The 65,421-nt window shown below is 39.7% G+C and overlaps 2 protein-coding genes across 4 annotated transcripts in view; both read right to left on the bottom strand.

Moving 5' to 3' along the window:
• Nucleotides 1-5,044: 5,044 nt before the first annotated feature.
• LOC135467776 (uncharacterized) lies at nucleotides 5,045-29,805 on the bottom strand. 2 transcript variants are annotated; one of them, XM_064745615.1, is made up of 22 exons: nucleotides 29,664-29,805; nucleotides 25,061-25,152; nucleotides 24,242-24,325; nucleotides 23,299-23,347; nucleotides 22,915-23,043; nucleotides 22,532-22,557; nucleotides 21,844-21,927; nucleotides 21,668-21,715; nucleotides 21,177-21,250; nucleotides 20,834-20,861; nucleotides 20,559-20,699; nucleotides 20,298-20,343; nucleotides 18,885-18,975; nucleotides 18,574-18,624; nucleotides 15,511-15,601; nucleotides 14,895-14,999; nucleotides 14,584-14,671; nucleotides 14,181-14,316; nucleotides 13,733-13,822; nucleotides 13,219-13,321; nucleotides 10,952-11,097; nucleotides 5,045-8,912 (listed from the first exon to the last, which is right to left on the bottom strand). In XM_064745615.1, the coding sequence occupies exons 1-22, from the start codon at nucleotides 29,710-29,712 to the stop codon at nucleotides 8,759-8,761; spliced, it is 1,905 nt and encodes a 634-aa protein (XP_064601685.1). In that variant the 5' UTR covers nucleotides 29,713-29,805; the 3' UTR covers nucleotides 5,045-8,758. The 2 variants fall into 2 exon arrangements, with proteins under 2 accessions (XP_064601685.1, XP_064601686.1); XM_064745616.1 differs by having other exon boundaries at nucleotides 8,774-8,912; nucleotides 11,044-11,097.
• A 15,633-nt stretch (nucleotides 29,806-45,438) lies between these two features.
• LOC135469365 (pleckstrin homology domain-containing family A member 2-like) overlaps nucleotides 45,439-65,421 on the bottom strand; it is a 40,654-nt gene continuing 20,671 nt past the window's right edge. For both annotated transcript variants that reach the window (XM_064747996.1, XM_064747997.1), the window contains exons 4-13: nucleotides 63,959-64,004; nucleotides 62,187-62,284; nucleotides 60,967-61,077; nucleotides 60,027-60,137; nucleotides 59,492-59,560; nucleotides 59,070-59,131; nucleotides 56,351-56,414; nucleotides 55,358-55,438; nucleotides 54,853-54,930; nucleotides 45,439-48,717 (exon numbers count right to left, since the gene is read on the bottom strand). In XM_064747996.1, the coding sequence (XP_064604066.1) occupies nucleotides 48,643-48,717; nucleotides 54,853-54,930; nucleotides 55,358-55,438; nucleotides 56,351-56,414; nucleotides 59,070-59,131; nucleotides 59,492-59,560; nucleotides 60,027-60,137; nucleotides 60,967-61,077; nucleotides 62,187-62,284; nucleotides 63,959-64,004 (795 nt within the window). In that variant the 3' untranslated portion in view covers nucleotides 45,439-48,642. The remainder of the gene's footprint in view (nucleotides 48,718-54,852; nucleotides 54,931-55,357; nucleotides 55,439-56,350; nucleotides 56,415-59,069; nucleotides 59,132-59,491; nucleotides 59,561-60,026; nucleotides 60,138-60,966; nucleotides 61,078-62,186; nucleotides 62,285-63,958; nucleotides 64,005-65,421) is intronic.

The raw sequence follows: 65,421 nt of genomic DNA, 5'->3' as shown, positions 1-65,421 counted from the left end.
TCAACATATTTCAAATATCTCGAACAGCTCATTGCTCTTAAGGAAATGTCCTTGTAAAATCGATTCGGAATGACTTCTTTAATCTAATATACAGGGTAACTTCAGTAAAGTGCGGGTAGTAGTACTCTTATATTCACAATGGCAATAACCCGGCTTGCTGCTTGGACAAACACTGAACCTCACACACGTACTATAAAAGCGCCTCTTGACGGTCATTGTAGCGCATTTCCCCTGTAGACTATCGCTATAGTATACCCTGATTAAAAACTGTTAACATGCCGAGGTAAAATACTGTAACATTTCTTAACCGTGTCTAGATAGTACTACCATGCTGAGAAAGATATATCCCCAAGGCTGTTGGTTTTACACTTCATTTAGCTATCACAGAGAGGGCCTTGTAGAGCGGGCCTCCTATCAAAGATATACCGCCTATCTATTGCTTGTATGGCTTGCGGCCATACATCGGAAAGTGGTTAGGGATATAGTATACCTGCTGCGAAGATGAAAAAACAAAAACACTTTCACCTGTGCACTGTGAGCTCTGCCCACAGGTGCGACTGGTTCTAATGATCACACACAAAGACTATACCGTATATAGAAGCCAGTATCGACAGGTGCTAACAGATTTTTATATAACGGATCAAGAGGTGCCGCCGTCTTTACTTCACATTTTAAACTGTCAAATATTGTACTGTAGCTCACACAGTGTGAATAGGAACATAAAGAATGTCTCTGCACCCTCTGAAATACCTGTATTGATATCAGACAAATGTAATAATATACTTGCTGTCAATCGGTTAAATTTATAAAGGGATGACCTGAGACAATGCTGAAAAGGACGTTAAACCCCAATGAAAACCCCAATGAAAACCTCAATCAAAACAAAACCAAATCTATTACAGGTAACCATTATGTATATTCATTATAACAATCAGCTTTTCCCCTGGTTTGCCGAAGAAGCACATACGGGCTGTTCTCTCCAGTACAAGTGCCACGTTTATCATGAAACACAAAGTAATCAGGTAACCGGGCGTTTTGAATTAATCAAGTCATATCAAGAAAATGAGCACTGAAGTCGTGGTTTGCTGTCTCCCAATATTGTGTTCATTGTCGCGATGACGGTAATTACAGTGGTCCAGAAACAAATCTTACTCAGCTCGCACCACATCTTAAAATGGCATTTAAATGGATAGTACGCCAATATCCGTTAACCCCACTAGTACTCCGACACCCACAAACCTCACTAGTACGCCAACACCCACAAACCTCACTAGTGCTCCAACGCTCACAAACCTCACTAGTACGCCCACGCCCACAAACCTCACTAGTACTCCAATACCCGCAAACCTCACCAGCACGCCAATACCCGCAAACCTCAGAAGTACGCCAATATCCACAAACATCACTATTAAGCCAATATCCACCTACCTCACTAGTACGCCAACATCCACAAACCTCATTAGTACGCCATACCCGCAAACCTCACAAGTACGCCAATATCCACAAACCTCACTAGTAAGCTAATATCCACAAACCTCACTAGTAAGCCAATATTCACAAACCTCACTGGTACGCCAATACCCGCAAACCTCACTAGTAAGCCAATATCCACAAACCTCACTAGTACGCCAATACCCGCAAACCTCACAAGTACGACAATATCCACAAACATCACTAGTAAGCCAATATCCACAAACCTCACTAGTACGCCAACACCCACAAACCTCATTAGTACGCCATACCCGCAAACGTCACAAGTACGCCAATACAAACCGACCTGACTAGTACGCCAATGCACACAAACCTAACAAGTACGCTAATATCCACAAACATCACTACAACGTCAATATCCACAAACCTCACTAGTGCGTCAATACCCGTAAACTTCACTGGTAAAGGAATACCCGCAAACCTCACTAGTACGCTAGTACCCACAAACTTCACTTGTACGCCAACACTAGTAAAGGAATACCCCTCACTAGTGCGCCAATACCTACAGACTTCGCTAGTACTCCAATACCCGCAAATCTCACTAGTACGCCAATACCCACAAACTTCACTAGTACCTCAATACTCACAAACCTCACTAGTAAGGGAATACCCACAAACCTCACCAGTTAGGAAACACCCACAAACCTCACTAGTAAGGGAACACCCACAAACCTCACATAACCCACCAAGTCCGCCATAACCCACAAGTACGCCAACACTCTTTAGTACGCCAATGTCCCCAAAAGCCTCATTAGTACGCCAATATCCCCAAAACTTCACAAGTACGCTAATACTCACAAACTTCACCAGTGCGCCACTACCCCACAACTCTGACAAGTACACCCGGTTTCCTCCCACCATAATGCTGGCCGCCGTCGTATAAGTGAAATACTCTCGAGTACGGCGTAAAACACAAATCAAATAGATAAAAAAATAAGTACGCCAATCTCCACAAACCTCACAATTACTACAACACCCACAATCTCCACTAGTACGTCACTACCTTCCAAAAAAACTCACAAGTACGCCAATACCCACACACTTCACAAGTACGCCCAATATCCACACTCGTCGCAATTAGCCCAATGCCCACAAACCTTACTATTACGCCACTACCCACCAAAAAAAATCACAATTACTACAACACCCACAATTTCCACTAGTACGTCACTACCTTCCAAAAAAAAACTCACAAGTACGCCAATACCCACACACTTCACAAGTACGCCCAATATCCACAATCGCCACTACTCCCCCCCCATAAAAAACTCTGTTACGGCAATACTCACAAACCTCACTAGTACATCAATACTCACACACCTGACAAGTACGCCACCGACCCCCCCCCCCCAACCAAAAATGTCACAATTACGCCAATTTTATTTATTTATTTGTTTGATTGGTGTTTTACGCCATCCTCAGGAATATTTCACTTATACGACAGCAGCCACCATTATGGTGGGTGGAGACTGGGCAATGCCCAGAGGAAGCCCACGACCATCTGCTGGTTTCTGAAAGACCTCCCCGCCCAGAGAGGCAGCCAGCATGAGTTGGACTTAAACTGATTAGTACGCCAATATCCCCAAAACTTCACAAGTACGCTAATACTCACAAACTTCACTAGTGCGCCACTAACCCACAATTCTGACAAGTACCCACACACACACACAAACTCAAAACTACGCCAATTTTATTTATCTGACTAGTGTTTTACGCCGTACCCACGACCACCTGCAGGTACGCTAATACCCACAATCTTCACTAGTACGCCAATACCCACAACCTCATAAGTACGCCAATATCCACAAACCTCATAAGTACGCCAAGGGGCCTCCGTGGCTCAGTTGGTTAGCACGCCAGGGCAGCGTAATGACCCAGCCTAACCTGTGAGTTCAAGTCCAATGCGCACAAACCTCACTAGTGCACAAAACCCACAATCTTCACAAGTGCATCAATGCCCACAAACCTCACTACTATGCCAATACCCGCAATCTTCGCAAGGACGCCAATACCCATAAACCTCACTAGTACACAATACCCACAATCTTCACGAGTACGCCAATACTCCCAAAAACTCCAAAGTACGCTAATACCTCTCAAAAAACTCAAAAGTATACCAATAATAAAAAAAAACTCACAATTACGCCAGTACTCCCCAAAAAGCCTCAAGTACACCAATACCCACAATCCCCACTAGCCAATACCCAAAAATTAAAAAACCCACAATTTCGCCAATATCCACAACTCTCAAAAGTCCGCCATTTACTACCAATCTCGCTTCTACGCCAGTATCCACAAGCCTCACTAGTACGCCAATATCCACAAGCCTCACTAGTACGCCAATATTCACAAGCCCCACTAGTACGCAAAAATCTGACCTCCCAAATATGTCCAGATAGAATTATCTCCTGTACCCCAGTCATCAACAAGCCAAAACGGAACATGCGCAAATACTCAAATTACCAGATCTACGCTGAATCTATTCTTCAGAACACATACCAGCCGTCAACCAAATCGGCGCCTAATTTGGAACAGGAGAAACATCTTAATTTTTTCTTCAAGGAAGGGCAGGCGGAGTAGAGGGTTAATTATTATATCTGAAGTTAATATTTTGCTGAATAATGCCACGTATATAAATTTAATGGCGTTTAAGGTTACTATAGGGTACCACAAGACTAGTTATACCGTTTTACGCGGTGAAATTGACTGAATGTTCCGAGGAAACCATGGTTAGCGTGTTGTTGTGATAAAAGCCTCATAGGAGCTACGTATTTTCAGTCGGACACCTGTAAACGCGAAGTACCAGGTTAAATTCTACACCGTTCAGGAGGTAACTGAAACGAAACACCTGGCGTTAAATTGAAGGTAATTAACTTAGGTCTAACTTCCAGATATACGACACTGGGCACTTTGATTGAACTGAAGCTTGTCCCCTTTGGTGTCTACCGTAGATGACACGACCCCTGTGCCTCTTCAGATGGATATGATCAGACTTCTTGAGGGGAGCAAACCTTCACGAGCAAGTGCAATCGCCGTGTATAATTAATTATAATTTGGAAGTGTGCGGGACACGCGTGCAAAGTACTTCGGCTGGCGAGCCGAGGAAATAACTGACAAGCCTTTGTTTGGTGGGGAATTCTACAAATACCCGTGAATTGGGACGAGTTTATAACTGACTGACAAGGCTATGACCCGGAGGGCGAAGGCCTGCTGGAGCGCTGGCCTTTGTCTCCAATTTGTCAATTATAAGTGAGCTCAACGAAGCGTGTTCACCCTGTACAACAAGAACAATAACTACGATGACGGGAGCATGGTATCTATATGATTAGAGGGTTATCTTTCTCATCGTCAATTTCTGCTATCCGATCGCTTGCCCGAGGCTTAGCCATGCCCTAGCCAATCCGTGTCTCGTTTCCATCAGTCACAAAATCCATGCACTTCAGCTTTCGACTGCACAGCCTGGAACAGATCTACTGGAAGTCGTTCATTAAAAGCCGTCATTTGAGCAATATTTGCGTATATCAACGGAATTAAAGAAGAAAAAAAAATCAAATTAGTATAGACTTTGCTGTACAGCAAGACGGTTTTATTAAGTATTTTTTTTAAGGTTTTTCAAATGTTCAGTAACATGTATTTTTACAACAGGATATAACTTTTCTGGACTCCCGCGTGTCACTGGCAACAGTAATTGACTCTTATAAAAAAAAAAATTAGGCACAAAATCAATTTGGAAGTTCTGTATAAGAATTCATTCAAGGACCTCTCTATTTGACGTATAATGAAATATCAGTTTGCTAACAAAAGGCTCAAATTAACATGTATATTACACGGACGGATTCCACAAAGCGATTCTCGACTTGGGTCAAAATTGAAAAATTCAGTACCAGTGTATTTTAGCTTATGGACAACGAAGTTCGAATTGGATTTTAACAACATAACAGAGGTTAGGTTTTCCTTTATATTAACTCATAGGATCGATAAATTACTGTCAAATTTTGACACAAGAGACAACTGGCTTTGTGGAAATCAGTTCCTGGCGGCATTGAACTGCCAGACTGTTTAATTCGCCACACAACGAATTCTTCATGCAGTAATAACAATGTATACAGTTGGAAGAAAAACAAAATCTGGATCGAAGACTTTGATTCGCAAAACCAATGAGCTAAGAATAACATATGCGGACTGAAGAGCAGTTTAAGACCTTGTGCAAGACGTGTACAAAATATCACTCGTTTCTTTACAAAATTCGCTCTGCGAGACGAAACCTAACCAAAGCTTTCCCGAACATACATAACCTGACCAAACTGCGTCCTAAAGTTGGAAAATGGCAGAACAGAGACTAGAATGGGCAAACCATTTTGTGATATAGTATATCAAGATCACTACTGTCTAGACACGCCTTAATTCATTACGCCAGAGCTCTTTGTGTGCTACAGATGTATATGCCGAAGCCAAGCCACTCCTGGAGGCACACTAAGCCATTACTCAATTTGTAGCAGTCAAAGTACGACTTCATAGCTTATGTTTACACCCTGGAAATTAAAATTTTGATCCCCCATCGGCGTTATGATAGGACAAATGAGTAAAGATTTAGCTTCCATAACAAAAACAATAAGCTGGTTTAACATTTTTCACTCGGGTCAGAAAACGGCTGAGGAATGGACCCTGGTACTTCGTCCATTTCCTCCCTAACCTATGGGAATTATTTTAACCACGTGCATTGCCCATCACAACTTTGTAAGATTTATGGCGATATATCACAAATGCCATACGGAAGACCAGTTACCGGATAAAACATGCTGAAATGACTTTTCCAAACTGATGAACTTAATATATTTGTGAACTTACAAAATACTGTTTATACAAAGAATGCAATGAAGGCTATTTGTACTTTTAGTTCTGTTCGCTTGGGACAGTGAACGACAATAAATAGCAGGCCCTAAATCCATTACTTTAATCTCTGGGGTTTTCTTAAAGCATCTGTGTAATATTCTTACAACCCCGACTGGTTGACTATTTATCATACCTTAGAGGCCAGTGAACTTTAAAAACAAAGACGGGAGGGATTCGGTGTCCTCTTAATATCACCTTAGCGACGTAATGTGTCTCTATGAAAGCATTTCAATGACCACGCAACCCTCTTCTCCCTGTAAATGTTCACATCATTTTTAGCCGGCAGTCCAGAGGAAGATGTAGGTAATACTGGTACGTAAATGATGTTACCAGCAATCATTCCGATCAAGTTTCAACCATGTCGAGTCGGCGTGCCGCGTCTTCTTAGCAGACCATTTTACTTTCTTTACTTCTTTTTATTTCACAAATAAAGTGGCTCTACCTGGCGCGGACAACTATAAGGAAGTGCATAATGGAAATGATAAGCAAAAGGCGAGAGGCTAGAAGTAGACGCCAACTGTAACATCATGCAGATATCACACACAAGCGCAGTGGCACTCACAAAGCGGAAGACCGTACTCCGAAAATCCCACATCCAATCTACCCTGTCGACTCGGCGGCTACTAGATTTGACTTTTGTGAGATCGACAGTTCAGAATTTTCCTATCGTGTGGCCCAAAAGTTCACGCCACTGCCTTGGATATAAATATAAGCCAAAGTGGAAATTACGATTGCACCATAAAATCAACCATGGAATTGTATATACTGACAGTTTTAGACGTTTTCAGACCACGAACACCGATATGTTACTTTGTAATACTGAGCTGAGATCAGAAAGATTATCAGTAAGACGTGAATCAAAATGCTGTAATCAAAAACAAACAAATAGTCTCTCTCACAAAATCCTAATGGTCTATGGTCATTTCTAAGATAACAAAAACAGCAACATTTAGACATCTGGACACTGTTCACTTCATTCTCATATGGAAAGTAGTTATGGGGAAATGATACAGGTTTTAAAGGTATTCCAAACCCTATATGCATATGGAGCTTGACAAAAATGGAGAATCATCTTTCACCACGACTTTCAAGTTCATACAAGTTATGTAGTTTTATACCTGTAGCATTGTACTTTTAGTAATGGTCTTAATTTTATAGTGTGATATTTTGAAACCTTATATTACTTTTAGCAATGATACAAACTCAAATCTATAAGCCGTATCTGGATTAATTTTAAAAGTATGTGCGTATCAATATGATGCGTTACCATGGTCTCAACAGAAAATCGAATGTTTCTATCAGATATCGTTTGCAAATAGTCTTAAACAAGAATGCTGAAAACTTCATATCTTTGTAACTGATATGAAAGCCTCATCCAATAAGAAGCCTGGTCACAGATACTTGGATATATTATTTTACAATTTATTACATGATTCAATAGATCTTATATTTCCTGTAAGTAGGCTCTACGTGATTGTTTCAGAACAGGCTTTTTTATTTCATTTTTCTCAAAATCAAGCCACCAAATATCTGCCTAAATGGAGGTAGAACAGGCCACATGAAAATATAAATATCACCCATGAGAAACTAAAGGCATGAGCAACATTGCCATCTTTTTTCCGGGCTAATGCACAAGTAACAGATAAATGCTCAGACAAATTAAATCAATGTCAATCAGTCTGTCTTCAGGAGAGCATGACTACAAAGTGTAATGGCAACTCATAACCGAATCAGGACCACACATGCCTTAAACATCAGCACTATTGGACGAAAAAAAAACAAAAATGAACAAAAACAAGAGTAATTCCACATTCCAATGCTGATTTGGGTTTACAGACTTGTGGATTAGATACAGAGTACAGTAAAGCATGGATCTGTGCAGAGCGGGTCAAGCTTAAAATTCTTACCACATAATTCAACACCTTTCTTTAGTGAAGTTTTTATGTTCAGGTTACTAATTGTACGAGAACTTAATACACTTGATTTGTTCGGATCAGAAAGCAGTCAGCTGCTTTAGTTAGTTGTAAAAAAAAAAAAAAAATCAATACACTCATTATCACAAAATTACAAGAGCAAAGAAATCTTGAGAAAAAAAAACAACACAGAATGTGTGTCAAATAATTATTTAACTGGTTGGGGAGAGCAAAAAAACAGGGGAAATAACCCTTGTCAGAAAAGTTACATGTAATACTGCAGATCTCCCTTCAGACATCTACTCTCAGCTGATCACCAGAATAGTGAGATTTTCAAACAAAACCTGTCAACATTTCATAAGGAAATGTGTATACTCTGCATTCTGCAGATATTCATCTTTCTTGTTTTTTTAAAATAGAAAAAAAAAATATTGCCAGATGATGACTACACTAGCCATTGACTACTTGACTTTTTGCCATGGTTTTCTATCAAGTCCCTTATGTGATGGTATGTGTTTATAACGACATTTGTCCCCAAACTGGCAGCCCGTCGTCCTCCAGAAATAACACTCATCTCCATTTACAGGCCCAGTCTGTTTCGGCAAATTCTTAACGCTGTAACAAAGAGAAAGTATTAGTGAGTGAGGCAAAAAGTTACTAAAGCACTTCTGAAAAACCTGACCTGGGCCGAAGAAAAATGTTTACTGATGAGTCATGTTGAAGACTATGCGAGACAATTATGTCAAGCTAAAAGTAGGAAGCACAAGGTCTTTCACTCCACCACCAACTACTGCATGTGCTCAGTTAGGTACAAGCAAGACTACATACTTAACCTAGGGAATTCTGAAATATAAATAAATCCTAACTTCCTAATCAAGGTACTGCAGTGAATATTTTACTGGATAACCAGCATATTTCGTGCAAGCTATGGGTAGAGAATAAACAAAGGCTGAAATCATCATTTAAATTTAAAATGTGAATAAAATAATTCCCATTACTAAATGGGGTTCTTCAAGTATTACAAATAGAATTTTGACATAATCTTTTTACAATATCAATTCTGAAAAGATGCAAAGATAAGAACTTCTAGGATAACTGTAAAATCAACAGGAATGCAAACTCAGATTAAAGAATTTATTTACGCGAAAATACTGGAAATAAAAATCTATAGATAAGAGCTCAATCTGGATGATATGAAGCAAAGCAAATGGAAAATTGCCTGACAAAGCTTCAAATTGTGATTCCACCAAACAACATTAGTCCTTTTATAAATCTTTTGCTTAATGAAGAAAAATAAAATCAGTATTCCAATATACCAAATCCAAAATTTAGCCATGTTGAATTAAAAACTTTTAGCCTTACATCCACAAGACTTTAAAACAAAGAAATAAGATCCCAATGTTATAGAAATAAAGTAAACCAAGTGTAGGTGCCTGAAGGAATATTGGTGAGCAGATTAATTGTGAATGTAAGCATGAGGATTACACCAGCACAAAACCAGAGGGCTAGCACTTGTGCTTACTTATGTACAAAACAGGAGATGAAATGTTATATTATAAATTACATCCACCAAATACTTTCACAATGCCAGTAAACATTGACAAAACTAGAAAGAATTTTTAAGCGTTACTACAGAAAGATTGTAGTGATGAATGTTACCGCAGAAAAAATTAGTGATTCATGAGAGATAGCAAAGAGAACAGAGAGAGATAAGTGTGACCAGTGTGAAGTGTTAACAGATTTGTCTCCCTTGCCACTCATAATCTGCTCGCATAATCAGTGAATGCCTCATTACTATGTACACAATGAGAACACAATTAGTTCAAAATGAGTAGAAGAGGAAGCCAAAGGTGAACATGCTTAGTGTGAAAGCAGCAGACAGGAGGTTAACATTTTCCTCCCCTCTTGGCTGAAGACAAAGATTTCCTTGTCCAGGCATCAGACTCTTATAACTAGTTCACCTGCCCACTCAATGGAGATTAATGCTTACACATAATCACAAAGTTTTAGAATTCAACACTTGAAATAAAGATCATTTCATTCTGACCAATGCACTCAGAGGCACAGCAAAATTCAAGCTGTTTTGACAGAGCAAGGGAGACATGAAGATTAAGTAAGTAATGAAAACCAGAGCTGTTGACCATCTGAGCAGAGTGGCTGCTGGTCAAATGTGTCCAGCCGCGCTCTGACCGCCAGGTTAGTGGTCACCTTGAGTCACCAGCCTGTCAGCACCAGCAGCACACACAATGAGGAAATCTTCCACAGTTATACCAAGCCACATTTATACACTCAACTTTGATCCGCTCAATCCATTTCTTTACAATTCTCCCATGAGTCTGCAGTTAAAATGCCTTGAAGTGAAAACTGTCTAATAGAGAAAGTTCCCTTGTATAAGAAAATGGCCAAAAGGTGAAGAGCCGGTGCCAATCACACTCTATCCCCATCCCTTTTCAATCAACGTATGAGAAATTCTTGGTTTCTATTTCTTTTCTTCTTGAAATTTTAATGATTTCTGAGATATTTTACTCTTTTAACCAGCTGTTTAGCTAATGCTTTGGCTCCCGGGAAGATTTAGTTCCGAATATATAATATAGTGTGGTATGATGCAAGCAACAATTTTCACGAGCATTCGTCTAGACACACTGCAGACTCACCCTTGGATTTTACTGTTACTAGGGGAAGTAGTAGTAGTAGAAGAGGAGGATGTATCAGCATTTTTCCGTAGTGTCACCTCTCCACCACTTACAATTGGGTTGTCGGGGAACTTGATGAGCAAGCGCTGTCCTCCACACTCCACACCCTGATAAAATACAACAGGCCGCACAATTACAACCAACTTTCACACTTCACTACTGTTACACCATTGGGTGTTTGGACTCTCGTCTGTCTAGCTGCAGCCCATTGACCTTTGACAAATGAGGTCAGAGACTCAAATCCAGATTATGCTGAATCGGCTACAACAAGTAAGGAGGTCTGTTAGGTAACTGATCAAGGATGGAAAATTTCCTTTTGGCTCCACCCATATACCGGATTGCTGCCATACGCGTGAAACATTCACAAGTACAACTGTAAGCAACAATCAAACAAATACATGTAAATAAGTAAACCATGGAATAACCTCAATAGGCCAGTGTAAGATGTTAAGGTGTGAAAACACCATGGTAGAATGTCACTGGAACCAGGGGCCAACTGATTCCAGTCAGCGACCAGGTGACAGTAAAGCCAAGCTCCAGTAAAACCTTGCATCCTCCAGATAAGTATGTACTGATACGACAACTCACTCAGCAGTTCTGATAGAAGCAGTCATGGAAGCTTGCACAATGAAAATGGCAACTGACCATATTGTATCACAATGACTAACCGTAACATGTGCAACGATGCATGTCATTTAAGGCTCAATTTCCCATGTTCATATATTTACACTTCATTTATAAATTTTAAAAGCATGTGTTACAAAATGTAGCTACAGGTGGGACACTTTTTTGTCCAAGTTTGTAACTATGTCCTTTCCAAACATTTGAAAGTGAATACCAGTTTCAGCAAGAATGTGGTACACTCAGACAAACTGGAAATATTTGGCTTGTTTGTTTGTTTGATTGGTGTTTTAATTAGTTTCATTGCTTTTAACACTACTTTGGTCATATCCGGCTGTCGTCTAATTTTAGAGCCGGCCTGTCCTAATACCACAAGTTTATTATGCTGCCTCATTGTAAGCCATGCTGAAGACACTTGATTGGACACCGATCGATTGGCTGTTGGCAAATACCTCGCACAACACCCCAGCCAGTCACAGTATGCCGACACCTGACATTACACCCCACCCAGCCACAGTACGTTGAAACCAGCCTCCCGAGCACCTGGCCTATATCCCCTTATGCTGGAGAAGTGTTGAGAATTATGAGCCCCAGGACCAGCTGTAATCTCAGGTATGACTTATCATTATCTAGTTTTAAGAAAACTAGGCCATGTTTCTCTACATTTCCATATTATTGACGTCACAGGTGAAAGAACAATACAAGTCTGTATACACATTCTCACAATGTCCAAAGTGTCCAAAATTCAATACATACTGTCCAAATAATTCTCTAGAGGCATAATCTAGAGGTGAATGGACACCACCCTTTATTCCTTAGAGCAGTGACACTGTCTGCATGAACGCACTTGTTATTCCTTAGTGCAGTGACACTGTCTGTATGAACGCACATGTTATTCCTTAGTGCAGTGACATTGTCTGTCTGAACGCACCCGTTATTCCTTAGTGCAGTGACATTGTCTGTCTGAATGCACCCGTTATTCCTTAGTGTAGTGACATTGTCTGTATGAGCGCACCCGTTATTCCTTAGTGTAGTGACACTGTCTGTATGAACGCACCTGTTATTTCTTAGTGTAGTGACACTGACTGTCTGAACGCACCCGTTATTCCTTAGTGCAGTGACATTGTCTGTATGAACGCACCCGTTATTCCTTAGTGTAGTGACACTGTATGAATGCACCCGTTATTCCTTAGTGTAGTGACACTGTCTGTATGAACGCACCCGTTATTCCTTAGTGTAGTGACACTGTATGAACGCACCCGTTATTCCTTAGTGTAGTGACACTGTATGAACGCACCCGTTATTCCTTAGTGTAGTGACACTGTATGAATGCACCCGTTATTCCTTAGTGTAGTGACACTGTCTGTCCGAACGCACCCGTTATTCCTTAGTGTAGTGACACTGTCTGTATGAACGCACCCGTTATTCCTTAGTGTAATGACACTGTATGAACGCACCCGTTATTCCTTAGTGTAGTGACACTGTCTGTCCGAACGCACCCGTTATTCCTTAGTGTAGTGACACTGTATGAACGCACCCGTTATTCCTTAATGCAGTGACTTTTACATCCACACTTCCCCAGTCACGGGTCAGGACAAACAACTCACCTGTAAACCATGCATGGCACGACCAGCCGAGTCTTTGTGTTTGAAATTAACGAAAGCACAGAATTTATCGGGTAAACATCTAACACTGGTCACCTCACCGTATCTGTTAAAAAAGAAGTAGAGTAGTTATCTGAGATCAGGATCAATCCTGATCAATCTTGATCTCAGATCTACTATGTAAGCCGCTTATATTCTCACAACCTCTCCTCTCAATGATTCATAAAGACCAGTATAATGGTACAAAACAGATTAGCACAGGCTTAGCCAGATTAGTCAGCTTAGCCTATTTTAACAATTACATGTAAAGGTACTTCATTCTTTCCGCTGCTCCCAATTAGCATATAATTACATGTGCCTTTTAACTAGTAATATTAGAGCCATTACAAACAGTATTGCCTGCAATCACCTTAAGTTATTCTTATACCTAAGCACAATTTCAGTCTTAATAAATGCTCCAGAAACTATCAAAAAAGCGTTTTAACAGTTAGTGATTTATTTCTTGAAGAAGACAAACCTTGAAAACATCTGTGAAAGTTTTTTGTCGCTGACTTCAGGCAGAACGTTCCCCACCCACAGAGCTGTCAGACCTTCTGGGTTACAAGGACTGGAAATACATCCACACATCACCCATACATCACAGGGTCAAACTAACACTGACTGCATGTACTTTATTCATTATGTTCCTTTTACATCTATTCAGAATTACTGAAATGTAAATCCTTTATTATTTATTTGATGAGTGTTTTAAGCCTTAATCATGAATATTTCACTTATACGACAGCAACCAGCATTATGGTGGGAGGAAATGGGTGAAATCCAAGACCATCTGCAGGTTGCTGCAAGGCCTTCACACTTACGACCAGAGAAAATCATTTATTACAAGAGAAAATGTACATAAGTGCCTTGCAATATTCCCAATAATCCAAATAATCTGGTTTTCATCAATGTACATAAAGACTCACTCCATTTTGGTATCTGTAGAAGCTGTATGTATGTGAGGGACAATCTGTTGTCTGGGAGGGGGTGGGGCAGGTGAGTGGGGCGTCAAATCATCGTCATCTGACATATATACCTCAGTTGCTAAGGAATTTTCTGCCACTGCATGAACAAATAGAAAAGAAAAAAAAAATAAACCATTGAAGATTTTTTTCATTTATAGGACTGCCATTAAAAACACTTTCAAGATTTCCAATGACCTCTATTTGCTACTAGAAAGAAGGAGAGAAAGAGAGAGCTATCACATCTATCCCTATTTCTTTTAATTAGAGGGCTATAATGTAAAGAAATTTGGAATGAAAACAAGAACAAGCTAATTAGTCCACTAACAAGCCTGTAGACAATGGGAGATAGAGTCACCCTGCTTACCGACGGCTAAAAGGGAATCTAATGCTGTTTGCACAGTGCCATGTTGCTTTATAGCTGTCTCTGCCTGTTGCCTAGAAAACCCCATCTCCTGTAAGGAAATAACAGTACAGTTTAAATCAGTGTTGCTGGTAAAGCTGCATTTTCAAAACCATGATGTCCTCTTTCCACATGTAACACAACTTTACACTGACAACAGTAAGAATACGACAACAATGAAGGTCAGTGAACATACATTTCTTCTGTAATGGAATAACATAAAGTCTCACCATTTTACCAAGATGAGTCAGATGAAATGACTAACAGATACTTACTATAAGTTGTTGCGTCCGAACACGTAATAACTCCTGCATAGCGTCTTCACAATTTTTATCGAGCTTTAAAACTTGCATAAATGCTTGTTCAGCATCAGCATTAAACTGTAAAAACAAAAAAGGTAAATTATTTTAAAAAAGGGAAAAAAAACTATGCATGGTACAATGCAATGCTTTACTTGCATTAAACGAACATAAAAAAGGCATGGGCATTCTTAATGCTGCCCCACATACAATACCGAGCATGTTTAACAATGGGCACAGGGGAGATAACTCTTCTTACAGCCAGACGTCCTTTTCCAATCAATGATTATTTCCCTTTACAAACCTTGTCCGTGTAAGTAACTTAAATTTCGCAGCAAGGCTACCAGGAGCTCACCTGTAATGCAAACTTCAACTCAAAACATAAAGTACTTTTTAAAAAGTTAACTTTTAACAAATTCTAACAAAGAACAGAGATGTGAACAACCTGAGCTCAACACATCCAGCACTTTCTCAGATACCACCCGGACATTTACTTTAAAACTGCTTTAGCTGTTATTGGAATGTTAACACCTATGCTCAAGGGATGACAAAGCTGCACAAGCTAATTAAAGTAAAATAATTTATTACCTACCTTTAAGCCTGCTAATGCTCTTCCTTTTCGAAAATACCCTTTAGGCCAATCTGGAGATAATAATATGGCTTTTTCCGCATCTCTCAATGCTCTGAAATGCACAAACAAGTATACCTGATAATCTCCTTATCATCAGAAATGTGGTATTTTGTGAAACAATGTCCTGGAAAAGAGATATCACTATTTTCATTAAAATTTTCTGAGTAAATTTCAACTTGGATTCTAGACTAAGGTGGTCTGTTGAGACCCAATATGTATCAGTGATTTTACACCCACACTTTTTCTTTGAAATACATGTACGTGTAGTTTGGTTCATGACACATTCTAATATCACATCCTTTATGTTTATGTTTTTGGTTCTTGAACCCTCCTACACATATTTATGATAATTCCATTAGCCAAGGCCTTCAAAACATAAAGCAATCATGCTATTTCTGGAAATCCTAAGCAATACTTAATGTACTTATTTTCTTCAACACTAAATACATGTGAGTAGACTCTTCATTTAGACACGCTTAAAATTTCTTTCAATGTTCTCTACAAGCTGGTAAAACAGCCATTTCTGTGAGACCCCGAAACTGCTCCATCCAGCCACTGTAGCTTTATCAACATTAACTAATCAGAATTGTGTAGACTCGGCTTACAACCACTTGTAAGGCATGCATGGTTTAATGCACTTGTCAACAATATTTTAGTTGTATAGCGGCAACTGTCATACAGAAGCATGCTACATTGAATGGCCTAGTTTCACACGCGATTTACTGTCATTTGCCTTCGCATGATCGGAGTTGGCGACAAGATGACAGGAGAGAGTGATTACCTCCCCCCCCCCATTACCCTGTATGGCACCTGGCAGTTCTGGCTCCTAATCCTCGCCACATGGCATCACGTCAATGACAGTACAGTAAAGTGTACAGTCTCCTGACAAGTAGGCCTACATATGTACATTTCTAAATAGACCCATGAATAAAATCGAAGTAAGTATTAAGACAGGAGATTTCTATTATAAACCTTTACATTTCAAACACTGTCTGAAAGCATGACCATGCCAAATAAGGAATGTACACTGTAGACGAAACAATTATTCGGGTTAGGCCTACATGGAAGTCCCCTCACACCGTTATCTGGTGAGCGGTTGTCTGCTGAGAGCCCTCATTGTGCAGCAAACATGTCTACAAATGTATTTCAGCTATAAACAAATTTCACTGAGAAATATCTATCAGCTTCCAGTTCCCATATAATCCCTTGATATGTCAGTCTACACGAACATTTCGTTTCTTTTTCGTCTCCTCTTACTGCAGAAGAGTTCCTTTTCCCATGTTTTTATATCGGGAACCTCCATTAAACACAGCAAACATACTCCACGCGAGGTTTCCAAAAACTCACACAATTAACTTTCACCCCTATTCGGTAGCACTGTGTGCAAGTCCAGCATATTGGGAGGCAGGATTTGTCTGAGTTGTTATCACATTAGGAGTTCGCACAACACCATCACTGGCTTTATAAACAAAATGTTGTACGATTTCCCGTATACAGCTTTGCTCACACGTCATTTACATGTCGCCAGCAACAGATAAGATAATTGTCAGCAAAATCACATGATCAATGGATAGACACATGAAAATTTTGAGTCCCGTGTTTGTAAGTGGCTTGTATCTATGTGGAGATAAAACCAATCTGTATGACTAAAATTTCATAGGAGGGGACTCAGTGTTAAGTAAATTACATATTCGTGTTTACAAAATATGCATGGGCGTAAGTTGACAGTCTTTCAAATTACACCAGAATGAACAAGAAATGTTTAGCTGCAGCAGTGCAAACGCATGTGTGTAGGTGTCACTTTGATCACAATTTCTTCTCGTCTGCTGGTAGGCCTAGTTTTCAGGTATGAATTTGCAGTATGCTAAATTCTGCTACGACTCTGTAAAGCAAAAGCGCTGCAGGTTAAATACAGATATTCGTCATAAGACACCACATGGGCAAAGTTACAGGGTAGTCCCGCTTAATCTCCACAGAGTTTTCTCCCAAATTCCCATTTATCATAAAATAACAATAATAAAGCCATCAACCTGTAGTGAAGTGCATGTTCTAAAATCATCGTGATCAAAACTAAGGAAAACAGGAACTGTTGGTGGTAGAAGCATGGACTAACTGCTCAGTGAAGCATGAGCTTGTTAACACTTTGACTGTCTGCTATGACATATCTTGAGTCGGCATGTGTTACCCTATATGCCACTAAGAGATAACCCGTACAAAAACACACAGTGGAGTTTTGCACCACTGATCTGCTGGCAATGGTGATGGCAGTTTTTAAACTTAAGCAAAGTTACCCAACTGTGTTATCACCACTGCCAGCCCATTGGTGGCCCAAAACGTCACCGTGTGTTTTAGTACGAGATATCTCGTAGTGGCATATAGGATAACACATGCTGACACAAGATATCTGGTAGCAGGCAGTCTACGTGTCAATAACGTTCTTAAACTATCACATTAATTCCCTTACCAGCCCTGATGCTCTCCCACGGCGCTCTTACAGTAACAATCAAAATCAATGCAATGAATCCTGGGATACACTTTCCAAGTCCCAGGGTGAGACTTTAGGTCACTTAGCTAATTGACAGATTGTTTAATTTTTTGAACACCTGCAGATGGTCATGGTTTTCTCCTGTTTCCTCTTACCATAATGCTGGCCACCGTTGTAGAAGTGAAATATTCTTGAGTACAGCGTAAAACACCAATCAAATAAATAATTAATTTTTGGAATAGGGTTTCATGCTGCACTCAACAATATTCCACTGATGAGGAATGAAGAATGAAATGAGGAAAGCAGATTGCTTAGAATAAACTGTGGGTCTTTGGCAAGTAACAGGTGAAGTCCCTGATGTGACACTGGGATGCATGTCCTATGGACGGAAGCAGTGATTTCCAACACATTTCTTGTAAGGTCACATGAACAGGTGTCAACCCATTATTGGCACAAAGATGCCTTGGAATGTGGCAACAAGAATAATGATTCCCTCTGCAGACAATTTAAAATGTAGGCAGATGACAAATTATACTTACTTATCATATTGCTGTATTCTATCAAAACAATAAGATCTGTTTCCAAAAAATCTACAAAACACAAAGAAGAGTCAGTGGTTATTAATCTAAGAAGGCACTCTCAATGCGTCACATTTTCTCTTTAAGATATGTATAGTTCGGTATTTGGTATGGCAGTGTTTCTTGATAGATGTCACACTGTTTTAATTTCTTCTGGTAAATATTGTGTTGTGGGAGGTAAAGGGAGTCAATCATGTAGATCTGCAGGTTACTTTTTTCTCAATCCAATACATAATTATTTAAATCAAGTAAAGGGAAGTAACTATGCATACCTGAAATCACTTGGGTCTAATTTAATAGCCTCTGTAAATAAATCTATAGCAGCGCTGTAATGCCCTAACTGAGCCATCTCATTTCCTCGAACTGAAAACAAGATATATCAACTGTTTAGATCAGAAAAAAACCCTTTTTATAACATTTTCCAGATGCAGCTAAAGTATCTTTATGTACACCAAGATAATGCTGAGTATTTGGTGATTTACACCAGGATAATGCTGGGTATTTGGTGATTTACACCAGGATAATGTTGAGTATTTGGTGATTTACTTCATTAGTGGTGTATATCATTTACTGCACCTTTTAATACTGCAACCCAGAAGAACCATTTTTGTACATGTGAGGAAATAACACATGAATATGTTACACAACATTCCTATTGGATAAGTACTGCAAATGCCTTTTTTTCCTTTTTATTCATGTGGTACTAACATTCGCGGATTTCGCAGCAAACACACTGCAGCGAAAATAAGTGCCATCAAATAAAAAACACATGTAAGTAATTCAATAATGTAGCATGCGTTACAGTTATCAATTCGTTAAGAAGCACAGTTCTAATACATTTTCAAACACGTTAATTAGAAATACCTAATTAGAATGTATTCCGGCTTTCACAAATCCAGATTAATTGATCATCAGTTAATCTTGCTTCATTTTAAGGAGGCTTAGCTCTGTCTAAGTATCACCATATTGCGACGTTGTTGTTGTTGATTTATTGCGGCGGTCAAAGATATACAAATTGATAATTTGTGCTGGGAGTCTGTACGTGATATGATATACATACGATGAGAGAGGCTGTTTTTATATCGACTGTACTTGCCTTCCAGTCAGATCACCTTTCCAACACGCCCAATACATTGCTCAAGGGTTTCTGCACTTTAAACTTCCTTTTCATGATGATTTCTGAGAAATTTACTCAAATCTGTCACAGTTCACTCACACTGCTGATGCATGAGAATTAAACAGTGGGATTTATTTATATCACATGTAATCCTTCATCGTCTCCCGGAGTGAGTGACACGAATATTTGCTCACACAGCAGGTAAGGGCTTTGTCTTATAAAGATTAACAGTCTTCAAAAGATTAAGAGCTTAGGAGGATTAACTTCCTTTGTCTGATCAAGTTACTGTATTGTATAGAATTTTTGTCACATCTTACAGGTACAAACAAGTTTAAATGATAACATTGTTACTTGAATGCTTGATTTGTTTTATCACTTCACGTTTCTGTATTGAAGTTTGATTTTCGTTTATATAAGTTGTCCAAAAATTCTGTTAAGATCCGCGAAAGTTGATTCCCGCGAACGTGTCTTCTTACCAAATCCGTGAAAGTTTATATCCGCGAATAAAAAGGCATTTACAGTACGCTGGTATAGATCTAAGTAAGTCAGCTAATGGTCTCAGACTTACTCGCTAGCTGGCGACTTCGCAATACTACAGGATCTAGCTCTTCCGTCTGCAACAAAACAATTAGAAATTTTCACTGATTGTATCACATGTAAAATAAACAAAACCCCACACAAGGTTTCCAAACACTATTACCTACTAAAAAAAATTTTTTTAGTTAAATAAAGTTAGCATAAGGTTAAGATCAAACTAAAATACCATCACAAATAGGCTACTGATGAATTTTAAGACTTTTGAATTCTGACCATTTACTGGACAACTCACCTCTTCATCATTGCCTTTACTTTGTGTCATTTGCTTCTCTTTGTTTTTATCTTTTCTACTTCCCACAGGTTGTTCTGTGCCTGTCCCCTTTTTCTTTTTATTTACAACTTTTGTGAAAAAAGCGGAATTCTGGTCAAAATCCTGTAAAAGTGACAAAAGAAAAAACACTATCATTACTGGCTAAAATTAAATTAATAAATCAAAGAATTAAGAACAAGTTCAAAAATTTGCAATACCCACCCAGTCACTCGCAGATGTAAAAAAAATCAACTTACATCTTCATCTGATGAGGATTCCGTAGGTCTGCAATAAAATCAGAATCCACATTAATTAATATATGACAATACCAAGAGTTAATTTGCAGATAATACAGGTATACGTTTAATAATACTTTCCATCCCTAAACTTCAGCACAGTCTTCGCCCTACACTACACTAATGTCTACTTAAAAAAACTAATCTAGTCCCGATTTAAGGTTTGGCGTCAGAACAACTTTCTGAACAATAAGCAATAACTTGCACAATCACAGATCAATAATTTTTGCATAAACCACAGTTGCTAAGATTTGAAGTCCTTGTTGCTCCTGTCAAATTCTTATGGTAATGAACTTATACTTACTTTTTATCTTTTTTATGTGACTTTCCTTTAGAGTCTGTGGTATCTGACTTTTTTTGGCTTGGTTTTTTATCATCCTGAAACAGATCAGTTCAAATGATACATACCACTCCTACAGTCAATTACTTGTCTAGTCACACAATTTATTATATATCTAATTATAGTACTCCACCATACTGAAGAATTTTCCTCTTAAACGATGGCAGTCAGTTTCATGTGTCGAAGAAACCAGGATGCCTGTGGTAAAAAACACCAAAAACACATCGTGAACCAAGTCTCCACAAATAGTGAGAGATGTCACCGTTTCTGAGAGACACCACTGTTTGTGAGAGACCCCAGATTTATCAGAGAACAGATCTTCTCCACCTGGCTGTCATCACTTGTTACTAGAACTGACTAAACACTGACCTTTTCCAGGATCATAAACACTGCTGCAGATCATGTCACACACTCAAGCATTCACACAATGCACACTGTACAATATTTATACTCACTGTTGTATTTTGAACCTGTTTTTCTAATTTTTTTCTTTCTCGTTGTCTCTGTCAAAAAACAAAACAAAAGCAAATCAATGGAGTTTTTAAGACTCACAAACAATTATATTTTAAACATTCCATTTGCTTTCAAAAGCAGTGATTCATTAGGGACTTAACACAATCTTATTAACTACCTTCTTTTTCGCTCTTCGTTTCTCTGCTCTTCTTTTTTCCTTTTCTTCTTCTGATATTAATTCTTGGGCATTTTTATTAATCTCCTGAAACAGACCACAGAAATGTTTACATCCAATAGTTATCTACAACATACAAAACATCTGTCTTCACCTGCCTTACATTTGTTTAAATGGTTCCATCAAAGCAATACAAGATTCTCACCTCCAGCAAATGCTGTATTTATTTATTCATTGATTGGTGTTTATATTCACCAAAATATATAAGAATATTTCACTTATACAACCCCATTATACAACAGCATTATGGTGGGTGGAAACAGGGAATAGCCCAAAGGAACCCACGACTATCCACAGGTTGCTGGTAGACCTTCCCACATATGGTTGGACAGCTTGAGCTGGACTTGAACTCACAGCTTGCTGAGAGGTTCCTGGGTCATTGCGCTGCGCTAGCACACTAATCAACTGAGCCACAGAGGCCTCAAATGCTATAACTTTTCCAATAGTTTACATATAACAAACACACCCATCATTTAGAATTGCTACCAAAAATATTTCTGTGCTGTAAAAGTTAGTACATGTAACTCAAATCAAATGTTCTGGAAAAATATAGCTATCCAAAAGCTGATTTGCATTTACATGTTATAAACTAACAAACCACGCGACAACAGATCTAAAAGCTCTTCCTTACCTCATCTGTGAGTTTTGGGAGTTTATCTGCAATGGAAAGTATAACCTGATAAAAGACTTTGTCAAATGGAAATGTATTACAATGCACCTAACAGAGTTAAATAATGCTAACATATATGGTGTCTATGAACAGCGTTATAGTACTTACTAAGCTTATACGTATACAACTGAAACAAAATTTCAACATATTTACAAGGATTCATACATGTCAATTTTACAAACCAATATTCAATTTATAAATATTTATAAATCCACAGCTGACCCAACGAGAGCTGGACTCCAGTGGTCAAAGGCAAAGACATTTTCTTCCTCAACTGTGCAATGTCAACTTGCTAGCTAACAAAAAAGTAATTGTCAATAAGCTTGAAATGCAATGATATTTACCTGATCTTTTAGAATCTGAGATTTTTCCTCTATTTGGATAAATACGAGATGATAAAAATCCATCATCATCGTCATCATCATCATCATCACTCTCATCATCATCAGATGAATCAAAACCATTGAAAGCCCCTACACACAAATAAAACAAAGTATTTTTCTGTAACAATGAAAGAAATTGGATTCTTTTTTTAAACTTTTTATTTTATGTGATGAAGACACACTATCTGCACTGAGTAGAACATAAATACGCGAGGAAGAATAATTATTTTAACTTGGAAGTGAAAGATAGTACTTGCACAACAGTACTTGCATACTGAATGATCAGCGACAAAGTCACCAGGCTACTGAATTAGGCACAAGGGAAAGTTATCAATTCTCACTTACTTGCAGGTTCATAGAAAAACACCTCTTTAAACTGGTGCAACATGTCATCCTGAAAACAGAAGGGGAAGCTGAGCCATTACCACAGTCTAAGTCAAGCACCATAAAGTTCTAATGTCTCTACATTCAAGCTGTACAGGGCTTGGTCACTTTTGATCCTGGTTTTACATCCCTGGCTGACACAGCTGGATATGTTCTTCACCCCTATGGCCAGTTTTGATGGCCCTACCACATGCTGTCTGAATGACTCTGCTTAATTGACCTCTACCAGCAGGGCACAGTCTGCATTCTACCATCACCTTTTCATGTACATGTATAAATTTGCAATATCCATGCAATATTTTACCATCTAGGTATGATTCTACTGACCAACAGCCACACCGAATTTCACTACCAGAAGCCAGAAGCAAAATCATAATATTTTCTTGTCTGAATCTTCATGCCTGAATCGACACGTACAGTGTATACTAGAATCTTATCATTTTCAAGTCTGAATATACCATATAATCTTACCACCTTTAGATCTGAATCTATTGAGGATTTTTATCTTTTGTCAGAACATATAGAATCTTACCATTTTCATGTCTATCTATCACAGAAACTTACCATTTTCACGTCTATCATAGAATTTTACCATTTTCAAGTCTGTCTATCAAAGAATTTTACCATTTTCATGTCTATCTATCACAGAAACTTACCATTTTCACGTTTATCTATCATAGAATTTTACCATTTTCAAGTCTGTCTATCAAAGAATCTTACCATTTTCATGTCTATCTATCACAGAAACTTACCATTTTCACATCTATCATAGAATTTTACCATTTTCAAGTCTGTCTATCAAAGAATCTTACCATTTTCATGTCTATCTATTACAGAATCTTACCATTTTCATGTCTATCTATCACAGAATCTTACCATTTTCATGTCTATCACAGAATCTTACCATTTTCAAGTCTGAATCGGAGTCCTCATCTGAATCCTCCTCCCCGGACAGTTTTTTGAATGCTAAACTTATAGACTGAAATTTCTGAAAGTGAAAAAAAAAAAAACAAAAGATGTGACACAACTGCAATGTGCCTAACGTTCTAGGGCAGGTGGATTGAATGGGTATAAGTTCATCTTAATATAAATTTCATGGCACTTTAATAAGTCCAGACTAATGTTAATAATGGGCTTAATTCATAATGCCCTCAATTCGTTTATGTAACACAATATCTATTATTATTCATTTATTTGTTTGTTAAACACCATACTCATATGTTTTTCACTTCTGCAATATTGGCTGAGGATTCAGGAGTGCCCAGTATAAGCCATTGCTCCATACAATGTGAAAGCAGGGGATAACACAACGCAGCACCTACCACGTTACATTAATCCTCAACTTAATACACCTAATTTTGTAAAATAGAGTGACAGGCTCCTGAACACACCAGCATATTTATTACAGAATGATTTAATAACAACATACAATCTAAAAGGAATAAAATGCAATATGTCGAAACAAAACAGAAAGCAACAGAGTTCTGTAGCATACAGGTAATCCTAACAATATTCAACAAATTTAGATATTGAAAACTTGATCTTACTTTCCGAGAGTGCAGACTGGTTAACATAAGAATTTTGGAAGTGTTTCGGCTGTTACATGTATATATACACATGTACATTATTATTACATCAAAGCCCTGTTATACTGATCAAATCTACTTCAAAAACCATACACACATACTTGCCTAGAAAATATAAACCATGTACATGTACTTGCCTTTACTGACTCCAGCGAATGGTTATGTTTTTCTGGGTGCCATTTCAATGCTAAACGTTTGTAACTGGTTCTTATAGAGTCAAAGTCAGACCCTGTGAAAACAAAAAAAAAATAACACAAATAATACAAAAGGAAGCAAATTTTATACATGTATATCACAATAAGTAGACTAGCAACACAGCTCATAGGGTGCAGTGTCAAGCTGGTCAATCTAGTCATACATAATTGAAAAGATACTGTGGTGGAGATGGTAAGCGTGGTCGAGGTGGTAAGCATGCCTGAAAGACATAATAACTCAGGAGATTCTTCCCAATGCGGTCAATGCGAGTTCAAGTCCAGCTCATGCTGGCTTCCTCTCTGGCCAGTCTGCCAGCAACCTGCAAATGGTCGTGATTTTCCCCAGGCGCTGCCCAGTTTCCTCCCACCATAATGCTGGCCACCGTCGTACAAGTGAAATATTCTTGAGAATACCGCACAACCGCCAATCAAATAAATAAATAAATCAATAGATAAATGGCAACTAAGGGAGCAAATAACTTTACTAGGTGGTGTAAATAACATCTTTAATGGATATGTTTTATAGGCTCACTTGTTAAACTGAACATGCCCTATGGTTGTGCACTCATCAGTAATAGTTGCACATTACAAGCAATTAAATTAATCACCACAGCAACTCACAGAGCAGCTGCAACAAAGGAAACTATACATGACTGACTCTCTTTTTACAGTCCATTCAATCAAGGGTTTAAGACATGGCTAATCTACTAATGAACACTGGAGTCAGTGTCTCCTGGACTTTCGCGTGCACACAAGACTTCCACATGAACTACACGTATAGAATGACCGGACTACATGTTGGATTGACATGAACCAAGATTTCAAGAAGCTGTTCAAGATACATGTTTCATGGGAAACACAAAGTTATGAGTAACTTTTGAAAACTGTACTAAAAAGTTGTCCTTAGACTTCTGCTATGGCATGTTTCATTGTGAATATAATTTACTAATTTTCTTTAACATTCAAAAATAGACAAGCCTACGCACTTTATAAATTATAGATTGTTCTGATTTTTGCAGCTTAGTTTTACACTGTTGTACCTGAGTCCTAAGACGAGTTATAAATTTCATATACAACACACAAAGAAATGCCCAGCAAAATTCAAACTAATTATAAAATGTCAGCACCAAAACTGAAAAAGTGACAAGAATTATACAACACTGAGTGCAAAAGAGATTAGATGAGTTTCCTAGTCTAATCTACATGTACATGTCAACGAAATACATGGCTTAATATCAGTAAACAAAAGGCCCTCCCATGTCTCAGAACAGAAACTCTATCCAGGGTAAAATGTGGTATACACAAAATACCTGTATGGCCAGGTGGGGAGAAACCCAAACTTTTTGTTGTTGTTCATGTATTAGCTATACATAAGTCATCAATATTAAAATTATGAAAGGTTGTCTTCTGATTAAGAATTCATCGGATACTGAATACTATAAATTTGGAAGACAACATTGCATTTGGTAAGCTTTATTTTATCTTGTCACAGGGTATTAAGCACACAATATGTGGGCAGCTACCTGTCGGGGATGTCACAGAGGCTAGATAGTATGAAGATGTGAGCCATGTGTCAGTGGTCCTCTGACATCCATCAGTTCCTCCATCATGATAACCAGAACCAACTAACACTCTGTTGTCAAAAGTGACCAGTCATTCACTCAATCATTGCCTTGGTGTAAACTGTTTTGTAGATTTGAACATGAAGTTGTGAATGTTGACAAAAAGTTGCTCTCCATAAGCAACATTTCGGATCCTTGATCCTCGAACTTTTTAAATACCTGAAAAGCCTACATTTCCACAATTATCTCATTCACACAATTATACCCAGCTACATGTAGGTGTGACACACTAATTATCAGTGCTCAGCCTGTGTAGTGTTGGTGGTCATCATGGACCATAAAGTGACATTTCCCTTGGAAAATGCTGGTAGTTTACACTGAATATTAGGTAGTCAACTTATTTGGAGATGCTGACTTCAAAATTTGAAAGTACAAATTTTATGACAGCCCTTCAGCTGAGGTACATGTACTTATCGATACGAAAGGCCTTGAAGCTGCACAGGCATACAAACCAATCTGATGAATGAAACCAGAAAATTTACATAAACCTTTAACCTGTTTTCCTAATCTAACATAAATGTGACTTTATCAGGTGATCAGTTACATGTACTTGTTTTGAAAAACCAGGATATAAGAGCTGTGAAATCAAGAGGACTACATCATAAACACTGTACATCTGACATGTTAAGGTCACCATCTTGATAAAGGGAACAATTTTCAAACAACATACACATCTTCTGTTCTAGGATATCAACCTGAAAGTGAAACCATGACTGGGTTTTTAACTGGAAAGTCCCTGACAGTAATAAGTCTAAACATGTAAACTATGTTTAGAACAGACACTTGATGGAACTTAAGATTTTAGCAGTGGCGACAAATGCATGTATATCCCACAAATACAAACAGACAGATTACACTAAATTATCAGTCCTGTTCCCACATGCAATGAACTATCCACTGACAATTTTACAGCAGCATGTCAGGTGGTTATGTAACCTAAAGTCACAATGTTTTGGACTTGTGTGTGAAAATACAGAGGACTTTATAACTGGCTCAGTTTAGTCCTTACAACTCATGTAGCTGAACTCTGCCAAACAAGGGGTGAATACTGACATCATAAGACACCTATCAAGTAAATATATTCTTGTATTATTCACCTACTTTTCCTCGTGTTCTCAGTAAAGTATATTCCTAATCAGTCATGCAAAATGAGTTTTATTAAAGAAACTTACTGCCTTGCACCACAAGAGACGCTTTTACATGCAAACTTAAGATAACCCGCTAAATTTTGTTTGAATCCTTTTTTCACAGACATTAACTGACAGGTCCCCTCAACACCAAGTTGTAACCCCAAAAACCTAGGGTCTACGGGACAGATGAGAACCACATGTATTTTGAGTAGTCAATCCAAATGTGCTATATTAAAATTCTGAAATTCATTGTAACTCTGAGTTCATCCCTGTCTTTAAAGAAAACATGGTGTGGATTTCAAACTCTACCCTACTTCCCACTCTTAGGAAGCAATCAAACTCACCTCCTCTGCTCACATTTATGTCATTTTGAGGTGCTATCATCTTAATTCACCACCCTCACTGATGACACTTATTAACTTGCTGGTTTGTGGTTTATTTATTTGATTGGTGTTTTATGCCGGACTCAAGAATATTTCACTTATACGACGACGACCAGCATTATGGTGGGAGGAAACTGGGCAGAACCCCTGGGAAACCCATGACCACTACCTGCACAGGTAAATTCCATATCATATGATCTTTTTCTTTGTCAGTTGTTGGTGAACACTCATAAACCCCTTCCAAATCACAGTCCAACAACGACGTCAATCTGATCTTATCTTTTTTCAGGATTTAATCTGAAATCTGACATGCGGGTCCGATCATGATAAGGCAAATAATTTTCCACACCCTTAGGACTTTCTCAGATAGCTACTTTGAAAAAGGTTATTTTTGTGTATTTAGATCTGCCATAGAGGTATTCTTGTGTTGTTACAGGCAAAACTTTCTAACAGGTTAGGTATTTGAGCCTCATTTTAGCATCCTTGATTTCTCTACAAAGACAGCAGGAAAGTGCACCAAAAAAGAGGAGGTAACAAAGTTTAACCCAAATTTATGGTTACAGAAGGGTGAATCTAAAGCGAAATGAACTATTAATATGTGGCAAATGCACTATTCTACATATGCTATTGTTTTTAAATTTGACAGGGTTATTGTCACACATTTACAACCTACATGTACTTAGTGTTACGATGAATGTCAGAATGTGTAAGTGAAATGGACTTCACTTCCAAACTAATCACGATACAGAGGAACACACCATTATTTGCAACTGTCCAGGGAATTATAGGACAATTCTTCATCATGTAATATTGGCAGCAATGTGATGACATGTACCCACAATCTCACTGACCTATCAACACAAAGCAGTGCTTGTTAAAGAGTGCCTTATACCATACAGGCTGTAAGCTAAAGTTGATTCTACATACCATCACATCTCATCGTCTATATTTCTGGGTTATGGAAGGAACATCTAATTATTCAAAGGGACAAGCTAAATTGACAACATGTCAACAATTTAAGATTGTCGTTACCATAAAAGTGGCTGATTGTATGCTATTGTCGTATAGAATAGAACTTCTTTCGAACTTGTTTTCGAATTTCTTGATCATAAAATGATGGCAATATATGCCAAACTAGCCAGTTAAGATGAAGTGCAAGTAAACCGGCACCATGCGTCAGTTCACAATCTATGCACCCAGTCAATTCACCAGGCAATCCATTTATGAACACACAAAAGAAACACAACCTGATCTCATCTGAAACGGTGTCTACACGGGCAAAGTCCATCTCTTTTTTTAGTGAACCAAGATCAACATCAGCCAAATGCACCCCAAAAATTTTGTGGCAGACGAAAAATATTCATTAAATTTTCAACATACTAGACATCAGTAACCAGGTCTAGATACTCACCATATGGTAATTCTAGGGCTTCGAATGCGTCTTCTGTAGACAATACCATTTTTCTTGATTTATCATCCGAGAGTATTCGCGCGCTTCATGCATTTAAATTGAAGCAAACTGTCAAGTTATTATTTCACCACGCATCCGCCATCTTGTCTTCAGGCATGTGAAATTGGTCACGTGACAGTCAGTGAGAAATCCCGAGAAGCGGTGAAATGAAAACAAGAGCACATGGCTGTGGGTTGACAGGTCGTCTCACTCAATGGATCACCACAAGCATAGTACGGTCCTAACGGCACATGTATACGACTGCTCAGTTACTTTATAGACAAATAACTCAGACTGGGATGGGCTAAAACACGCAGTGTATACTAATGTATGAACTCTTTAGAAAGGTACCGGGATATTCCAGTTCATGTTAATATGTCTCGAAAATGCTATTGTGCCAAAGTAAATGAAAAACCTACTGTACAAACGCACCACTGCCGTGAAGGCGTTTTACAGCTCAGATCGGGTTGGGGTGCATTTCAAAATTTGCACTCAAGGTTGTCAGCTCTTCCCTACATTTAACTGATAAAATTAAACTCAAAGTTTTTTGCAGGTGGCTAAGCAGGTATATCTTGCCCTTAAATTATCAGACAGGTGTTATTGACAGGGTGTTTATGTAATTAAAACCACTGAAGATCAGTGGTCCTTCATTTGCATAAAATATCTCTTCAGTTTTCAATAGCAATTTCCGTGTATGGAAACAGCACCACCCTCCCCCCACAAAAAAACATAATAATGATTGAGTTGATGGAGAGGGGGTGATGATATGTGGAATTACCAGGGTTTTGAAAAGAAAACAAAAATGATAGTTATATGAAAGTAAAGTGTATTATCCATATATATATATATATATATATTCACACTCAAAGAAGGCAACTTGGCTGAAATTGGGGAAAAGAAGGTGAATGTGACACAATGGGTAATCAAAGGTTCAATCTTAATTGTGTCTATTTCATTTGAAGCCCACAAGTGCTGGCTAAACGAGTCTCTCAGTGTTCTGAGCCTAGTCGGGAGTGGGACCTGTCAGACTCTTTTTTGGCTGAGTTACTCAGGCTCCTGTCAATCAGTGTGGAAGGTAAACATGTAGCTTCAACCAGTCACTCATTACTGAATTTAGTAAACCAGTAAATTAATTTTTAAGTTAGTCTAAATCAGAAAATCAATGTTGAAAGGAGTCTAAATCAGACGGTCAGCTCTGAAATTAGTTTAAATATGCCAATCATATATATCAGTGTTACAGTTAGTGTAAATCCATCCATTTTTCCAGAAGTTTGTCAAAATTTGTCAATAAATGTTTAAGTTAGAATAAATCCGTCAATTTATGCTGAAGACAGTCTAAATCAATGTTGAAATGATTTTCAAATGGCCATGTTGAAGTTACATTACATTAGTCAGTCAATGGCAGTTAGTCTAAACAATCAGTAAATCACTATTGAAGTTCGTCAAAATCTTTGAGTGGGTAGTTTATATTAGTCAATATAGAAATCTATGAGCATATATAAACCTTGTTTTCAAGAATGTGTGCAATAAACAGTAAAAACCCTGGAGTTATATATGCTTCCATGGTTCAACTCAGTCACCCAGTGCTTGCCCCAGGTACATCAGTGTTTAATTTATTATAATTGAGTCAATGACTGGTGAAGTTAGTCTAAATCAATTGGTTTGTCAAAGTTTGATGAAGGCAGTTTGTATCAGTCATTCATTGTTGAAATTAATGTAAATAGGTCATTGACTGAAAACACTGCAAATCTGCCAAGGAGAAACCACAGACGGGAACACATTTGCACCTCTACCTGTGAGGAAATATGGCTGCTAACTGGGAAACATCTTCACGTCTGCTTGTGAGAAGCTTGTGAGGGAAATATCTTTGCCTCTCTCTGGAGAAACACTGGCCTCCAATGTGGAAACACTCTCGTCTCTTGGGAGAAACCAAAAGTTTTTAGTCACATGATGACGAAGGAATCCTTAGGGTGTATGTGATGCGCCTCCTTGTTGCAGGACGGATTTCCACTGCTCTTTTATCTAGTGCTGCTTCACTGAGACAACTTACGGAAGGCAAGTAAGCCGCCCCGTCCGAGCCATTATACTGATACGGGTCAACCAGTTGTTGCACTATTCCCTTTATGCTGAACGCCAAGCGAGGAAGTGACAGCTTCCTATTTTAAAGTCTTACGTGTGAGTGGACCCAGAATTGATCCTGGATCTACCACTCCCGAACAGATCATGATTGTGAAACACTGCCGATTCTGCGTGAGAGAAATCTCAGATTCTGACTGGGAAACATTGTCACCTCTGCCTGGCAGAAATCACAGATCATGATTGTGAAACACTGCCGATTCTGCGTGAGAGAAATCTCAGACTCTGACCTGGACACATTGTCACCTCTGCCTGGCAGAAACCACAGATCATGATTGTGAAACACTGCCAATTCTGCGTGAGAGAAATCTCAGCCTCTGACAGGGAAACATTGTCACCTCTGCCTGGCAGAAACCACAGATCATGATTGTGAAACACTTCTGATTCTGCTTGAGAGAAATCTCTGACAGGGAAACATTGTCACCTCTGCCTGGCAGAAATCACAGATCATGACTGTGAAACACTGCCAATTCTGCGTGAGAAAAATCTCAGACTCTGACCTGGACACATTGTTACCTCTGCCTGGCAGAAACCACAGATCATGATTGTGAAACACTGCTGATTCTGCTTGAGAGAAATCTCTGACAGGGAAACATTGTCACCTCTGCCTGGCAGAAACCACAGATCATGATTGTGAAACACTGTCAATTCTGCATGAGAGAAATCTCAGACTATGACAGGGAAACATTGTCACCTCTGCCTGGCAGAAACCACAGATCATGATTGTGAAACACTGCTGATTCTGCGTGAGAGAAATCTCAGACTCTGACTGGGAAACACTCTCACCTCTGCCTGGCAGAAATCACAGATCATGATTGTGAAACACTGCTGATTCTGCATGAGAGAAATCTCAGACTATGACAGGGAAACATTGTCAACTCTGCCTGGCCAGATCATGATTGTGAAACACTGCTGATTCTGCGTGAGAGAAATCTCAGACTCTGCCTGGGAAACACTGTCACCTCTGCCTGGTAGAAACCACAGATCATGATTGTGAAACACTGCCAATTCTGTGTGAGAGAAATCTCTGACTCTGACTGGGAAACACTGTCACCTCTGCCTGGCAAAAATCACAGATCATGATTGTGAAACACTGCTGATTCTGCATGAGAGAAATCTCAGCCTCTGAGCGGGAAACATTGTCACCTCTGCCTGACAGAAACCACAGATCATGATTGTGAAACACTGCTGATTCTGCATGAGAGAAATCTCAGACTCTGACTGGGAAACATTGTCACCTCTGCCTGGCAGAAACCACAGATCATGACTGTGAAACACTGCCGATTCTGCGTGAGAGAAATCTCAGACTCTGACAGGGAAACACTGTCACCTCTGCCTGGCAGAAACCACAGATCATGATTGTGAAACACTGCTGATTCTGTGTGAGAGAAATCTCAGACTCTGACCTGGAAACATTGTCACCTCTGCCTGGCAGAAACCACAGATCATGATTGTGAAACACTGTTGATTCTGCATGAGAGAAATCTCTGACAGGGAAACATTGTCACCTCTGCCTGGCAGAAACCACAGATCATGATTGTGAAACACTGTCAATTCTGCATGAGAGAAATCTCAGACTATGACAGGGAAACATTGTCACCTCTGCCTGGCAGAAACCACAGATCATGATTGTGAAACACTGCTGATTCTGCGTGAGAGAAATCTCAGACTCTGCCTGGGAAACATTGTCACCTCTGCCTAGTAGAAACCACAGATCATGATTGTGAAACACTGCTGATTGTGCGTGAGAGAAATCTCAGACTCTGACTGGGAAACACTGTCACCTCTGCCTAGCAGAAATCACAGATCATGATTGTGAAACACTGCTGATTCTGCATGAGAGAAATCTCAGACTATGACAGGGAAACATTGTCAACTCTGCCTGGCCAGATCATGATTGTGAAACACTGCTGATTCTGCGTGAGAGAAATCTCAGACTCTGCCTGGGAAACACTGTCACCTCTGCCTGGTAGAAACCACAGATCATGATTGTGAAACACTGCCAATTCTGCGTGAGAGAAATCTCTGACTCTGACTGGGAAACACTGTCACCTCTGCCTGGCAGAAATCACAGATCATGATTGTGAAACACTGCCGATTCTGCATGAGAGAAATCTCAGACTCTGACCTGGAATCATTGTCACCTCTGCCTGGCAGAAACCACAGATCATGATTGTAAAACACTGCTGATTCTGCATGAGAGAAATCTCAGCCTCTGACCGGGAAACATTGTCACCTCTGCCTGGCAGAAACCACAGATCATGATTGTGAAACACTGCTTATTCTGCTTGAGAGAAATCTCAGATTCTGACAGGGAAACATTGTCACCTCTGCCTGACAGAAACCACAGATCATGATTGTGAAACACTGCCGATTCTGCATGAGAGAAATCTCAGACTCTGACTGGGAAACATTGTCACCTCTGCCTGGCAGAAACCACAGATCATGGCTGTGAAACACTGTTGATTCTGCATGAGAGAAATCTCAGACTCTGACAGGGAAACATTGTCACCTCTGCCTGGCAGAAACCACAGATCATGATTGTGAAACACTGCTGATTCTGTGTGAGAGAAATCTCAGACTCTGACCTGGAAACATTGTCACCTCTGCCTGGCAGAAACCACAGATCATGATTGTGAAACACTGTTGATTCTGCATGAGAGAAATCTCAGACTCTGACAGGGAAACATTGTCACCTCTGCCTGGCAGAAACCACAGATCATGATTGTGAAACACTGCTAATTCTGCGTGAGAGAAATCTCAGACTCTGACAGGGAAACATTGTCACCTCTGCCTGGCAGAAACCACAGATCATGATTGTGAAACACTGCTGATTCTGCGTGAGAGAAATCTCAGACTCTGCCTGGGAAACACTGTCACCTCTGCCTGGCAGAAACCACAGATCATGATTGTGAAACACTGCTGATTCTGCGTGAGAGAAATCTCAGACTCTGACAGGGAAACATTGTCACCTCTGCCTGGCAGAAACCACAGAACATGATAATGAAACACTGCTGATTCTGCGTGAGAGAAATCTCAGACTCTGACAGGGAAACATTGTCACCTCTGCCTGGCAGAAACCACAGAACATGATTGTGAAACACTGCTGATTCTGCATGAGAGAAATCTCAGACTCTGACCTGGACACATTGTCACCTCTGCCTGACAGAAACCACAGATCATGATTGTGAAACACTGCTGATTCTGCATGGGAGAAATCTCAGACTATGACAGGGAAACATTGTCAACTCTGCCTGGCCAGATCATGATTGTGAAACACTGCTGATTCTGCATGAGAGAAATCTCAGACTCTGCCTGGGAAACACTGTCACCTCTGCCTGGTAGAAACCACAGATCATGATTGTGAAACACTGCTGATTCTGCGTGAGAGAAATCTCTGACTCTGACTGGGAAACATTGTCACCTCTGCCTGGCAGAAATCACAGATCATGATTGTGAAACACTGCTGATTCTGCGTGAGAGAAATCTCAGACTCTGACCTGGAATCATTGTCACCTCTGCCTGGCAGAAACCACAGATCATGATTGTGAAACACTGCCAATTCTGCGTGAGAGAAATCTCAGCCTCTGACCTGGAAACATTGTCACCTCTGCCTGGCAGAAACCACAGATCATGATTGTGAAACACTGCTGATTCTGCTTGAGAGAAATCTCTGACAGGGAAACACTGTCACCTCTGCCTGGCAGAAATCACAAATCATGATTGTGAAACACTGCCAATTCTGTATGAGAAAAATCTCTGACTCTGACCTGGACACATTGTTACCTCTGCCTGGCAGAAACCACAGATCATGATTGTGAAACACTGTTGATTCTGCGTGAGAAAAATCTCAGACTGTGACAGGGAAACACTGTCACCTCTGCCTGGCAGAAACCACAGATCATGATTGTGAAACACTCTTGATTCTGCATGAGAGAAATCTCAGACTCTGACCGGGAAACATTGTCACCTCTGCCTGGCAGAAACCACAGATCATGATTGTGAAACACTGTTGATTCTGCATGAGAGAAATCTCAGACTATGACAGGGAAACATTGTCACCTCTGCCTGGCAGAAACCACAGATCATGATTGTGAAACACTGCCGATTCTGCATGAGAGAAATCTCAGACTATGACAAGGAAACATTGTCACCTCTGCCTGGCAGAAACCACAGATCATGACTGTGAAACACTGCTGATTCTGCGTGAGAGAAATCTCAGACTCTGACAGGGAAACATTGTCACCTCTGCCTGGCAGAAATCACAGATCATGATTGTGAAACACTGCTGATTCTGTGTGAGAGAAATCTCAGACTCTGACCTGGAATCATTGTCACCTCTGCCTGGCAGAAACCACAGATCATGATTGTGAAACACTGCTGATTCTGCATGAGAGAAATCTCAGACTCTGACCTGGAAACATTGTCACCTCTGCCTGGCAGAAACCACAGATCATGATTGTGAAACACTGCCGATTCTGCGTGAGAGAAATCTCAGACTCTGCCTGGGAAACACTGTCACCTCTGCCTGGCAGAAACCACAGATCATGATTGTGAAACACTGCTGATTCTGCATGAGAGAAATCTCAGACTCTGACCTGGAATCATTGTCACCTCTGCCTGGCAGAAACCACAGATCATGATTGTGAAACACTGGCAATTCTGCGTGAGAGAAATCTCAGCCTCTGACCGGGAAACATTGTCACCTCTGCCTGGCAGAAAGCACAGATCATGATTGTGAAACACTGCTGATTCTGCTTGAGAGAAATCTCTGACAGGGAAACACTGTCACCTCTGCCTGGCAGAAATCACAAATCATGACTGTGAAACACTGCCAATTCTGCATGAGAAAAATCTCTGACTCTGACCTGGACACATTGTTTCCTCTGCCTGGCAGAAACCACAGATCATGATTGTGAAACACTGTTGATTCTGCGTGAGAAAAATCTCAGACTGTGACAGGGAAACACTCTCACCTCTGCCTGGCAGAAACCACAGATCATGATTGTGAAACACTGTTGATTCTGCATGAGAGAAATCTCTGACTCTGACCGGGAAACATTGTCACCTCTGCCTGGCAGAAACCACAGATCATGATTGTGAAACACTGTTGATTCTGCATGAGAGAAATCTCAGACTATGACAGGGAAACAGTGTCACCTCTGCCTGACAGAAACCACAGATCATGATTGTGAAACACTGCCGATTCTGCATGAGAGAAATCTCAGACTATGACAAGGAAACATTGTCACCTCTGCCTGGCAGAAACCACAGATCATGATTGTGAAACACTGCTGATTCTGCGTGAGAGAAATCTCAGACTCTGACAGGGAAACATTGTCACCTCTGCCTGGCAGAAACCACAGATCATGATTGTGAAACACTGGCAATTCTGCGTGAGAGAAATCTCAGCCTCTGACCGGGAAACATTGTCACCTCTGCCTGGCAGAAAGCACAGATCATGATTGTGAAACACTGCTGATTCTGCTTGAGAGAAATCTCTGACAGGGAAACACTGTCACCTCTGCCTGGCAGAAATCACAAATCATGACTGTGAAACACTGCCAATTCTGCATGAGAAAAATCTCTGACTCTGACCTGGACACATTGTTTCCTCTGCCTGGCAGAAACCACAGATCATGATTGTGAAACACTGTTGATTCTGCGTGAGAAAAATCTCAGACTGTGACAGGGAAACACTCTCACCTCTGCCTGGCAGAAACCACAGATCATGATTGTGAAACACTGTTGATTCTGCATGAGAGAAATCTCTGACTCTGACCGGGAAACATTGTCACCTCTGCCTGGCAGAAACCACAGATCATGATTGTGAAACACTGTTGATTCTGCATGAGAGAAATCTCAGACTATGACAGGGAAACAGTGTCACCTCTGCCTGACAGAAACCACAGATCATGATTGTGAAACACTGCCGATTCTGCATGAGAGAAATCTCAGACTATGACAAGGAAACATTGTCACCTCTGCCTGGCAGAAACCACAGATCATGATTGTGAAACACTGCTGATTCTGCGTGAGAGAAATCTCAGACTCTGACAGGGAAACATTGTCACCTCTGCCTGGCAGAAACCACAGATCATGATTGTGAAACACTGCTAATTCTGCATGAGAGAAATCTCAGACTCTGACAGGGAAACATTGTCACCTCTGCCTGGCAGAAACCACAGATCATGATTGTGAAACTGTTGATTCTGCATGAGAGAAATCTCAGACTCTGACAGGGAAACATTGTCACCTCTGCCTGGCAGAAACCACAGATCATGATTGTGAAACACTGCTGATTCTGTGTGAGAGAAATCTCAGACTCTGACAGGGAATCATTGTCACCTCTGCCTGGCAGAAACCACAGATCATGATTGTGAAACACTGCTGATTCTGCATGAGAGAAATCTCAGACTCTGACCTGGAAACATTGTCACCTCTGCCTGGCAGAAACCACAGATCATGATTGTGAAACACTGCTGATTCTGCATGAGAGAAATCTCAGACTCTGACCTGGAGTCATTGTCACCTCTGCCTGACAGAAACCACAGATCATGATTGTGAAACACTGTTGATTCTGCATGAGAGAAATCTCAGACCTCTGCCTGGCAGAAACCACAGATCATGATCATTAAACACTGTCGATTCTGCGTGAGAGAAATCTCAGACTATGACAGGGAAGGAAAGTCACCTCTGCCTAGGAGAAACCACAGATTTAACACTATCCCTGACGTTGGGCAGACAGAAACTGCATCAGCCAGAGGGAACAACTGCATTAGCCAGGGAGAACAACTGCATCAGGTAGGGAGAACAACTGCATCAGTAGGGAGAACAACTGCATCAGGTAGGGAGAACAACTGCATCAGGTAGGGAGAACAACTGCATCAGCATAGGAGAACGATGGATCAGCCAGGGAGAACGACTCCATCAGCCAGGGAGAACAACTGTCTGACTCAGGAACCAATGCCTTTTCCTAGAAGAAACCACCGTTTTTTTTTTTTTTTAAAAAAACCTCATCAGTCCCTGAGTTAAGCCACTGACTGGTAGACAAAAAAAACCGCACTGACTCTCCAGGGAGAAACCACACCTTCTACATGGGAGAAATTAGTGACTGTTTAGGATAAACCACTGTCCAGGAGAAACGTCTCTGTTCTGGGAAAAAACAGTCTCTCTGGGAGAAATCACTGCCTCTGTCTGAGAGAAACCACTGCCTCTGCATAAGAGAAACCAGTTTGTCTCAAAGAATCCACTGATTGTGTGTGGGAAAAATGTGCCTCTTATTGAGAAAACCAATGGAACCACTGCCTGTGTCTGCTGTCCATGTCAAAAGAGAAACCATTAGTTATGTCCAGGAGAAACCAGTCTCTGTCTGGGAGATGCCCCTGTCTCTGCCTGAGAGAAACCACTGTCTGTGTCTGAGAAAAAACACTGCCTGTGTCTGAGAAAAACCACTGTCTGTGTCTGAGAGAAACCACAGTCATGTCTAACTGAAACCATTTATTCTGGCAAGGAGAAACCACAGCCTCTGTCTGAGAGATGCCCCTTCACCTGTCTAAGGGAAACTGTCTTGGAGAAATTACTGTCTTTGTCTAGGAGAAACCACTGCCTGTGTCTGAGAGAAAGCACTTCCTATACCCGTGAGAAACCATTGATTCTGTCGAGGGAGAAACACTGTCTCCTTCTGGTAGAAACCATTAGTTCTGTCTGGGAGAAAACACTGCCTCTTTCTGGAAAAAAAACATTCTGTCTGGGAGAAAACTAACCTCTGCCCATGCCTCTGTCCGAGAGAAACCACCGTCTCTGCCTGGGAGAAAACCAGCCTTTGGGCATATCTTAAAGAAACCCCTGCATCCGAGAGAAGCAACTGCTACTCTCTGAAAAAAACCCACTGGTGCTGCCTGAGAAAAATCATAGCTGCTGTTTGAGAGAAACCACTGCCGCTGTCTTGAGAGAAACCACTGTCTCTGTCTAGGGGAAACCACTGCCACTGGCTGTGAGAAACCACTGCGTCTGTCTGAGAGAAACCACTGTCTCTGTCTGGGAGGAACTCCTGCCTTTTTCTGGGAGAAGCCTTTAACCTTTTCAGCCACCTCTGTAACCAATATTTTGAAACCATCTGAGAGAACTATGGGGTGTGGAGAATAATTTGTTCAGTTTTAAGAAGCTGCAAATTTGGGGACACAATCATTTCAGTTTTATCTTCAAAGTAAATGTGTACATAAATTCCAGTGAAAAAAAGTCCAACCAATCCCTAGATCATAGAATTTACCATAACTGAAATAAATTTTGTAGCCTAAAACCAATCTGCCACCAATACAACCTCTGTGGTACGATAACAAGTAATATATCATTAGTCAGTTAATTCGGCACTGAGCCCCAGTTAGTCAGACGGTTATCACCGATACAAAACATACATTGGTACATCATAAAGAGGAAAGCTAAAGACAAAAACGGCGTGTCTCTTGCCAACTGACCTCCGCACGCTTTTATTCTGCTCATGTAAATGCCTAAAAAGCAGCAACTTTTATGTCCCTTAGCACCATGTCTTAAGCAGCATTAAGTAGATTGCAGCCAATAAACCAATGACACCATGTCTCAATCAATCAGTCAATATGGACTAATCCCCCACCAATCAGTCAGTGGGGACAACTCTCTCTCACCAATCAATCAGTGTGGACTAATCCCCCACCAATCAATCAGTGTGGACAAATCCCCCACCAATCAATCAGTGTGGACAAATCCCCTACCAATCAGTCAATGTGGACAAATCCCCCACCAATCAGTTAGTGTGAACAAATCCCCCCACCATTCAATCAGTGTGGACTAATCCCCCACCAATCAATCAGTGTGGACAAATCCCCCACCAATCAGTCAGTGGGGACAACTCTCTCACCAATCAATCAATGTGGACAAATTCCCCACCAATCAGTCAGTGTGGACTAATCCCCCACCAACCAATCAGTGTGGACAAATCCCCCACCAATCAATCAATGTGGACAAATTCCCCACCAACCAGTCAATGGGGACTAATCCCCCACCAATCAGTCTGTGTGGACTATCCCCCCACCAACCAGTCAGTGTGGACTAATCCCCCACCAATCAGTCAGTATGGACAAATCCTCCACCAATCAATTAGTGTGGACTATCACCCCACCAACCAGTCAGTGTGGACATCTCTCACCAATCAATCAGTGTGGACAAATGCCCTACCAATCCGTCAATGTGGACAAATTCCCCACCAATCAGTCAGTATGGACAAATCCTCCACCAATCAATTAGTGTGGACTATCCCCCCACCAGCCAGTCAGTGTGGACTAATCCCCCACCAATCCATCAGTGTGGACTATTCCCCCACCATTCAGTGTGGACTAATCCCCCACCAATCAATCAGTGAGGACTATTCCCCCACCAATCAGCCAGCGTGGACAAATCCCCCACCAATCCATCAGTGTGGACTATTCCCCCACCAATCAATCAGTGAGGACTATTCCCCCACCATTCAATCAGTGTGGACAAATCCCCCACCAATCCATCAGTGTGGACTTATCCCCCACCATTCAGTGTGGACAAATCCCCCACCAATCAATCAGTGAGGACTATTCCCCCACCAATCAGCCAGCGTGGACAAATCCCCCACCAATCCATCAGTGTGGACTATTCCCCCACCAATCAGCCAGCGTGGACAAATCCCCCACCAATAAATAAGTGTGGACTAATCCCCCACCAATCAATCAGTGAGGACTATTCCCCCACCAATCAGCCAGCGTGGACAAATCCCCCACCAATCAATCAGTGAGGACTATTCCTCCACCAATCAGCCAGCGTGGACAAATCCCCCACCAATGAATAAGTGTGGACTAATCCCCCACCAATCAGCCAGCGTGGACAAATCCCCCACCAATCAATCAGCGTGGACAAATCCCCCACCAATAAATAAGTGTGGACTAATCCCCCACCAATCAATCAGTGAGGACTATTCCCCCACCAATCAGCCAGCGTGGACAAATCCCCCACCAATCAATCAGTGAGGACTATTCCTCCACCAATCAGCCAGCGTGGACAAATCCCCCACCAATGAATAAGTGTGGACTAATCCCCACCAATCAGTCAGTGTGGACAAATCCCCCACCAATCAATCGTGGACAAATCCCCCACCAATCAATCAGTGAGGACTATTCCCCCACCAATCAGCCAGCGTGGACAAATCCCCCACCAATCAATCAGCGTGGACAAATCCCCCATCAATCAATCAGTGAGGACTATTCCCCCACCAATCAGCCAGCGTGGACAAAATCCCCCACCAATGAATAAGTGTGGACTAATCCCCCACCAATCAATCAGTGAGGACTATTCCCCCACCAATCAGCCAGCGTGGACAAAATCCCCCACCAATCAATCAGTGAGGACTATTCCCCCACCAATCAGCCAGCGTGGACAAATCCCCCACCAATCCATCAGTGTGGACTTATCCCCCACCATTCAGTGTGGACTAGTCCCCCACCAATCAATCAGTGTGGACTAATCCCCCACCAATCAGTCAGTGTGGACAAATCCCCCACCAATCAATCAGTGTGCACTATTCCCCCACCAATCAATCAATCAATCAATGACAACTCCAGACATATTAATAGGGGGCATATATTGTTTCGATTTAGCAACCAGTCATCACATGCACCATTGTGGTACACAAATGTAGCTATTTGTGTCTTCACACCAGATGCAAATTTGTCCCATATCCAATTGTGAGCTCTACCAACCATCCACATATCTCGCGGTAGAACACATTGTGGAAATATATAATGATCAGAGGTACACATTTAACCAGCCCTGAACATTCAGTATGTGTCTGTTGATAGCCAGTACCTTGCACTTCTGGAACCAAATGTTGGCGTTAACAACAAGAGGATGTGAAGCAAGCTAGGTTGCTATTCTTGCATTTTTTAACATGTCATGTGAGAAGAAGAACAAGTGACACCCGAGATTAAAGCAATAGGGCTTTATTACAATCAGTGGTTCATGAAGAACATATATATTTAAATAAAGCTTGCAACATCACCTTACAAAAATCCAAAAAGAAAAAAAATGGTAAAATTAGTTACATTATGAAAAGTCATTTTGAGAGAAAAAATGGAACACTTGTGACAACAGGTCCACAAAATTTGGTATATAATCGAAGTAACAGGTTTGTGACTGTTTTACAGAAAAGTAATTCATCGAAGGTTATCTTTGTCATACAATCCACACTAAATTATTGTCCTCAATGCCTAAAGCATAGTTTTGGGTGCTCATATCAACATATGTTTAACTTACAAAAATGAAGATTTTACTGTGACAATATTTCAGTACTTTTGCTTGCCATCTTTACTCTCCTTGTAAAGCCAAAATAAAATGTTGAGATATTTAGAAATAGTGAAGTTTTCATTTTTTTGGAAGGCCTACTTAATCCAAAAACTTAATCAAAGTAACCTTTTTTCTTTACGTTATCAAATGAACATTAAGGTGGACAGCATATCCTTTTTTGAGCCAGTGTGTTAGGTGTTCTATCCAGTGAGTAGCATGTCTGACCGGTGGGATATGTTCTACAAGACCCTGGTTACCAGTACCGTTAAAACCAGGTAAACCCCTTCATTGATTAGTTAGTGTTTGCAGTAACTGTCTGCTGAGATAACCAGCTTATATCACCTAGTAGTTGGTTTTGGCTGTCAGGCCACAAAGTCATTCAGAAGCCAGAAAGCTAAGTATTGCAAACTACTGTAAGTGGACGTACATGACTTGTGATCACAGAGTAAATGTTACAAAGCAATTGTAAATATCGGCCCGTTCCATAGTTCAGTAAGCCAGATATGCACATTTGTTACATCTGAAGTTATGATTTAAGCGCACATGAATTAATAAAAAGTAACAAAAGTAATGAGTTTAATTGTGGAGTATTTGTTTTACCGAGATTCTGAACATAACTGAACATTCCATATTGAGATGTTCTATATGCGACAACCTACATGTACAAAGCCAGATGAACCACCCAACATAGAAACGCTTGCATTCTCAACCTGGCACAAGACAAGGCAATATTCACACAGTCCATGATAAATATCTCAGCTGGGCACAGTGTGTCACTAACAACTAGACTGCTGTACATATTATAAATGCAAATGTCAAATGCAGTTACCATAGCATGTACTGGTACATGTAGGCCTAAGTACTGATGTAGATCTCATATGTTGTTGTTGTTGGGAAATTCTTGCAATGGGCTTAACCTGAATTTCTACTGTAGGCTTTCAAGAGGCTTTGGGGATAGGGTCAATCTTGATGACTGTACCATACAAGTAAAAATAATCTCAGGATTAAGTTTAAGTGTTATACATGGACACACAGTTTGCGTGTGGACATTGTCTAGATTCTCCTTTCCAACCCTGTGAGGACCAAGAAAGACCTGAACATGTGTCGTTATCTATAGACGTGCCAGCAGTCAGTGTGTGCACATTGTTTAGATTCTCCTTTCCTACACTGTGAAGACCAAGAAAGACCTGAACATGTGTGTCGTTATCTATAGACATGCCAGAAGTCAGTGTGTGCACAGTCTAGATTCTCCTTTCCCACACTGTGAGGTCCAACAGACACCTGAACGTGTGTAGTGTAGTTCGACATGCGAGCAGCCTGCACGAGTAAATGGTCTAGATTTTCCTTTCCCATGCTTTGAGAACCAGCACAGACCTGTGTGGTGCTGTTTGACAAATGTGAGGGCAGCCTGTGAGGGTATATTGTCTAGGTTCTCCTAACTTCCAATGCTGTGAGGGCCAACAGATATATGAAGATATGTGGTGTTCGGGAGATATTCAAGCAGTCTATGCACACTGTCTATATTCTCATTTGCCACACTGTGAGGTGTTGATAGAGAGACAAGCAGTCTGTGTGTGCACATTGTTCAGACTGTCATTTGCCATGCTGTGAGGTGTTGACAGACAGACAAGCAGTCAGAGTGTGCAGATTGTCTAGATTCTCATTTGCCACACTGTGAGGTGTGGACAGACAAGCAGGCAGAGTGTGCAGATTTTCTAGATTCTCATTTGCCACGCTGTGAGGTGTGGACAGACAGACAAGCAGTCAGAGTGTGCAGATTGTCTAGATTCTCATTTGCCATGCTGTGAGGTGTGGACAGACAGACAAGCAGTCAGAGTGTACAGATTGTCTACATTCTCATTTGCCATGCTGTGAAGTGTGGACAGACAGACAAGCAGTCAGAGTGTGCAGATTGTCTAGATTCTCATTTGCCATGCTGTGAGGTGTGGACAGACAAGCAGTCAGAGTGTGCAGTTTGTCTAGATTCTCATTTGCCATGCTGTGAGGTGTGGACAGACAAGCAGTCAGAGTGTGCAGATTGTCTAGATTATCATTTGCCATGCTGTGAGGTGTGGACAGACAAGCAGTCAGAGTGCGCAGATTGTCTAGATTCTCATTTGCCATGCTGTGAGGTGTGGACAGACAGACAAGCAGTCAGAGTGTACAGATTGTCTAGATTCTCATTTGCCATGCTGTGAGGTGTGGACAGACAGACAAGCAGTCAGAGTGTGCAGATTGTCTAGATTCTCATTTGCCATGCTGTGAGGTGTGGACAGACAAGCAGTCAGAGTGTGCAGTTTGTCTAGATTCTCATTTGCCATGCTGTGAGGTGTGGACAGACAAGCAGTCAGAGTGTGCAGATTGTCTAGATTCTCATTTGCCATGCTGTGAGGTGTGGACAGACAAGCAGGCAGAGTGTGCAGTTTGTCTAGATTCTCATTTGCCATGCTGTGAGGTGTGGACAGACAGACAAGCAGTCAGAGTGTACAGATTGTCTAGATTCTCATTTGCCATGCTGTGAGGTGTGGACAGTCTGTGTGAATCACTAAGTCAGGATCCTCTTAGAATGAGAGAAGAAAACGAACTGAAAAATCCTGTAAAACATCACCACTGACTGAAATTACCAAGTAAAAGTCATACAAACCCATAATAAACAAACGAAAATGACATGGAAACTGTACCTTACATTGTTAAGACTAAATCACACAGGCCTTCCATGGTGACTTGCATTCACTTCAGGAACTTGATCAGATTTTGTTTCTTAGTTACCGATGATAAGATCAGTACATCAAATACATGTCCCCCAAGGGCATTTAACTCATATTTACCAGTAGAAAAATCTGAGACACTGTTAAGACTTCATACAAATTAAAAGATAGAGATGTTTAACTATGTGTTTTAAAAAAACCAGTTTGGCTTCATCTGTCTAAAAGGGATACATCAATGTTATAAATAAGAATAAAATGCCTCCATGAAACAATCTATTTGGAATAAAAAAGAAATGTGGTTGGCATACAAATAATAATAATAATGACGTCTGTAACATACGCCCATGTAACAAGTCTGGTAACATACGCCCATGTAACAAGTCTGGTAACATACGCCCATGTAACAAGTCTGGTAACATGCGCCCATGTAACAAGTCTGGTAACATACGCCCATGTAACAAGTCTGGTACCATACGCCCATGTAACAAGTCTGGTAACATGCGCCCATGTAACAAGTCTGGTAACATACGCCCATGTAACAAGTCTGGTAACATACGCCCATGTAACAAGTCTGGTAACATATGCCCAACTAATAACAAAAATCTTCAGCATAATAGAATAATACAAATGAAAAGGATCAAGAGACATGCCTACTTTTACAATGTACAAAATAAATCAACAAAACATTAGTAAGGTGAGCAGATACTGGAAAGATGGCCTTGGAGCGCCTGTACAAATTCTGTTGCCTCACAAAACAAAACACTAGATGTACTGGTAAATGCAAATTAAAAACATTTTCTTTCATCTTAATAACTTAGCACAGAAGTATATATGGATAAAATAACAGACTGTCATGGTGCAGTGTATACAATGTATAAAAAACCTGATGTCTCATTAAAAATACTAAGGAAGACTTTTAAATTTTAATATCATAGACGTCTTATGAAGCATTTGAAAAATTTCATACGGAAAAACCAATATAATTTTACTTCAGCAAATTTGGGAATTGCGTGCATTATTTTTGAACAAAGGTGACTTAGGTGGTTTGACCTATGGTATCTGTAGCCAATACACATGTCCACACAAGCCAGTGGTGTGTTATGTTACACTGAGCACAGTGTTTAGAGCATATTGGTGTACCTGTCAGTGACAAGATCCTCAAGACGCTGTCCACTTGTAGAACAGACTTGGCAAGGTAAGATTCTCAGTGTATCAGCTGGTTTTGATAAGCAACAAGTTTATACTGCCAGAGATAAACATCTCAACATAAACCTAACACTTTCTAGAAACACTGATTAGATTTTGGAACCAAGCGGAGGATCTGACTCTCATTTAATTCCACCAATGTGAGAATCACTGGGATTCACTAAGTGTGTCATAGTTCATCTTGAGAAAATGGATTAATATAACTAGAGGAGTCAATATACATCTGGCAAATATTACTAATATATATTAGCAAATATTACTAATTTAAGCACATACCAACTTTTATGCCACATTAGCAATTTCACACCTAAACTAAAAACAAAAAATGGAAAAGATTCATAAAATGAAGTTCAAATGCATTCATATGGATAAAAATTCTGCAGACATGCTAACATTTTTTCCACCTGAAATACCAAGTCTTTTACTCAAGAATATTTCATTTATGTGCAGTGGTCAGGACTATCAGTGGGGAAAGGCTCTAACAGCTACAATACTATAAGATCTTACCAAGTAAACATACCTGAGCAATGTTCTAACACAAAGCCACAGGTGAACCAGAGATAAAGGTCTGGGTTTGAACATGTCAGTGCATCAATGTTTTTTCTCACCAGGTTCTGACTCTTTCCTCTCACTTTGATACAGGTGCATATTTGGCAGTTGCACACAAGCTATATCTTAGTAGGGGAGGATGTATGTATGTATATGGTGATTTCACAATGTTTAGGAATTTTCAAGCTCACAACCCGAGAGTGTAAAACTTGTTAAGGAAATAATCACAAAGGCTTCTTCATCTCACAGCAATTCAAGAATCCCCCTACCACATCATAAAGACAGTGTCATATGACAAACACAGACCAGTGACCAACTGTGCACCATAAACCTGCCAGCGTACAAATTGTATATACAGATAACGAGTTAGCAGTGTACTGATGTTATTATACATAAAACACAAGCATATCAATCACAAATATGGTAACAAATGCATGAAGGTTAACGTGAACACATCAGTAGATGGAGAGACACAGATTTTAGTCTTTCAATGCATTAACCAATACCTTCACGCAGAGAAAATGCAACAAAATCATACAACTTGCAAACATTTTGTGTTACTTCTTTACCCTGGATCACACAAACCCTGAAATGTCAAGAATGCCACCTGCACATGAGGCCACCATAACTTTGTTAAAAGGGATATAACCTGTGAAAAGGAAGGTACCGGATCATCTGATCATCTGGTGAGGACACTCAAGTTTTGCTCAGCATTAAAAACCAACAATTCTCAATCAACAAACCACAACATACATGGGTTAATGTATGAGTAAATTAAACTCGACTATTCAAACAAAACAAGAATCATACTTCAGAATCTCCAACAAATAGTTCAACACATGAGTCAATTCATTAAAATATCAGCCTTCTTAAAAGTAAACACAATAAATGTCTTCATGATAAAATGTATCCTGATGGGAGAGTCGACAGCCTTCAGCCATTTTCCCACACAAAGAGGCTTAATGTGTCAGCACTAAACGAGACGGAGGCATTTCCTCTCAGGACCAGAACCATGATCGGTTTTTCCTTCGCTGGTTTTTCTTGGATTCTTTACCACTCTGCTTGTCTCTCGTCTGAAGGATAAATACATGATGACAAAATTAACAACGTTTTGGAGGAATAACACCTGATTACCTCAAATTCTCCACAGGCTCACATTTCTGCTGAGACCATTGACAGAGATTGGATATACAGGTGTATTTCTTTGGATCAAACATGATAGAATTGCTAACTTCATTTACAGGCACTGTTCACATTTGCACACTTTAAATGACAGAACATATTGGACAAGGAATGATTTAATCTTATTTCAAAGACTGAACATGTCCACATGAGACTACATGGTATTAATCCTCGCAATTTTTACCTGATTTTCTCCTCATTACACCTAGCATATTGTCAACCTTCAGGGATGCAGACACAAAATTACACACAAAGAAAAACCCCACATACAAGTTACTCTGCATAACAACATCTAATACACATCAAGTAAACCTTCAACACCCATTTTACATATCACCATATTGGATAGATTAATTAACTATTATTTCCTTATTAATTTCACATGCTGGATAAACTTATTAGAGTGTGCACTGTTTGACACCACACTCCAAATTAATCCAACATCCAATGGTGTCTGTCGGTGAAGGCACTCAGCACCATACTTGACAAGAACCTGACAAATTTCCTGAAATGAAATATTTTCTTCACTCATGTTCCAAATTCATTGAGTAAAATGGGATACCTTTTCACATGCAATGGCGCTTCAGTTCCACGCTGACTTTTGATCTACGTTCTCTTGTAATGAATGAGTACCATTTTCATTCATTTCATTTCGCCCAAATCATCCTCGCAAAGGTAAGGATGAACAATAAACTACATGACTTTGGACAAAGTTACTTTCGACACCTTGTATAAGAACAGTCAAATTTATGTGTGTGACCCTGGGGAAACCTTTTCCAGTGTACCACCTTCAGACTCAACAACACTCCATAACCATGTCCTGATGACCATTTGTTGATAACTGAGGCATGTAGAGACAAGATTCCAGTAACCTTTGTTACCAGGCAATATAAGTATACAGCTTCTATTGCACACTTCTAACTGTTTACCATTTCACTGATGTGCTGTAATAAACGATTGAAATTGTACTAATCCTGCGCAAAAATGCCCACTTTGGCATTTTTTATCTTATATACTATTTTGGATCAATGGTGCAAATGAAGTGCCATTAATTCAGCACAGGTACATGTAGTAACTTTGCACACAACTGTGAGGACATGAATTCAAAGTTTTAGTACCAACAATTAGGCAAAAACATTCAACATGTCCCTAAAACTGAATACCAGTTAAAACTCAGTGTACTCACAAGTACCGTAACTTGTGAGATCACTGAAGCGCCCAGGTATTTCTATCCATAATCATGCATATACTAGAAAACAGCTGGATAGCCTAGACAAATGTACCTAGATGTACATGTAACCATCAAATATGCACAATCAAATACAGCAGCACTTGTTATTAACCTGGGTGTGTGTTACATGCCCATACAGTACATGTGCACCAGGCATTCTGTTAGTGATGTTAATGATGTTAACAGTCCACCACATGGAAGTGTGTGAACACACAAATGGCACAAACACCACAATAGTAGGATTAGATACAATATATGCAGACAAGCAAACATGCAAATGAAAAACGCCAACAAACAACAATATTGCTGAGAAGTGAAGCCAATTATTTATTGTTCATTACTTCATTCAGATTCATTAAAAAGGTCAACATTTTTGTAAAACAATAATGGATAAAGTTACCATGCTGAATTGAAAATGAATGTCTATCAAGATCATTGACATGCACTTCGGAAAAATCATTCGAGAGCAAAAAACCTATCATTATACACAATAAATAACTTGTCAATTCCAAAATCTGTCAAGTCATTTTGCTGCTTGCTTTCATTTCTTCATCTACTCCACAGGTAAAACATTTGTGAAACCGCATAATTTGCACACATTAAGCATTTAAACTACAATTAATACACTACATGTACATGTATTATTACAAGTGATATCAGTATATTTGGTATTTCCAACACTTGAGCACTGATGCTGTTTTGTAAATATACTTGTATGTCTAATGTGTTAACTGCAGGCAAAAATATAGATCTACATGTTCTTTGTAGATTCAGCATGTTTTGGTTAGAAGTTTTCAGTGTGGACCAATAACAGCATGGTGTGCAGATACCAGTGGGCCAATAACAGCATGGTGTGCACATACTAGTGGGCTATTAACAGCATGGTGTGCACATACCAGTGGGCCAATAACAGCATGGTGTGCACATACCAGTGGGCCAATAACAGCATGGTGCGCACATACTAGTGGGCCAATAATAGCATGGTGTGCACATACTAGTGGGCCAATAACAGCATTGTGTGTACATACCAGTGGGCCAATAATAGCATGGTGTGCACATACCAGTGGGCCAATAAGAGTATGGTGTGCACATACCAGTGGGCCAATAACAGCATGGTGCGCACATACTAGTGGGCCAATAACAGCATTGTGTGCACATACCAGTGGGCCAATAACAGCATGATATGCACATACCAGTGGGTCAATAATAGCATGGTGCGCACATACCAGTGGGCCAATAAAAGCATGGTGTGCACATACCAGTGGGCCAATAACAGCATGGTGTGCACATACTAGTGGGCCAATAACAGCATGATGTGCACATACTAGTGGACCAATAACAGCATGGTGTGCACATACCAGTGGGCCAATAACAGCATGGTGTGCACATACCAGTGGGCCAATAACAGCATGATATGCACCTACCAGTTGGCCAATAACAACACGATGTGCACATACCAGTGGGCCAATAACAGCATGGTGTGCACATACCAGTGGGCCAATAACAGCATGGTGTGCACATACCAGTGGGCCAATAACAGCATGATATGCACATACTAGTGGGCTAATAACAGCATGGTGTGCACATACCAGTGGGCCAATAACAGCATGGTGTGCACATACCAGTGGGCCAATAACAGCATGGTGTGCACATACCAGTGGGCCAATAACAGCATGGTGCACATATACTAGTGGGCCAATAATAGCATGGTGTGCACATACCAGTGGGCCAATAACAGCATGGTGTGCACATACCAGTGGGCCAATAACAGCATGATATGCACCTACCAGTTGGCCAATAACAACATGATGTGCACATACCAGTGGGCCAATAACAGCATGGTTTACACATACTACAATTTATAATCATATCTTACATATTCTATGTAGATTACCTTAAAAGAAAATGTAGAAAATTTCATTCTGCACAAGTTATTGAAGCATTTTATATCCTCAAATTCTAAATTCATGTTTATGTCATTGTTAGCACATTATTATTCCCCACCCAAAGCAAAATGTCCTCAGCCATTTAGAAGTGTACAATACTGGAGAAATGAGTGAACACGGTTTGGGGCCCATTTCACAAAAACTCTAAAGGCTAAGCTTAGACAGGGAATGCTGACGAGCCTGTTCAACAAAGAAAATATATGGCTATCAACTTTTTGTCTTAGATTTGAAAGATAGCCAAAACCCTAAGTCATGTCTAAAGGTGGCCAGAAGGAAAGAAATTCAGGTTTAACGGTGTTATCAGTCTCATTTTTAAAAGTTTATTTATTGATTCGGTAAAAACAGTAATGAACTATAGTAATAACTTTTATCAGCAAATGAGGACCATTTTAATGTTCACAAACCACCAAAAGGCAGCTGTTGTTTCCCTGTTATCTCCCTTCGTTTGCAAACTTTGTCAAAAACGAAAACGAAGAAGTTATCATGTTTTCATTTTCTATTTTGAAGTCAAGTTGACAATTATCACCACGGAATCTACCAATCAGATTGCTGCAGGTAGCCACATAGCTGGCTGTGGTAAGCTGGCTAAGCTTTACAGTCTTACTTCGGTGAAACAGCCAGTTTTTCTTGGTAGCCTGCTTAAGGTTATCTGCTAAATGACCCTTAGATGGCTATGGAAGTTTTGTGCAACGGACCCCAGCATGCTCAGCTTACTTATAATTACATGTCAACTCCCACAACTACAGTGCAGTCCTAGAGCTCAACACTAACACATTGGCAAGGCAGAATAAAATGAGCAATAGATTACACAGCTTACTCTGGTCTAAACATTTGGTCATTGAAATGGAGATTTTTCAACAAAGACAGTTAAATAATGAATAAAACTAAGACTACGTTATGAACACTTAAAGTAATGCTGCTGCTGTTTCAACCACATGAAAGTTTGAAATTTAAGACAGAAATTAATATCTGCATGTATGGTGCTACAACAGATATTTTACAGACACTACCCTTTCAAGGAGATTGCAATAAATGCTTAGAGCCATAGAACTAGAGACAGCACATAATCGTAGTTAAAACAACAGGTCATTTTTAACTATCTACAGCTAGTTGTACAAAAGTGCACTGAAACTAAAGCCAGAATTGAAAGCTAACATCAGACTCAATCTGAGTGCTGACATTACCATCTGATATGGAATAAATGAAAGCTTAGTTCTCATATTTCCATTCTTGCCATTTTTGAACAACTGGCTAAAGAGCAAAACACGAAAATATAAGATTCAGTCAGCAGTTAATGCAAAATTTATAACCAACTTTCTACAGCTTGTCAGATAGGCTATATGCTCCTCCCCCATTTCCAGTTATGATTACGGACAATTTATGACAGTCCTGAAAGAGATGAATACCATGTAATAAAGAGAATACCATGATTTTGAAATAATGAGCTTACAGAATACTAAGATGACACTGAGTAGACTGAACGATGGCGGAAATAATAATACACTGTTCAATGACTGTATCTGTTACACTATGAAGATTACTGGCATAAAAATAGCAACAAATGTGCTACATGCAAATATGACAGGACTAAAATCTGTACATGGAACAGCACAGAAGCCACTGGCTCACAGAGAATACAGGACATAGGAGTTATTCCCCTTGAGCAATATGGGAGTCAAAAGAACTACTTGCCATAGTAACCTAAGGTAAGCACATTGTACTATTAAGCATCTTTGCTTTCCTCTTTTTCTTATTACATCCTGTTAAATAATAAAACCAAATGTGTTTTCCCTACCCTGTCAGTTTCCCAAAGCTGACAGTGACATGAAGAGAGATAAAAAAAAAGTGACACATAAAAATAGTAATATTTATAAATTTGAAATAAATTAAGAAAGAAAATATTACAAAATGTAATTAACTTCTTTTTCTGATAAAATTATTAAAGCAGAAAAATTAACAAACTATTATTTTCAAAATTGTAGATAAATGAGAATTTGTGTGCAATCATGGGCATGTTGGCTTTAGATGGGATACTGGGTTCACACAATACAGACTTCTGAATCCTAACAAAATGGTGAGTTCTGATGAGGTTTTAAGAAATACACAGTATAAAAAATGGAAGTTGACTGCTGGTTGCTGTATTCAGGTCACACAGAGTTCACTGTGTTCTGGCATCAAATCTCCTCACTCAGGTAACACTTGGTGTCACATCTATACTGTATGCATGATGAACAGTCATGTAACACTTACATGTATAGTTACAACGCAACATCTAACAGCTGAAAACCTGAAATTCCAACCACCTAGTATGACTTGGCCATGAATCAAGCTACAAAAACATTGCTAAAACACTTCCATGGTCCATCTGGCAGCGTTTCTGTAAGTCAGGCAATAATTTAGGGACGTGCAGCTAGACATTTACACGATGTACATTTATAACAGCCACCATGTGAACTAGGCCTGAAATTAAAATACATATAAAACAGATTTATTCACTACCAATACATTAAAATCTTAAAACTTTGCTTACAGCAACCTCAAAAAGAAAAAAATGGTCCAAGATAAAATATGTACAGAGAAAACACTTCGAGGATTAGCACCCATGGAAAGGTAAATATATACAGACTATAGTGAGCAAACCAATGACCCATGTAGCTTAGGACCTCTGGGAGGGGATGGGGGAACGGGGACAAAAACAATATGCCATTATTTGAACACGCTAAAGCCAACAGTTCGGGTAGAAATGAGCAAGCAAAACTGGAAAGGTACAAATGACCAAACATGAACAAGTGGTGAAGTTGCGAGCACCATGCATCAACAGTACGAGGTCAAACAATGTGGTGTCATACCCAGACTCCTTTTGGTGGGTACACCAGATCAGAGGAGCAGTCTAAATCTACTGGCTGGGACTCTATCTCCTGCATGGACTGAAAATGAAAGTGAAAATAAAACACATATAGTCTACAGATGCTTGTCTCATTGGCTAAACTGCAAAAATTCTACAACACATTCATTTACAGTATTTGGCAGGTTCAGAAGCATATAGAAATCAGAAAATATTACTTCTGGCATTTAAACTTCACTTTTTTCCAGTAGGATACTGACCTAACTTCCAAATAAACACAGAAATCTAAGAATTGGAGAAAACTTTTTAGTCCTGGCTGAAATTTTAGGCTGAATACAGAATTCAGATGACAAAATGATTGTCTGGTATACATAGGAACACAGTCACTCGCTGCAACGCCAGGAGTTTCATCTCAGACATATATGACTCAGTGCCTATTTTTAGTGACATTAAAACTTGTAGAGACAGATTAAGACCAGTGCTGATTCAGAACGTTTGGTGGGCGTTACCTTTCTGTCTCCACATTTCAGAGTTCTCAAGACCTTCCTCAACACCTCTATCCAGCTATGCATATCTTCTGGACAGTCAGTCTGTTCACATACGTGAAAGAAGAAAATACCCCCCCCCCCCAAAAAAAACACCATTTGTTACTATTATCAAAGTGAAGGACAAAGGGTTTAACATCTGAACATAGACCTATGAAATGTTTTAAATACCTCACAAATAAAAGAACTCTTTCTAAATAATTTGTTTCTAATGACTACATAAATGTGCAGGTTAAGGAATGTTTGAGGAGACAAGTGAAACTCTCCAAGAAATTTGTTAACATTCCAAAGATTCTATGATAATTGTTTTTTGTTCTTTTTTTTTTGGTCATGATCTCCAACAAGTAAACCAGTAAAATATAACTTCCAAAATCAGTGTTCACATAATCTACCGATGTTTTTTCCACCATACCTGTATGTAGTATATCCTTTTGGTCATGATCTCCAACAAGTAAACCAGGAAAATATAACTTCCACAATCAAAGAGTTCACATAATCTACCAACATTTTTTCCACCATACCTGTATGTAGTATATCCTTTTGGTCATGATCTCCAACAAGTAAACCAGGAAAATATAACTTCCACAATCAAAGTGTTCACATAATCTACCGATGTTTTTTCCACCATACCTGTATGTAGTATATCATTTTGGTCATGATCTCCAACAAGTAAACCAGGAAAATATAACTTCCACAATCAAAGTGTTCACATAATCTACCGATGTTTTTTCCACCATACCTGTATGTAGTATATCCTTTTGGTCATGATCTCCAACAAGTAAACCAGGAAAATATAACTTCCACAATCAAAGTGTTCACATAATCTACCAACGTTTTTTCCACCATACCTGTATGTAGTATATCCTTTTGGTCATGATCTCCAACAAGTAAACCAGGAAAATATAACTTCCACAATCAAAGTGTTCACATAATCTACCAATGTTTTTTCCACCATACCTGTATGTAGTATATCCTTTTGGCAGTCACAATCTCAAACAAATTATCTCGCCCGGAATGAACACTGCAAACAAATGTCAGAAACTGTCATCATACACAACACAAAGATAACACAATTGCTGAGATTCATGTATAGTTTTTATAAGATCAATATTAAACAACTATTTAACATGCAAATGGATTTGACCTCTGGTAATGACCTGCCTCATTTGTTCAGAATCCTCATGGACACTTTGGTTATACCAAGATAATGTCTCATAGTAAACGTTCGGTTACAGTGCCGACAAATCTATAGTGCTGCCTTGCTGGAATGACATGCTGAAGACGTATGAGATGCTTAACATCCCTTGCAAAACACAGTCTATAACTCAATTTTGACAAACTAGTTTTGGTCACAACCCTTTACCCTGAGTACAAGCCAGTGAACCACACATACCAAGACTGCTCACCCTTCCCAACACTTACAGAACAACCTACAATATTCTGGCCAATCAGACTATCATGCACTGTAAAGCCTGAACAAAGATGTCACACTGAACTATATCCTGGCCAATCAAACTATCATGCACTGTAAAGCCTGAACAAAGATGTCACACTGAACTATATCCTGGCCAATCAGACTATCATGCACTGTAAGGCCTGAACAAAGATGTCACACTGAATTATATCCTGGCCAATCAGAGTATCATGCACTGTAAGCCTGAACAAAGATGTCACACTGAACTATATCCTGGCCAATCAGACTATCATGCACTGTAAAGCCTGAACAAAGATGTCACACTGAACTATACCCTGGCCAATCAGACTATCATGCACTGTAAGCCTGAACAAAGATGTCACACTGAACTATATCCTGGCCAATCAGACTATCATGCACTGTAAGGCCTGAACAAAGACGTCACAGTGAACTATATCCTGACCAAGCTCAGACCTCATGCACTGTAAGCCTGAACCAAGATGTCACACTGAACCATATGCTCTTCTAGTATTACTCTGTACAGTTCTACTTTATTTATTTTTATTTATTTTATTTATTTTATTTTACGCCGCATTCAAGAATATTTCACTTATACGACGGCGGCCAGCATTATGGTGGGTGGAAACCGAGCAGAACCCGGGGGAAACCCACGACCATCCGCAGGTTGTTGCCAGACCTTCTCACGTATGGCCAAAGTGGAAGCCAGCATGAGCTGGACTTGAACTCACAGCGACCGCATTGGTGAGAGACTACTGGGTCATTACGCTGCGCTAACTGAGCCACGGAGGCCCCTCTGTACAGTTCTACAATCTATTACAAGGTTTTATACATTCACGTCTTGATTCATTAGAGTGCTGTGAGAAGGGATTAATTATACTTACCCTTTACATCCCTGATCTCCAATACTCACTATGTTATGTGTGAGAAGGGATTAATTATACTTACCCTTTACATCCCTGATCTCCAATACTCACTATGTTATGTGTGAGAAGGGATTAATTATACTTACCCTTTACATCCCTGATCTCCAATACTCACTATGTTATGTGTGAGAAGGGATTAATTATACTTACCCTTTACATCCCTGATCTCCAATACTCACTATGTTATGTGTGAGAAGGGATTAATCATGCTTACCCTTTAAATTCTCTGACCTCCAATACTCACTATGTTATGTGTGAGAAGGGATTAATCATGCTTACCCTTTAGATTCTCTGACCTCCAATACTCACTATGTTATGTGTTAGAAGGGATTAATCATGCTTACCCTTCAGATACTGTGACCACCAATACTCACTAAATTATGTGTTAGAAGGGACTAATCATGCTTACCCTTTAGATTCTCTGACCTCCAATACTCACTATGTTATGTGTGAGAAGGGATTAATCATGCTTACCCTTCAGATACTGTGACCTCCAATACTCACTATGATTTGTGTGAGAAGGGATTAATCATGCTTACCCTTTAGATACTGTGACCTCCAATACTCACTATGATTTGTGTGAGAGGGATTAATCATGCTTACCCTTTAGGTACTGTGGCCTCCAATACTCACTATGCTATGTGTGAGAAGGGATTAATCATGCTTACCCTTTAGATTCTCTGACCTCCAATACTCACCATGATTTGTGTGAGAAGGGATTAATCATGCTTACCCTTTAGATACTGTAACCTCCAATACTCACTATGTTATGTGTTAGAAGGGATTAATCATGCTTACCCTTCAGATACTGTGACCACCAATACTCACTAAATTATGTGTTAGAAGGGACTAATCATGCTTACCCTTTAGATTCTCTGACCTCCAATACTCACTATGTTATGTGTGAGAAGGGATTAATCATGCTTACCCTTCAGATACTGTGACCTCCAATACTCACTATGATTTGTGTGAGAAGGGATTAATCATGCTTACCCTTTAGATACTGTGACCTCCAATACTCAATATGACATGTGTGAGGAGGGATTAATCATGCTTACCCTTTAGATTCTCTGACCTCCAATACTCACTACATTATGTGTCAGAAGGGATTAATCATGCTTACCCTTTAGATACTGTGACCTCCAATACTCAATATGATATGTGTGAGGAGGGATTAATCATGGTTACCCTTTAGATACTGTGGCCTCCAATACTCACTACGTTATGTGTGAGAAGGGATTAATCATGCTTACCCTTTAGATACTGTGACCTCCAATACTCAATATGATATGTGTGAGGAGGGATTAATCATGCTTACCCTTTAGATTCTCTGACCTCCAATATGTCATGTTTGTTGATGGTTTTAATGGGAGTTTTATCCTAAACAAATCAAACACAGCATAAGTCAATATCTCACGCAGCCTGCAAAATGATGCTACAGTTGACAAAGGTAGAAACCAAGGATCCAACAAGAAATACGGTGACATACAGCTCACCAGGAACCTACTAGAAATGCATGACTTACAGCTCACCAGGAACCAACTAGAAATGCCATGACTTACAGCTCACCAGGAGCCTACTAGAAATGCCATGACTTACAGCTCATCAGGAACCTACTAGAAATGCCATGACTTACAGCTCACCAGGTTCACATATAGGTTTTACAAAATTATTGTCTGATTTTCTTAAACTGATTTAATCTTGTGAAACACTTACAACATAACAAAGTGAATAGCAAACCTGATTTGAGCTATAATAGGAAATGCCACTGTGATCCAAAACAAAAAATCGCCTCTTCCAGTTCTTTCTCTGAAACACAAATTCAGAGGTAAGGGAACATTCAAGGGTAAGGGGACAAGGATTTCACCACAGTTGTACAATACTAAAAACTTTGTCATCTGCCTGAACAACACATTCAACTACTTTCACAGGTCACTGTAAGTCAATTCCAAACAACACAAGTAATTAAACACTGACTTACCATGGAATTGAGCCATGTGACGTACAAAAGGATATGCATGTGTATATTTGACAATATAACCGAAAAAACAAGCAAACAAACAAACAAAAACAAACCCCAAAAAATGAAAACCCCAAAACTAAGAAAACCCTCTGTACTTTTGACACATTTATTTTATGATGCAGTTTTGAGCTGTACAATTCTTTAAACTTGACATTGGATAAATCACCTAAGCTGGAATCAAAATAAACGTGCAAAGTTGGACAAAAATTTGAAGCTTCGCTGTATCTTGGTGACTGACAGGAGGTGACTTACCACAGCACCCTGCTTGACACAGAACCCAGATTTTATGGAGGGAATGGCACCTGCAGAGAGCTGTCCTGACGTAGAGCTGTCCTCACGGTCACTGCCATCACTGTCATCACTCTGTAACAACAAAATACCTTTACCTGCTACATACTGCTTATCATCAGTCATCACTCTGCAAGAACAGAACACATACTGCTTATCATCAATCATCACTCTGTAACAACACAACACATACTGCTTATCATCAATCATCACTCTGCAAGAACAGAACACATACTGCTTATCATCAATCATCACTCTGTAACAACACAACACATACTGCTTATCATCAATCATCACTCTGTAACAACACAACACATACTGCTTGTCATCAATCATCACTCTAACACAACACATACTGCTTATCATCAATCACTCTGTAACAGCACAACACATACTGCTTGTCATCAATCATCACTCTGTAACGACACAACGCATACTGCTTATCATCAATCATCACTCTAACAACACAACACATACTGCTTGTCATCAATCACTGTAACACAAACTGCTTTCCATCAGTCATCATTCTGTCACAACACAAACTGCCTGTCATCAGTCATATCTGTAACAACAGCACAAACTGCTTGTCATCAGTCATCTCTGTAACAACACAACACATAATGCTAATCATCAATTATCACTGTAACAACACAAACTGCTTGTCATCAGTCATCACTCTGTAACAACACAACACAAACTGCTTGTCATCAGTCATCACTATAACAGCACAACACAGCACAAACTGCTTGTCATCAGTCATCACTCTGTAACAACACATGCTTGCTCTGAAATAACACAACACAAACAACAATACCTAATACTGAAGTATTTTATCCTTGGTTATCATACAGGTACAACTGAGCATATCTCTGTGTTATGGCCAAACCAAAGGGAGACAACTCACATCTACGGCTATTTTACACACCACTCCTCCTGCTATCTCAGTCTTATAACCAGAGGATGTGTCACCATAGTGCCACTCCATGGTGTCAGATCGACTTTCATTGTTCGGGACCTAGAACAGAAGAAAATCAACATACACGTAGCATCTCATAACAGACTTAAGCTGTCATACGATATGGGTAAGTAAAACACTATAAACGCAGGTGTCACAGTGGATAAACCACTTGTCAACAGATCAATACTTACATGCTGGTAAATAAGAATCACCACTTGGTATTTAAGACAGTTTTTATACAAATATTAGACTTAATTATGCTATGTTAAAAATCCGAACGGATGCCAAATTTTTTCCCTCAGATTTGAGCCTTTTGCGAGGGATACGTCTTATACTTGGTAACAGAATGATTAGAATTCAGGGTAATCTATAAACACATAACATTGATTCCCCCAAACAAGATACTAGATAAAGAGTACATCAGGTAAAAACCAAACATGGCCGACCATAAAAAGTGGCGAAACAAAGTTGGTTCAACAAAAGTATATTTACAAACTTGATATAAAAAGGACAGTGTGTGGATCATTCCTTTTTTTTTTGTACGCGTCCGTAATATAACGGCGACAGTATGCACATGGGAACCATTATTTTCTAAGTTCACTTCAAAGGTGTTTTTTTAATTTAACATTTAGTGCAGTTTATAGTAGGATGCGGCATCCAACAGTGGCATTATATTATCAGCTTTATATTACCAGCTTTCACATTTTTAACTGGATATCTTCTACCTACTTGACACATGGGAAACATACATATATTGGCACATATTGTAAATCAACAATAATTTTGTCCAGGAAAAGGTTCCTCATTTATCTGAATATTAGAGTTCTGTTCATCTCAGGAAGATGTTTTTAAGGTTTGTTTGGAAGGGACGTTAATATCCTACTGGTAAAATATAAGATTCTGCACTAAAAGTATTACTTTACAACATTTATTTCCCCCTCCCCCCCACAAAAAAAAACAGAACGAAAAGACAGAAATGTTTTTTGCTGCTTTCAATAATATTTGTCAAAAATGTTTGAAAATTTACAGTATTAACAAATATCAGATTATTCCTAACAGAAGCAGTCAGAATGTTGATCTTTTAATTTACCAAAGTATCATTGGAAAGATGACACTAAACTCCAGCCACACAATCTCAAAGGTAAAAGGCTTAGTAGTTAACTTACTGTAATTTTACTGGCATTTGTGATTGCATCAATCCAGTTCTGTAAATCCTTCTCACTGTCTGCTTGAAGGTAGAAGTTCTTTCCCTCCACATTAATAACTAAAGAAATAGACAACGGCATTATTTTTATACCACAATCTGAAATCAAAAATACATAAAGGTCTTGTTTTAAAATTTGGACTACAGCAAAGTCAGGGGTTCATACAAGTCGTCTGGGAGGAAACAGGGCAGGGCCTGGGGGAAACCCACGGCCATCCGCAGGTTGCTGGCAGACCTTCCCATGTATGGCCGGAGAGGAGGCACTATTAAGATTTGTTTCTAGTATACATGTAAGGTGTTGCACGATTTTCTCAAATGTTTTGTCTTTAAATCATTTTTTCCTTTCACAGACAGCATGACAACCACGTATTCCATAAGCCATCAATGCATGACCATTCTGACTTGATTCATGAATATTTTTAGAAGAGATGTCAAGACCAATTGCTCATGTTGTGAGTTCAGTCAATCTAGATTGTAAGCTTTCAGTGCAGGTCTTTGCACTTCACTGTGACTGGTATCCTGATATACATGTAACAACATTAAACTCCAATGTGTGGCGATTATAAGAACAAGGCATGACACCTGTACAATGCATGATGCATGTACAACTTATGATCAATGTACAACTCATGACATATGTACAAACCATGATCCATGTACACCACATGACACATGTACAACGTGTGACACCAGTACAACGTGTGACACCAGTACAATACATGACACCAATATAACGCATGTCACACGTAAACCACATGACACATGTACACCACATGACACATGTACACCAAATGACACGTACACCACATGACACGTACACAAAATGACACGTACACCACATGACACATGCACACCACATGACACATGTACAACTCATTATCCATGTACAACTCATGACACATGCACAACTCATGACACATGTACACCACATGACGCATGTACACATCACGATCCATGTACAACACATGTACACCACATGATACATGCACAACACATGTTCCATGTACAACCCATGATCCATCTACACCAGTACAACACATGGCACCAGTACAACGCATGACACATGTGCAACACATGACATATACAATGCATGACACATGTACAATACATGACACATGTACAACACACGACACATGTACACCACATGACATCAGTACAACACGACACATGTACACCACATAACACATGTACACCACATGGCAGCAGTACAACACATGACACATGTACACCACATGGCATCAGTACAACACATGACACATGTACAACACACGACACATGTACAACACATGGCAGCAGTACACCACATGACACATGTACACCACATGGCATCAGTACAACACGACACATGTACACCACATAACACATGTACAACACATGGCAGCAGTACACCACATGACACATGTATACCACATGGCATCAGTACAACACGACACATGTACACCACATAACACATGTACACCACATGGCAGCAGTACAACACATGACACATGTACACCACATGGCATCAGTACAACACATGACACATGTACAACACACGACACATGTACAACACATGGCAGCAGTACACCACATGACACATGTACACCACATGGCATCAGTACAACACATGACACATGTACAACACATGGCAGCAGTACACCACATGACACATGTACACCACATGACACACGTAAAACTATCAAGGACGACCATCGACAAGAAGTACCACTTCATAACTTTGTTGAGAAAACTCACCAAAACAAAACTCCACTTTTGGCCTCAACTTTCTACCATCAGTAACCTGTGAATAAATAAGCAGAATAAGTTACTATGGAAAACTTCAATTGCATTCTTGAACTGGTCATTAAACAAGCTTTCTTCTCCGAAGCCCAGTGTCAAAAAACAGTTGAACAGAATGTTGCCAGTTTACAAATCATGTCATCTTTATAAAAGATCAAATATATGTTCATAAACATTTATAAATATCATAAACTCACGTCAAAGTACGAATAAATGTTGAAAAGAGTTAGACAAAAAAGTCCTCAGTTTGAGTTTAATCACAGACCTCCCTTAAAGCCTCCCTTAGCTGGTCTACAGGTCCACACCAAATTTATGGGTTTCCTATCCAAGCCTTATTTCCCGAATCATTCCATGAAACATTATGTTTGAGTCTTTGCCAACATAAAAAAAGTTCAATTTCAGCAACACATAACAAGTAACACTATGTGTAACATCCACCAGCACTTAGCCAACCATCTACATTTACATCTACATTTACACTTGTGTGGGAAGTGATGTAACCTTCACAAGCACTTAGCCAACCATCTACATTTACATCTACGTTTACACTTGTGTGGGAAGTGACCCTCACAAGCACTTAGCCAACCATCTACATTTACATCTTCATTTAAGCTTGTGTGGGAAGTGATGTAACCCTCACACACTTAGCCAGCCATCTACATTTACATTTGTGTGGGAAGTGACCCTCACAAGCACTTAGCCAACCATCTACATTTACATCTACATTTACACTTGTGTGGGAAGTGATGTAATCCTCACAAGCACTTAGCCAACCATCTACATTTACATCTACGTTTACACTTGTGTGGGAAGTGATGTAACCTTCACAAGCACTTAGCCAACCATCTATGTTTACATCTACATTTACACTTGTGTGGGAAGTGATGTAATCCTCACAAGCACTTAGCCAACCATCTACATTTACATCTACGTTTACACTTGTGTGGGAAGTGATGTAACCTTCACAAGCACTTAGCCAACCATCTACATTTACATCTACGTTTACACTTACGTGGGAAGTGATGTAATCCTCACAAGCACTTAGCCAACCATCTACATTTACATCTACATTTACACTTGTGTGGGAAGTGATGTAATCCTCACAAGCACTTAGCCAACCATCTACATTTACATCTACGTTTACACTTGTGTGGGAAGTGATGTAACCTTCACAAGCACTTAGCCAACCATCTACATTTACATCTACGTTTACACTTACGTGGGAAGTGATGTAATCCTCACAAGCACTTAGCCAACAATCTACATTTACATCTACATTTACACTTGTGTGGGAAGTGATGTAACCCTCACAAGCACTTAGCCAACCATCTATATTTACACTTGTGTGGGAAGTGATGTAACCCTCACAAGCACTTAGCCAACCATTTACATTTACATCTACATTTACACATTTGTGG

This window comes from Liolophura sinensis, chromosome 6 (assembly GCF_032854445.1).
Source record: "Liolophura sinensis isolate JHLJ2023 chromosome 6, CUHK_Ljap_v2, whole genome shotgun sequence".
Taxonomy (NCBI): domain Eukaryota; kingdom Metazoa; phylum Mollusca; class Polyplacophora; order Chitonida; family Chitonidae; genus Liolophura; species Liolophura sinensis.
This window is presented reverse-complemented; position numbering and strand designations above follow the sequence as displayed.

Coding starts and splice junctions, on each gene's coding strand:
- LOC135467776 (XM_064745615.1), bottom strand. CDS start 29,712: ATGGTATTGTCTACAGAAGACGCATTCGAAGCCCTAGAATTACCATAT. Junction 21,251..21,667: donor AACAGGTTCAAAATACAACA/GTGAGTATAAAT, acceptor GATCTGTTTCAG/GATGATAAAAAACCAAGCCA. Junction 8,913..10,951: donor AGTAACAGTAAAATCCAAGG/GTGAGTCTGCAG, acceptor TCTTTGTTACAG/CGTTAAGAATTTGCCGAAAC.